The sequence below is a fragment of the Schistocerca piceifrons genome, chromosome 7 (genome assembly GCF_021461385.2).
Source record: "Schistocerca piceifrons isolate TAMUIC-IGC-003096 chromosome 7, iqSchPice1.1, whole genome shotgun sequence".
Classification (NCBI taxonomy): Eukaryota; Metazoa; Arthropoda; class Insecta; order Orthoptera; family Acrididae; genus Schistocerca; species Schistocerca piceifrons.
In genome coordinates, this window is record NC_060144.1 from 106956574 (window position 1) to 107028662 (window position 72089).

The 72089-nt window shown below is 44.5% G+C and overlaps 1 non-coding gene across 1 annotated transcript; it reads right to left on the reverse strand.

The window, feature by feature from the left end:
* Positions 1-30656: 30656 nt before the first annotated feature.
* On the reverse strand, positions 30657-30731 carry Trnas-uga. Its single transcript has one exon. It is a non-coding gene; the product is annotated as a tRNA-Ser (tRNA).
* Positions 30732-72089: the final 41358 nt, after the last annotated feature.

Consider the following 72089-nt stretch of genomic DNA (forward strand, 5'->3'; position numbering starts at 1 on the left):
GAGACGACGCTTCATCCAGTCCCAAACATGCTCAATGGGGGACAGATCCGGAGATCTTGCTGGCCAGGGTAGTTGACTTACACCTTCTAGAGCACGTTGGATGGCACGGGATACATGCGGACGTGCATTGTCCTGTTGGAACAGCAAGTTCCCTTGCCGGTCTAGGAATGGTAGAACGATGGGTTCGATGACGGTTTGGATGTACCGTGCACTATTCAGTGTCCCCTCGACGATCACCAGTGGTGTACGGCCAGTGTAGGAGATCGCTCCCCACACCATGATGCCAGGTGTTGGCCCTGTGTGCCTCGGTCGTATGCAGTCCTGATTGTGGCGCTCACCTGCACGGCGCCAAACACGCATACGACCATCATTGGCACCAAGGCAGAAGCGACTCTCATCGCTGAAGACGACACGTCTCCATTCGTCCCTCCATTCACGCCTGTCGCGACACCACTGGAGGCGGGCTGCACGATGTTGGGGCGTGAGCGGAAGACGGCCTAACGGTGTGCGGGACCGTAGCCCAGCTTCATGGAGACGGTTGCGAATGGTCCTCGCCGATACCCCAGGAGCAACAGTGTCCCTAATTTGCTGGGAAGTGGCGGTGCGGTCCCCTACGGCACTGCGTAGGATCCTACGGTCTTGGCGTGCATCCGTGCGTCGCTACGGTCCGGTCCCAGGTCGACGGGCACGTGCACCTTCCGCCGACCACTGGCGACAACATCGATGTACTGTGGAGACCTCACGCCCCACGTGTTGAGCAATTCGGCGGTACGTCCACCCGGCCTCCCGCATGCCCACTATACGCCCTCGCTCAAAGTCCGTCAGCTGCACATACGGTTCACGTCCACGCTGTCGCGGCATGCTACCAGTGTTAAAGACTGCGATGGAGCTCCGTATGCCACGGCAAACTGGCTGACACTGACGGCGGCGGTGCACAAATGCTGCGCAGCTAGCGCCATTCGACGGCCAACACCGCGGTTCCTGGTGTGTCCGCTGTGCCGTGCGTGTGATCATTGCTTGTACAGCCCTCTCGTAGTGTCCGGAGCAAGTATGGTGGGTCTGACACACCGGTGTCAATGTGTTCTTTTTTCCATTTCCAGGAGTGTAGTTTCATTCACCTTGTCTGATACCTGAACTTGCATGTGACACGAATACCCTTCGTAACATAATCTTGTATGCCTGCCTCTACAAATGAGACAATTTGCTTTTGCACTCTTGTTGGCCAAGCAGACAGCTTTTCCCTCAGTAACTTACTAGGTTGCGTGGAGGCTAGTCTATGGCAAATATAGCTCGAACATTTCTTAGCCTCGCAGTGAAAGAGTGTGTGTTTTATGTCCTTAAAGGTTCGTAATTTCGACATTTTATCCATTTAGGTCATGTACTTCATCAAGTCATTTTCTGATGAGTATTTCCCATTCCTGAATTGTGATTGTAGATGACCCACTAAATACTCATACATGAAAACCATGCTTTCTTGACTAGAGTCAAACCTATTTACGGCCATAAAATCTTTTATAAGAATACTATTAGTACTACTACAACTCAAAATAATAATAATAATAATAATAATAATAATAATAATAATAATAATAATAATAATAATAATATTTATTATGCAGGAGCAGAATATCTGGGGAACAGAGTGAATTTTTGGAAAGATCATACTTCGCCTAAATCAGTTTTTTCATTGCCGAAGCATCTTTGTGGATATGTATATTAACGTGATGTAAGATGGTTATTCAGTTTTGGAATTGATGCCTCTTGTCCTGGATATATGATCCCTCTAGTCAAGATATGTTGCAAAGAATTACTCAGACTTATTGCTTTTTCTTTACCAAAAACACTGTGGTCATGACGTGTCCGGCAGATGCAATCGATATTGCCGCTTCTGGCCCAGCGCCACCGAATCCGACTGCTTTGTTTCTGGTGTACAGCGGAGTACATATCTGTGCCTCTTCGAAAATGACGAACTGCTTCATAAATTAGTTAGAGTGTTTTTAAAATAGAGCATACAACCATTATTGAGAAATTCATGTTCTCAGTTGGTTTCGATCAGCTTCTTATATGCGTTTTGGCACTAAATTGTGGATACAAAACATTTATGTATTAAGCATAGCAGTAAAGTTTAACATAATGATTCTTTTATCATGGATGTGCCGGCAGCTATTGTATACGTCGTTAATGAACAACCATCCAACACTATATTGTATACCCTCTAAAGGCTTTCATCTGCATTTTTTATCTTGGAACTCCTTTGAGGGGACTACTTGCTAAAAACGTACGGCCGAATTTGACATCAAGAGCTAATTTCATGACTGTTTCAACTGTGTTCATCTAGTTCACCAAATGTGACTGAATTTTTGGCCAACAGTTTTATGTTTGCATAAAATTTCATTTCATAGATTTGTGTCGATATGATTATTTTAGAAAGCTTCTAGATAACATTTTGGCCATATTAAATCGCCTTTTCGCCAGTCCAACAATCGTCACACGCATGATATGTTTAATCTTCTAGTCCGTGGATTGGCTGTCTCTCCCAAGAGTTGTCGGGCGCCTTTGCTTTGGCAATTCGTTATAAATTTGCAACTCCTTTTTTCTGAATCTGTAGACGTTGTCAAAACAAAGAAATACTATTGATTACCTGTTTCACGAGTCGTCTAGTATCAATGAGAAACCCTAAATTCTTTCTCGTTACAAGAAAATGTTGTATGCACTCATTCGTTGGATGTGGATCAAATCAGAGATGGAGTCTAGTGGCATCACAGATGTGTTTCATCATGTTCAGATCAGCAGGATTTTGTTTACCAAGACACGAACGTGAGGCCACTATCATGCTCCTGAAATCACTGCAGCTAGATTCTGACCTTGTGATACGGACAGTGTTACGTCAGTGCCATTCGTTACGTTATAAATTTTTTAATTTTTAATTTTATCAGGCGAATTTTTCTTTTGTTAGAGCATGATTTTTTCTCTCGGGGCTATTGTCTTTTCTTATCACTTTTACTAACGTGCATAAGTAAATATGAAACGGGTTCTTGAAGGGCCGCTGTTATTCATGTACCAACTTTAGATTTTGAACGTGATGACTAAAATATAGTTGCCGTTAACTGAATTGAATGTAATATTGTTAATTTCTATTAATTGATTGCAAAGCAAGGCTCGAGAGACTTTCGATTGTTGCCGTGAAGCGGCCAAATAAAACTTACAGAACTCATGGAATTTGTATAACTTAAAAAATGGACTTTAACGTAAATTAATCATCTGTTGCAATTTAAAAAGGTTCTTACAACGAAATCTCTCGCATTTGCAGTTACTGTTAACACTGAAAAATAAATTAATACTTCGGCGCGTAATGGCCGACCAGAGGCTACATTTGAAGATGAGCTTCCCGCAGCACAAATTACTGAAAAAATGCTTATTAAGAATAATTAGCCACTGCGACCATTTGAGGTGACAACTATTACAAGGAAATTAATTTTTTGATATCAATAATAAGTTTATTTTAGAATAATACAGAGTAACTTACATAAAATATGTGTAGCCGCTCAATGGCTGCCTTCCATATCGCGAAACAAAACAGTGTGTGTACCATAAAGTACGTCCTTCCTCCTCGGCCGTATAATCACGTCTCTTTTAATCATTTTTTATTTTTACAGACATTAAATAAAGATGCTCCTCTTAAATTATCGCTGCGTATCCGTTGTTTGAAGAACATTAACTGTATCTTTTATACTAATTATATTCATAAAATACAGCCGGCTGGAGTGGCCGTGCGGTTCTAGGCGCTACAGTCTGGAGCCGAGCGACCGCTCCGGTCGCAGGTTCGAATCCTGCCTCGGGCATGGATGTGTGTGATGTCCTTAGGTTAGTTTGGTTTAATTAGTTCTAAGTTCTAGGCGACTGATGACCTCAGAAGTTAAGTCGCATAGTGCTCAGAGCCATTTTTATTCATAAAATACGTTAACTACGGTTTACAACCGATAAAAATGTCAATATTTATGTGACGTACCGTCACAACAGTTATCCTGGTGGAAGACACCCGTTTGGGAAGACATCAAACATTAAGGGGTGCAGGAGGTCATCAATAATGTACACGTAGTCCACGGCTGTCACTGATGTTTCAGTTACTACTACATGTCCATGGGAGTCCAGAGGAATACTCCTCATAGCATAATACTACCCTCACAAGTCTTGAGGCGGTGGCACGGTTTACATTTCGGGCAGCCGACTGCCGGGGTGCCATATTCGAAAACGACCATCTACCTGGTGTAACAAGCAATGTGATTCATTCGACTAGGCGATTCGTGTAAAGTAATCTACTTTCCAGTCTCAATGGTCTGGTGCTCACTGCATACCTCACGGACGATGCCATTGAGCCAATATGGGGCACGTACAGTTCGTCTCCTGCAGTCCGATTATTCAACAATTTACGCTGAAGATTGTGCTCTTACATACTTGTTCTTCCACAAGCATTTCACTCTGTCGTCAGGATTGCCACAGATGGCCATCCATGCTGCTTGACAAAGGGGGTTGCTGTCCGACCGCGACACCGAGCGAGGTGGCGCAGTGGTTAGCACACTGGACTCGCATTCGGGAGGACGACGGTTCAATCCCGTCTCCGGCCATCCTGATTTAGGTTTTCCGTGATTTCCCTAAATCGCTCCTGCCTGTGGTGCAGCGTCAAGGATAGCCGCAGCCACGGTCTCCGAGCTGTTAGTCCATGCTGTACGAACAGTTCGTGCAGATGGTTGTTGTCTTGCAAACGTCCCCATCTTTTGACTCAGGGTTCGAGACGTGGCTGCACGATCCGTTACAGCCATGTGGATAAGATGCCTGTCATCTCGACTGCTAGTGATACGAGGCCATTGGGATCCAGCACGGCGTTCCGTATTACCCTCCTGAACCCCCCGATTCCATATTCTGCTAACAGTCATTGGATCTCGACCAACGCGAGCAGCAATGTAGCGATACGATAAACCGCAATCGCGATGGGCTACAATCCGACCTTTATCAAAGTCGGAAACGTGAAGGCACGCATTTCTCCTCTTTACACGAGGCATCATAACAACATTTCACCAGGCAACGCCGGTCAACTGCTATTTGTGTATGAGAAATCGGTTGAAAACTTTCCTCATGTCAGCACGTTGTAGCTGTCGCCACCGGCGCCAATCTGTGTGAATACTCTGAAAAGCTAATCATCTGCATATCACAGCATCTTCTTCCTGTCGGTTAAATTTCGCGTCTGTAGCACGTCATCTTCGTGGTGTAGCAATTTTAATGGACAGTAGTGTATTAACAGAGAACTATCTAACTTAAGCTTCAATGTGCTGTGGTACAAGCTCTCCTGCGTAGTCCACTTTAGCCTCACTGCTGTTGAAGCTATAAACAACATTTTGTTCACTATGTGCTGCCTGTCTGTGTGTTGGAGGCTGTGACTGCGGCTCCGTCTCAGTGACACACTGGACCTCATATGGCGTACAGACTCGAACTAACTGAATTAACTGGCGTGAACTGACTGGCCCTTCGGTCAGTGGCGGCTATCTTAATACTGGCGGCCGAGAAGACGTTGGTTGCTCGTTTCCAGCAAGTCTGTCGTTGGCCCCGATCGACATTCTTGTGACCTCTATGGCGCATGATGTGCTGGTGCCAGCTTACTCCAGCAGTATTTGGTTGTTTGACTTCGGATAGCAGTAACCGTTCACCACAGCTCAATCACTGCCGGCTTCGGCTGGTAAAGCACCAGTAGTGAGTCACTTATTTAGATTTTTACATTTGTTTTCGTAGTTTATTCTCTGGCCACTACTAGAGGATGGACAGAGTGTGTGCATGCTTTGTGCAGGAGCAGGAGTAGCTGACTGCTGCATTTCACAAACTGCTGAAGACGCTTATGGACACTGTCAGTCACCTTCAGGCTGCTGAGTCGCGGTGTGCCATCGGTAGAGAAAATGGTGTGTCGCAAGGGCACTTCAGATGTCAGTTTTTTGTAGACGAGGTCTGCTGCTGGAGGAAGACATGTTACTGGGAGCACCACTGTCAGGCACGTTATAGAGTTCCTTATAGAAATGACGTCCAGAGTTCCAGTGTGCACTGGGTGTTTGTGCTGGGCAGCCTCATCCCAGATGTGGAGAAGGACCTGCCTACGGATATCGAGGGCATTGTTGGTAATGAAGGCACCAATGGCGACTGTCTTTTGAGTTCTGAGGGACTATCCATTCCTACGGGCGGCCGGCGGGACTGTGACGACTGTTGGCCTTTCTTGTGGGGTGCAATCAGAGCTCACAATTTGCAGCATTCTACCCAGCGTCGGCGGGGATCCTTTGGTTTGGAGCAGAGTGCAGGGTCTCAACCAGATTGTGACGGTCATGACTGCAGATTTCTGGACCTGCGTTATAGGGTGCAGAGTTGTAGTATTCCCCTTCAGGGGCAAAGGATGTTGCACACAAAGAAAGTGGGAACTCGGGTAGAGTGCACGTGGTTTTTTTAAAGGCTAGGTAGTAGTTTGAGGTCCTCTCATCAACGCTCGCCAGTCAACGAGCAAATAGCGAAATCATATCGCGTTCAAAGTAGAGAAACTTCGACTGTAAACATTTTAACAATTAACTGTAGAAGTATTCGTAACAGAGTTCCCGAATTTACTGAACTCTAGGAAATTTTTCAAGCTGAAGTTGTACTGGAGGCTAAGAGGTGCCATAAACTCGAAGTACTGAGATATTTATCAATACGTGGAACGTACATCGGAAAGACATATTAGAAGCCATTGGAGGGGGAGTGTTAGTAGCAGATGGCGAAAATATGATCACTATTGAGAACGAATTTGAGAGTGAGAGCGAAGTTATCTGGACACGAATAACGTGTCTAGGTGAAATCAAATTAATTGTTGGATGTTCTACTGGTCACTCTGTTCTCCTGTGACAGTTTTATTCAGGGATAATCAAGGGTCAGCATTGCAGAAATTCCCAGATCAAGCAATATTCTTTGGAGGCGAGTTTAACCGAGTATAGACTGGAACGACTATGGATTCACCGCAGGTGGTACAGTCTTGTGAATTACTTCTGGAACTACTTTGAACAGCTAGACAACCCACGCGCAATAAAAATATTTTATACCTTGTAGCCGCAAAAAGATCTGATATTATCGACATTGTCAGTATAGAAAGCGGGGTTAGTGATCATGATGTCATCACAGCAACGATGGTTACTAAAGTTAATAAAGCCGTCAAGAAGGCCAGGAGAGTGTTTATGCTAAAAAAGGAGTTTTAGCATCCCGCTTAGACAGCGAATGGACATCATTTAGCTCCAGTATGACGAACGTAGAGGGATTATGGGAAAAGCTTAAACAGACTTTAAATGACTCTCTGGAGACGTGTGTCCCAACTAATTGGAATCAAATGCGGAAAATGCTGAGGAAACAAGAACTGTCGCACTCTCGGTTCAAAAAAAAGAGCGCGTGCGTGCAAGAAGCACACTACAACTTCGACCATCAACCCTTAGTGAAAGATCTTGTCGGGAACCCGAGAAAATTCTGGTCATAAGTAAAATCACTAATCGGATCTGAAGATTCTACCTAGTCACACGTCGGCCAGTCTGAGGTGATAAAGCCTTAAGTTTTAAATTTCACCTATATTTCATATTAAGAAATCATTCACGCAAGAGGATCGTACAAACATACCGTCGTTTGACTATCGTAGACATTCCCACATGGAGGACATAGAAATTGGCCTCCATGGCGTAGAGAAGCAACTGGGTGGATTGAAAACAAATAAGTCACCAGAAACAGATGGGATACCAATTCGATTTTGCAGAAACTACTCTGCGGCATTGGCCCCTTGCTTAGCCTGCATTTATCGCGCCAGCGCCCAGCGAAAAGTCCCAAGCGATTGGTAAAAAGCGTAGGTGACCCGTATAACTACACAGCAATATCCTTAACATCGGTATGCTGCAGAATTCTTGAACACATTCTGAGTTCGAATGACAGAAGAGTTACTGTCCACAAACCAGCATGGATTTAGAAAGCATCGAACTTGCGAAACTTAACTTGCACGTTTCTCACAAGATACTTACCCTGTAAACCATGAATGGAGAGCGACAGGCAGATTCCATATTCCTATACTCATATTCAGAAAAAAAAGAACTCGTTGAACGACTGGAGATACGACGTTCATATTCAAAGGAGATATACAATACTATGTTCTGCACAAATGATTACCATTTGGACCATGTCGGACCGGGGATTCATGGTCAGTACCGATATCGCGGCGCAAGACCACCTAGTGGTAAAATGTCGTGTGGCTCTCGTTGTCGCTATAAACCAAAGGTAGTGGATCAATGTGACTTGAGCAAACGTGCAGGATGCCTCGCAGACGTATGCGCGAACCGCACCGTCAAATCAGTGAGTTTGGAAGAGGGCGTATTGTTGGCATGAGAGAATATCGTGCATCCATCCCGGAAACTGCTGCTCGTGTGGGAAGAAGTGTTTCGGCAGTGCAGTGGGTGTATGCAGAATGATTTACGAACGGCCGTAGAAGATCGAGAAGATCGACATCTAATGCGAATGTTATTGCAGGATAGATCTGCGTTCTCTTCGGCTCTGATACAGTGGTGGAACAGTGTAACACATCGAACACTATTAGCGGTATCAGTTCGTGCACGTAGTTCAGTTCTCTGTTTACCTTTGACGTATGCGCAGAAACATGCTAGATGGCAATGGTGTATGGAAAGACAACACTGGTGATAGGAATGGCATTAGACAACGCTTTCAGACGAATCCAGGATACGTTTGTTTGAAAATGATGGCCGTATTTTGGTTCGCGGCAGACAGGGGAAGCTGCATCACAGTGACTGCACTCGCGCAAGACATGTAGCGTCAACTCAAGGCCTTATCGTATGGGGTGCTGTTGGGTACAGCAATAAATCACAGTTGGTGCGTGTCCAGGGCACTGTGACCAGTGTGACCTAAGTGAATGACATCCTTCAACCCGTAGCCTTACCCATTCTGCACAACACCCCAGAAGCCAGTTTTCAGCAAGACAATGCACGTCCACACGTTTCTGCACGAACGCGTGCCTTTTTGGTGTCGCAGGACGTCAGCCTTTCGCCCTGGCCCTCCAGATCACCAGACTTGTAGCCAATCTAAAATGAGTCGGATGTGGTGAAACTATGGGTGCACCGCTGTGAGCCAATCTCAACCACCACCACTGATGAACTCTGGAACCAGGTGACTACGGCATGGATACCACAGGACGCCACTCGCACCTTATACGCGTCGGTGCCGTCACGCATGGGGCAAGTTATCAGGGTCCGTGGAGGACCTTCTAAGTAACAGGACACATGCTGAACTGAGGTGACTGAAGTACTCATCAGTTCTGCAGATCACACTAATGTACATGTAAGGTGAATACGAAGGGTCCTGTCTCTGGCCGTCCAAGTGTAAAGACATTGCTTTCCCCGAAAGTCGATACTATTTTTTTTCATTTGTGCATTACCTTGTAATTGTACGTATGTATCATTTGTTTCAACTATTCTTTATTTGTTAATACGTCACATTGTTTCTTCATTCATTTTGCTACTGTTATATATTTTATTTTGTACGAATATGAATGTTCTGGTTTTATATGCTTTGTAAATCATTGGTTAGGCTAGGAGAAGTACTGTGTCAGAGAGAGAGCGAACGACTATCGATAGAGGGCGTGCGAGTTGTACGTGGCTGGTTCGCGGGTGGAAAAACGTGACGAAGTTCGGCGTGAAAGACGGTGATACGCTGAGGAACTACTAATTACAGTGCATCCGCTGTGTTAATAGGAGATCGTGCATTATTAAGTGAACAGTAAAACCTGAAAAGTATATCGAGTGTTTGCAGTGACGATTTTACAAACTGTGTGAACTTGTGACAATTAGCCATGAATCAGACACCATTTTCGTGTGGAGTCACTAACTGTTAGAATTGCGTGAAAGTGGAACAAACCAAAATGTTAAGTAAAAGAACAGTGCTGTGATTTGATCAAGAAATATTTATTATTTCGTCCAATCTGTCTTAAAGACGACGACGTAAATTGAACTGATGTCTAACGGACTGTTATAGTGATGTGACTGTTTTCCTGTGGCAACACGGTGAAAGAACTGTGAGAAGTATTGGCATTAACCGGATATATATCGTAAATACTAAAGACATTGCATAATTCCGACTTACCTGCACCGCGTGATTAATAAACTTTTAATAATAAAACGTCGCGCGCGTAACGACAACGCACACACTGGAACTATTATTATCGCGCCAGTGCTGCCAGCTGATTCGACTACAACGGAGACGTGGACCACCGCCGTAACTGGAATATTAATGAAACAGGAGGATCCATCATTATCTTAACGCCACGAACCAGGATTCACTTCATACATCGTCCACGCGTACCACCGCTGACTCATCGCACTGCCTGCAGCAACAGTTAAGACATTAAAAGAAAATTATTACTTTCTCTCTCATTTCAAATTTAAAGACAATTGCAGTTACATTAACTATTTTAAAAATGCTGTCACAAATCTCAATTTTGTTTAGTCCCAATAAATATTCTTTCCATTATTTCGTCTTGTTGACAGTGTTGAAAACCCCCCCCAAATTAAAGTTCAATTAATAATTTTATTTAAAAATTCTTCTCAGACATTTTGCTGCTCTTTATAATTTTATTTTCATGTTTGTAACTTATTTTGGAGGGAGTACATATTTTATTTTTTGGGCAGTAAAATTAGCTACTATAAAATTACGTATATTACCAGCTGATGCTGTCCGTCATTAGTGTTTGAAAACTGCACCTATTTTCTCATTGGCTGTCAGCTTCAAAACAAAATTACGTATTTTGTGGGCATCTAGCAGACGCGCGATGTCTATGTAGGCCCCTGCAATAATTTGTTTTTACTTTTTCAGGTTTACTGGAATTATATTGACTTTAATTGTTCATTTGGCCTCCGTTAAAGTGATTTATCGCATCTATATAATAACTGTAATAAATTACCTAATTTCTTTTTTCGTTCGTGACTAACAGGGATAATCAGATTCCTTGTATAATTTATTTGTTTTTACTTTTGCAGGTTTACTGGAATTATATTGACTTTAATCGTTCATTTGGCCCCTTGGCCTCCGTTAAAGTGATTTATCGCATCTATATAATAATTGTAATAAATTACCTAATTTATTTATTTTATTCGTTCATGACTAACATGGGTAATCAGATTCCTTGTATAGGTCATGTTCTATTATTCAAAAGGATTTTTTTTATATAGGGAGAAGCAGTTTCTTTACACAAGGTGCTTTGTTTCTTCTGAACGTGAGTGTAGATTTGCGGAAAGGGTTTGACACGGGACTCCACTGAAGACTGTTGACGACGGTCCGAGCATACGAGTTAGGTTCTCAGATGTGTGAGTGTCTCGAATGACGCAGTACATACTCATCTGTGGAGCAGGGGGGGAGGGGGAGGTGTTCATAAGAAGAAAGCTTGATAGCACCGCTTTTATTCTTTATGCATATAAATGATCTGGCGGACGGGGATAGCAGTAATTTACGACTGTTTGCTGATGACACTGTGGTGTACGGCAAGGTATCGACGTTGAGTGACTCCAGGAATATGTAAGATGATTTAGAAAAAACTCCTAGTTGGTGTGATGAATGGTAGCTTGCTCTAAATGTAGCAAAATGTAAATTACTGCGGATGAGTAGGAAAGACAGTCCACTGAAAGTCGAACACAACATTAGTATGGAGCATCGTGACACAGACACTGATTTAATATCTAGAAACCATATGAAACAAGCACGTCAGGTTGCTAGTAGGGAAGCCGAATGCTCCACTTCGTTTTATTGGGATAATTTTGGGAAAATGTGATTTGTTTGTGCAGGAGACGACGTGTAGAACACTAGTGCGACCTCCTCCTGAGTCAGGTTCGATCAACAGGCGAGTATTACACATACCTTTAGGAACTCCAACTGGGATTCGTGGAGGAAAGTTAGCGATCTTTTCGAGGAACGGCACAGAGAAAATTTAGAGAACCAGCATTTGAAACCGACTGCAGAACGATTTACTCCCACCAACGTACATTTCGCGTAAGGACCACGAAGATAAAATTCGAGAGATTAGGGCTTGCACAGGAGGCTTTTAGAAGATTGTTTTTCCCTCGCTCTATTTTTGCGAGTGCAACAAGAGAGGAAATGACTAGTAGTGGTACGAGATACCCTCCTCCACGCACTTTACGGTGGTTTACGGATTATGTATGTAGATGTAATTGTAGATTATATTTTTGTTTTTGTTTCTCATCCTTGGATCACTTGTGGTAGTGTACTGGAGACGTCAGGCTATATGTGGTGTCACCGCCAGACACCACACTTGCTAGGTGGTAGCTTTAAATCGGCCGCGATCCATTTAGTACATGTCGGACCCGCGTGTCGCCACTGTGTGATCGCAGACCGAGCGCCACCACAAGGCAGGTCTCGAGATACGGGATAGCACTCGCCCCAGTTGTACGACGACTTTGCTAGCGACTACACTGACGAAGCCTTTCTCTCATTTGCCGAGAGACAGTTAGAATAGCCTTCAGCTAAGTCAATGGCTACGACCTAGCAAGGCGCCATTAACCATTTTAAGATAGAGTCTCACTTGTATCATCAAGGAATGCTGTATTCACATGAAGGATTAAAAGTTAAGTATTAAAGCAGATACGTACTTTTCTTGCTACCATTTATTACGTATCCTGTTTCAGACCTCTATCTAGCCTAAGTGAGATTACGCGTGCCTTTCGGCTACTTCCGTGTGGCGTAGCTGTCTTGTTACGCCACAACAGTTGACGACGAGACAACGAAAAGGGTCTTGTTCTTTCTAATTGCTTACATTTACTTGTGTCATGGCTTCGCCAGATGTACTGTCCGAATTTTATCGCTTGCAGAATCAGCAGACGCAGGCGTTATTGGATGCCCTTGGACAGCTCGTCCAGGGTCAGCGTGCACTGCACACTGATGCGGCAGCCGCCGCTTCACCGCTACCGCAGCCACAACATGCAGTTGCACCGCCGTTTCGCAAGTCTGACCCAACCCAAGAGACATGAACTGAGTGGTCACGACAATTTGGATTTCATCTCGCCGCCTACAGAATTCAAGGCAATGAGCGGCACCCTCACTTATTATCCTGTGTCGGTGTGTCCACCTACCGTGTGATAGTGAAATTGTTTCCCCAACGCGACGTGGCAACTCTGTCCTACGATGAAATTTTGTCGGCATTGGACGCCTATTTCAAAGAAACAGTCAATGTCGTTGCAAAAAGGTATACTTTCTTTCGTACAAAACGTAGGGCCGGTCAAACTAATAGGGAGTGGGTTGCAACTTTGCAAGGCCTTACAAGGGATTGTGCTTTTGAGTGCGAATGTGGACTCCCTTATTCAGATACAATGGTACGTGATGCAATTGCACAGAACGTTTCTGATGTTCGTATACGGGAGCAAATTTTGAAACTAGTTAATCCCTCCCTTCAGCAAGTGATAGACATATTGGATAGACAAGACACACTTGACTTTGCTCAGGAATCATTTGCAACTTCGCCAGCCGTGTGTAACATTAACCGGCCGCCGGGCCGCGCAGGGCACGTCCACGCAGCTGCCGCCACGCTCTAAACCAGGTGTGCCGCGCCAGCATACAAATGCAGTGAAATCATGCCCGCGGTGTGCTACTAGACATTCGCGTGACAACTGCCCGTCACGCCAAGCTATTTGTTTTCACTGTAATAAGAAAGGACATGTTCAAAGTGTTTGCCAGAAAAAGCTCAGATCAGACACTCTTAATCATTCCAGGCCCTTTGCTTCACGCCGGAATCGAACCAAGGACACTCAGGCTCGTGGACCTTTACCCAGGGACATTCATGTAGTTAATTCCCCTTCGTCCAGTGCCACTGTCTCTATCAGTGACTGTGTTCGTCCCACAAACAGTGTGCGTCGACGTCGCCGGAAATCACGTCAAGTAGCAAGTGATGCTGTACCTGTATCAGTTCAAATTGCGCGAGACAGTCGCTCTTGTCGTCAGCAGGACAATAAACTTTTTATAGATTTGGACTTTGATGGCAAGGTCATACCATTCCAGCTCGATACCGGAGCTGCAGTTTCATTGCTCAATCATGACACGTACAAACAACTGGGCAAACCTCCGTTGCGTGACGCAACTCTTAAGCTCACTACATATTCCGGACAGCAGATCCCTGTGTTAGGACAGTGCACTCTTTTTGCAACATACAAGGGACAAACAAAACTTGTGTCATTTTACGTTCTTCGTTCTTCTACTGCAGTGAACTTGTTTGGTTTAGATTTATTTCAATTGTTTAACATGTCTATAGTAAATCAGGTCCTATCAGTGAATCAGACTGTGCCTTCAGACAGTGTTTCTCGTCTGTGTGAAGAATTTGCAGACATTTTTGTACCGGGCCTTGGTTGCGCTAAGAATTATGACGCACATTTGGAACTGAAAGTAAACGCGCAACCGAAATTTTTCAGAGCGCGCAATGTTCCCCGCGCATTGCGTGATGAGGTCGCGAGAACTTTACATAATTTGGGATCACAAGGTGTGAGTGAAAGTGCGCAATGCCTCTTCCATTTCAGCTCCGCTTCATCGCTTACGCCATACAGGTGTTCCGTTCGTCCGGACAACGGAATGCGAACGCGCCTTTCGCCAGTTGAAATCGGCGTTGCTTTCAAATACTTGCCTTACGCCATTCGATCCCCAGAAGCCCCTTTTGTTGATGGTAGATGCATCGGATTTGATTTCGGGATCGGTGCTGTGCTTGCGCACAAAGATGGGTCGCATGATCGCTCTATTGCCTTTGCGTCCAAATTGCTCTCATCTGCGCAAAGAAATTATTCACAGATAGAGAAAGAAGCTTTGGCTCTCGTGTTTGGTGTTACTAAGTTCCATGATTTCTTGTATGGTCGTCACTTTACCATCATCACAGACCACAAACCTTTGACATCGCTTTTTCATCCGAACAAGCCTGTACCTCCGCGTACAGCGCAGAAATTCATTCGCTGGTCTATTTTCCTCTCGCAGTACCGCTACGATATCTTGTATCGGTCCACTGCTAAGCACGGACACGCCGATGCGTTGTCCCGTTTGCCTGTTGCTGAGGATAGAGCATTCGATTCTTCCGAACTTGCTTGCATGTTCATTGATTCGGAAACCGATGAAGTGGTCGAATCGTTTCCGATTGATTTTCGTCGTGTAGCTACAGCCACAGCTGCTGACCCTGTCCTTGCTACCGTTTTGCGTTTCGTTGCTACGCAATGGCTTTTGTCAAAGTCTCGGATCGAGGATCCGTTGGTTCGCCGATTTTTTGCTCACAAGGAGAGACTTTTTGTTCGACGTGGTGTTTTGTTGTTGCGTTCTGATAATGATCAGTCCAGAGTCGTGGTCCCACGTTCGTTACAGTCCTCTGTTTTACGGCTTCTTCACCAAGGACATTGGGGTATAGTGCGAACGAAACAACTTGCTCGTCAGCACTGTACTTGGTTCGGAATCGATGCTGCGATTACGAATATGTGTTCTTCTTGCATGGCGTGTGCCGAACAACAATCCGCACCGCTGCGGAAAGTCTCTGCATGGCCAAAAGCCACTTCCCCTTGGCAACGCTTGCACATCGATTTTGCTGGTCCATTCTGGAATGCTCGATGGTTGGTTCTGGTAGATGCCTTCAGTAATTTTTCTTTTGTTGTCCGGATGTCTTCTACGACGTCCTCTGCCACCATCCAAGCGTTGTCTGCTATCTTTTGCATTGAAGGTGTTCCGCAGACTATTTTTTCCGACAATGGCCCACAATTCATGTCCGCAGAATTTCAGTCATTCTGCCAGGCCAATGGTATTCAACATCTGACATCCGCGCCGTTTCCGCCTCAGTCAAACGGTGCCGCTGAACGATTGGTCCGGACTTTCAAGTCACAGATGTTGAAGCTGAAAGAGTCGCATTCTCGGGAGGACGCGTTGTTGCTCTTTTTGTCATCGTATCGCTCTCAGCCCCGAGATGGTCGCTCGCCGGCTGAGTTGCTCCACGGTCGTCCTCATCGAACCTTGATGTCTTTGCTGCACCCGCCGCATCAGGTTCCTGTGCAGCGGCAGACTTCTGCTTTTGCTCCAGGCGACGTTGTATTCTATCGCAACTATCGCGGTTCACGGCGTTGGCTCGCAGGGCGCATTCTTCGCTGCCTCGGCCGCGCGATGTATTTGGTTTTGGGGGCCTCTGGTGAGGTGCGTCGGCATCTCAATCAGCTGCGCCTCTGTCGTCGCACGGGTCCTGCCGCTCCCCGTCTGCTTTCAGCGACGGTGCCGTCCGGTCAGCGCCCTGGGGACCCATCTACTGGCTCGCTTCATCCCCAGGTGTTACCGACGATGCCTTCCATTTTGCCCCATGGCGACGCGCCGCCGCAGCCGCCGCCGCCGCCGCCGCCTGTTCTCCCTCCGGCGCCGCCCGCATTCGACGTTTCGCTGCAGCCGCCAAGCGCCTCCCTGGGTCACGCGCCGCCGATCGCTTCCCGTGACCAGCTGTCCTCCGCCATGGAACTCTTGCCCGCTCCGGACCACATGACGTCATCGCGCGTCGGGTACCCCGACGCAATGGAGGTCGACCCTTCGGCCCCTTCTGTCTCTTTACGGGCGCATACACCGCATGTTGACGTGCACCCTGGACTAGGTTTTCAGGCGTTTCCTAGCTCCCCTCGGACCGAATGGCCGGGTGCGGGTGGCACAGCCTCGCCTGTTGTTAGGTTCCCCACCTCATCGCATACGTCAACATGGGGTACTCCCCACGGCGGGCGGAAGCCTTATAACACGACAGTTCGCCGATTTGCGGGGCAGGAATGTGGTGTCACCACCAGACACCACACTTGCTAGGTGGTAGCTTTAAATCGGCCGCGGTCCATTTAGTACATGTCGGACCCGCGTGTCGCCACTGTGTGATCGCAGACCGAGCGCCACCACAAGGCAGGTCTCGAGATACGGGATAGCACTCGCCCCAGTTGTACGACGACTTTGCTAGCGACTACACTGACGAAGCCTTTCTCTCATTTGCCGAGAGACAGTTAGAAGAGCCTTCAGCTAAGTCAATGGCTACGACCTAGCAAGGCGCCATTAACCATTTTAAGATGGAGTCTCACTTGTATCATCAAGGAATGCTGTATTCACACGAAGGATTAAAAGTTAAGTATTAAAGCAGATACGTACTTTTCTTGCTACCATTTATTACGTATCCTGTTTCAGACCTCTATCTAGCCTAAGTGAGATTACGCGTGCCTTTCGGCTACTTCCGTGTGGCGTAGCTGTCTTGTTACGCCACAACACTATACATAGGTGTGTTACAATGTATTTATCATTTACATAAAAGCATAGATATATACAGTTTTTTTAGGCATCTGTGAAAGAGATTAGGAGTTTACGCCGTACACATAAAATTACAAGTATCAGACCGAGTTAAAGAGAATACATTACCTTTCTGTCGTGATGAACAGTGGCCATAAGGTTTTGATTCATCTGTCTATTAACACTGAAAGTGCTAGACTTACGTCAGCCAGCAACCGAGTAAGACAACACTCTCAGCGAGTCCGGCAGAGGCACGGCAAGTGTGTAGTGGACTCCAGGGCTCTGGCAGCGCGCCAGTCCTGGACGGCGGTGGCAGGACAACAGGACCAGAGGCCGCAGCCCGGCGCGCTTTTATGAAATTCCAGCCTACACCAGGAGGGCCGCGGCAGCGCGCCAACAGACCGCGGGAACTGCCGACTGCCCGCCGCGGCGGCTAATGGCGTGGAAACGCAACTTGGGCGCGCCGGACGCCTTATTCAATCGCGGACGCGGCGGTTACCCCTGGTAGCAGGGGAGGCCCCACTCTCGCAAAGAGGTCCCACCGAAACACGCTCTGCTGCGAGGAATGCAGCTAGCTGCGGATGTAGGCCTGAAGGCATTCTATACATAATTTTTAACATTTTTATGCAGCGACAGCAACTGATATTGTTTATATACAGTGCGAAACTGTATCGAATGTATAAGAATATACAGCCCACAGTTTCAGGTTAATTTTATCGTTTACCTAGGTTTCAACGTTAGTAATACGAGAACGTTATTACTAATGTTGAAACCTAGGTAAACGATAAAGTTAACCTGCAACTGTAGGCTGTATATTCTTATACATTCGATACAGTTTCGCACTGTCTTTTAGCGAACAAAATGGGAGCTTTTTGAGCATCGGACCAGATTTGTGACTAGCTTCATGACTTCCTACTGGGAGTAGTCAGCACTTTGCTGTACTAGGGGCGAAATCGACAGATGTGAAGTTAAATTGGTGATGCTACAAGGGAGCGTTATAAGATCGTTACTGTGTTAATGCCTACTACAGTGGTACAAGTTTATATGCCAACTAGCTCTGCAGATGACGAAGAAATTGAAGAAATGTATGATGAGATAAAAGAAATTATTCAGGTAGTGAAGGGAGACGAAAATTTAATAGTCATGGGTGACTGGAAATCGACAGGAGGAAAAGGGAGAGAAGGAAACATAGTAGGTGAATATGGATTGGGACTAAGAAATGAAAGAGGAAGCCGTCTGGTAGAATTTTGCACAGAGCATAACATAATCATAGCTAACACTTGGTTCAAGAATCATAAAAGAAGGTTGTATACATGGAAGAATCCTGGAGATACTAAAAGGTATCAGACAGCTTATATAATGGTAAGACAGAGATTCAGGAACCAGGTCTTAAATTGTAGGACATTTCAAGGGGCAGATGTGGACTCGGACCACAATCTATTGGCTATGAACTGTAGATTAAAACTGATTAAATTGCAAAGAGGTGGGCATTTAAGGAGATGGGACCTGGATAAACTGACTAAACCAGAGGTTGTACAGAGTTTCAGGGACAGCATAAGGGAACAATTGACAGGAATGGGTTCAAATGGCTCTGAGCACTATGGGACTTAAATTCTGAGGTCATCAGTCCCCTAGAACGTAAAGACAGGAATGGGGGAAAGAAATACGGTAGAAGACAAATGGGTAACTCCGATGGATTAAGTAGTGAAGGCAGCAGAGGATCAAGTAGGTAAAAGACGAGGGCTAGTAGAAATCCTTGGGTAACAGGAGAAATATTGAATTTAATTGATGAAAGGAGAAAATATAAAAATTCAGTAAATGAAGCAGGCAAAAAGGAATACAAACGTCTCAAAAATGAGATCGACAGGAAGTGCAAAATCGCTAAGCAGGCATGGCTAGAGGACAAATGTAAGGATGTAGAGGCTTATCTCACTAGGGGTAAGATACAGCCTACAAGAAAATTAAAGAGACCTTTGGAGGAAAGAGAGCCACTTGTATGAATATCAAGAGCTCAGATGGAAACCCAGTTCTAAGCAAAGAGGGGAAAGCAGAAAGGTGGAAGGAGTATGTAGAGGGTCTATACAAGGGCGATGAACTTGAGGACAGTATTATGGAAATGGAAGAGGATGCAGATGAAGATGAAATGGGAGATACGATACTGCGTGAAGAGTTTGACAGAATACTGAAAGACCTGAGTCGAAACAAGGCCCCGGGAGTAGACAACATTCCATTAGAAGTACTGACGGCCTTGGGAGAGCCAGTCCTGAAAAACTCTACCATCTGGTGAGCAAGATGAACGAGACAGGCGAAATACCCTCAGACTTCAAGAACAATATAATCCCAAAGAAAGCAGGTGTTGACAAACGTGAAAATAAAACTATCAGTTTAATAAGTCACAGCTGCAAAATATTAACACGAATTCCTTACAGACTATTGGAAAAACTGGTAGAAGCCGACCTCGGGGAAGATCAGTTTGGATTCCGTAGAAATACTGGAACACGTGAGGCAATACTGACCTTACGACTTATCTTAGAAGAAAGATTAAGGAAAGGCAAACCTACGTTTCTAGCATTTGTAGACTTAGAGAAAGCTTTTGACAACGTTGACTGGAATACTCTCTTTCAAATTCTAAAGGTGGCAGGGGTAAAATGCAGGGAGCGAAAGGCTATTTACAATTTGTACAGAAACCAGATGGCAGTTATAAGAGTCGAGGGACATGAAAGGGAAGCAGTGGTTGGGAAGGGAGTGAGACAGGGTTGTAGCCTCTCTCCGATGTTATTCAATCTGTATATTGAGCAGGCAGTAAAGGAAACAAAAGAAAAATTTGGCGTAGGTATTAAAATCCAGGGAGAAGAAATAAAAATTTTAAGGTTCGCCGATGACATTGTAATTCTGTCAGAGACAGCAAAGGACTTGGAAGAGCAGTTGAACGGAATGGACAGTGTCTTGAAAGGAGGATATAAGATGAACATCAACAGAAGTAAAACGAGGATAATGGAATGTAGTCGAATTAAGTCGGGTGATGCTGAGGGAATTAGATTAGGAAATGAGACACTTAAAGTAGTGAAGGAGTTTTGCTATTTGAGGAGCAACATAACTGATAATGGTCGAAGTAGAGAGGATATAAAATGTAGACTGGCAATGGCAAGGAAAGCGTTTCTGAAGAAGAGAAATTTGTTAACATCGAGTATAGATTTAAGTGTCAGAAAGTCGTATCTGAAAGTATTTGTATGAAGTGTAGCCATGTATGGAAATGAATCATGGACAGTAAATAGTTTGGACAAGAAGAGAATAGAAGCTTTCGAAATGTGGTGCTACAGAAGAATGCTGAAGATTAAATGGGTAGATCACGTAACTAATGAGGAGGTATTGTATTGGATTGGGGAGAAGAGAAGTTTGTAGCCCAACTTGACTAGAAGAAGGGATCGGTTGGTAGGACATGTCCTGAGGCATCAAGGGATCACAAATTTAGCATTGGAGGGCAGCGTGGAGGGTAAAAATAGTAGAGGTAGACCAAGAGATGAATACACTAAGCAGATACAGAAGGATGTAGGTTGCAGTAGGTACTGAGAGATGAAGGAGCTTGCACAGGATAGATTAGCATGGAGAGCTGCATCAAACCAGTCTCAGGACTGAAGACCACAAGAACAACAACTGTGTTAATGTGTTTAACAAAAGTGTCACTTATTCCTAGAAGAGGTAGTATTGCTCAAAACTAGAAGAAAAGTGTGCATTTTTAACTTCTCGTGGCGTAATTAATAGTCCATTAAATTTCGGGCATGTAGCCGCGCAAATAAAATTACCTCCACTGATATTTCGATCGTGTATCGTCCGGCCATCCTCAGAGTGAGTCGCAAGACTGACGAAACATGTTTTTATTTTTTTTTTCTTTATTGTTATTTTGGAACCTGTATTACAGGCAGGCCTGCAGCAGCATACTACGCCGCTCTTTGGCCGCAGAGAAACACAAATATACAAATGAAGACATATAGAGAAAAAAACATGGTGGACATATAAACGGAGACAAACACTTTTTAAAATACAACGCGCCGTTCACGGGCGTAGAGTCCAAGATAAAATTGTTCAGACACGAGGATACAGACAGAGTCGAAAATTGTAACACGTGAACGTAGGTGCACAAAACGAATAGCACAGAAGCACTTAAGCACAAAACGACGGCACACACAGAACACGAGGCGTTGATCTCCGGCGCGCGAATGTTCACTAACCGTGTACGAGTCCGGGGACCTGCCAAGAGAGGAGGAGGGGGGTGGGAGAGGGAGAGGGGAGAGCAGATGCCACGGGCAGGGGAGATATGGGGAAGGGAGGAAGGTGGAGGGGAAGCCTGGGGGAAGAGGGAAGGAGGGAGGGGATTGTGGAAAAGGAAAGAGAAGGGAGGGAGGGTGCCTAAAGGAAAGGACACAGGAAGTGGGGGGGGATCAAAGTTGATAGGAGGGGTAGATGGAGGGGGGAGGACATCATCAGGGAGGGGGAGCTGGCGGAAGCCACCTCGGGAGAGGGTGAGGAGGGTGGAGAGATGGAGACCTGGTGGGACGTGGGAATACAGGCGCGGCAGCGGGTGGGGGTGGGAGAGGATGGGTGAGACAAGCAGATGAGGAGGATCGAGTTTGCAGGAGGTGTACAGGATCCGTATCCTTTCAAGGAAAAGGAGGAGGTGGGGGAAGGGGATGAGATCATACAGGATCCGCGTGGGGGAGGGGTGACGGATCCGATAGGCGAGGCAGAGAGCATGGCGTTCAAGGATTTGGAGGGATTTATAAAAGGAAGGGGGGGCGCAGATCCAGGCCGGATGGGCGTAACAAAGGATAGGGTGGATGAGGGATTTATAGGTGTGGAGGATGGTGGAGGGGTCCAGACCCCACGTACACCCGGAAAGGAGCTTGAGGAGACGGAGTCGGGAGCGTGGCTTGGCTTGGATTGTCCGGAGATGGGGAGTCCAGGAGATGCGACGTCCGAGGGTGACGCCAAAGTACTTAAGGGTGAGAGTGAGGGCGATAGGACGGCCATAGATGGTGAGATAGAAATCAAGGAGGTGGAAGGAAGGGGTGGTTTTGCCTACAATGATCGCCTGGGTGTTGGAGGGATTGACGTTGAGCAACCACTGGTTGCACCAAGCGGTGAACCGGTCAAGATGGGATTGGAGAAGGTGTTGGGAGCGCTGCAGGGTGGAGGCAAGGGCAAGGAAGGCGGTGTCATCGGCAAACTGGAGGAGGTGGACGGGGGGTGACGGTGGCGGCATGTCCGCCGTATACAAAAGGAACAGAAGGGGAGAGAGGACGGAGCCTTGAGGCACACCAGTGGAGGGGAAAAAGGTGTAGGAGTTGGTGTTATGGATGTGTTGTAGGAAGGACGGTGAGAGAGAAAGGAGCCGATCAGATGGACGTTAATGGGAAGGGCGAAGGTTTGGAGCTTGAAGAGGAGACCGGAATGCCATACGCGGTCATAAGCTCGTTCGAGGTCCAGGGATAGGAAGATTGTGGAGCGACGGGAATTAAGCTGGTCGGAAGGAAGATGAGGTGAAGGAGAAGATCGTCGGAAGAGAAGGATGGCCGAAAGCCACACTGGGTAACGGGAAGGAGGCGGTGCTGGCGGAGATGCTTGTGGAGGTGGAGGGTGAGTATAGATTCCAGGACCTTGCTGAAGACCAAGGTAAGGCTGATGGGACGGTTTGCCAGGTTTAGGGAACATCAGGATATGGGAGGTTTTCCACAGGTCGGGGTAGTAACCGGTGGACAGGACTACATTGCAGAGCCTGGCCAGGACAGAGAGGAAAGAGACAAGAGCTTCACAAAGGTGACGGTAGTTGACACGATTGTGACCAGGAGCAGTGTTGCGTTTTGTGCGGAGTGTAGCAATAAGATCCTGTGTAGTGATAGGGGCATTGAGTTCCGTGTGTGCAGTGTTGACCAAGTACTGGAAACCAGGAGCGAGGGGAGGGACAGAGGTGTCAGTTCGATCGCGGACATCCAGGAAGAGGGAGTAATTGAACTGGGGATCATCGGGGATGGAAAAGACATCAGAGAGGTAAGAGGCAAAGTGATTGGCCTTACTAAGGGAGTCAGGGAAGGTGATCATCATGGAGAAGAGGATAGTAGGGGGAGGGTTTAGTTCTGGTAAGGTGATGGAAGGCTGACCAGAACTTGGACGAGTTGATAGGTAGGGTAGCATTTAAATGGGTGCATGTCTGTCGCCAGTCCTGGCATTTCTTAGCCGAGAGCAAATTATGAATGTGTCGCTGGAGTTGCCGGTGGTGTCCTAGTGTGTCCGGGTCATGCATGCGGAGCGGTGGAAGGCACGGTAGAGACGGCGGGATTCACGGAGGAGGAGGACGGCCTGTGGGGGTAAGGCAGAACGGTGGGGGTGGACGGCGACAGTAGGGACGTGGGCCTCCATGGCCTCAGACAAGGTCTGCTGGAGAAAGGAGGCGGCATGGGTTACATGGTCAGGGTGGTGGTAGGTGAAGGGGTGGCGATCGACCTGGGTGGAAAGGGTATCCCAGTAGACATTCCAGTTGGCACGGGAATAGTCATGGAGGTACTTAGGGGGAGGGTCATTACGAGGGTCAGGGCGGGGGCGACGACCGTCTGAAACGGTAAGGAGGACAGGGAGATGGTCGCTACCAAGAGGCTCCAGGACATCCACCGTTATGCGGCCAATGAGGTTGGGGGAGGAAAGGATAACATTGGGAGTGGAGTTGGATTCAGGACGGGTGTGCTGGGGGATGAGGATGAGGTCGCCTTGAAGGGAGGAGAGGAACCGATGCCACCGCCGTAACTGGGCGGCAGAACGACTATGGATGTTGAGGTCGGCGCCGATCACGTAGGAGAAGGTACGGTCAATGTGGGAGAGGAAGTCGAAGGAAATAGGGGCGTTAGGGCGGACAGAGATGGTGGCGCAGGTAACGGTAAGGCCGGGGAAGAAGAGACTAAGGATCAGGTGTTCAGTGGGGTCAGGAAGGAGAGGTTGGAGCCGAACGGGGATCTGGCGGTGGTGACCAATGGCAACTCCGCCACGCGCAATCGGGAGGGGATTATCGGAGCGGTGGAGGAGGTAGGGCGAAGTGTGGACGGTGTGGTGTGGTTGGAGGAAGGTTTCATTGAGGAGGAAGGCATCCACGTGGTGGGTGGCAAGGGTATGCAGGAAGAGGTTCTTGTTGGCGGGAAGGGAGCGGATGTTGTTGAAAAGGGTACGGTGCTATCGCGACATGACAGGGATTTAAACGAGGGTGTCAAGACGGGAGAAGGTGAAAGGTGAAACGGGCCTGGTTGTTGGGGTAGGTGGCGTACATTTTGAGTTGGAAGACAGAACGGGCGGTGAGGGAGATCTGTTGGAGGGTGTGCAGGCGCTGAAAAGGATGAACATTCTGAAGGACGAAGGTGAGGAATCTGATGATGTCCTCAGCGGTAGGGGGTGGGTGAAGGGAATTGCTGGGAGGGGTGGGGGCGTCCAGAGGGCGGATAGGAACGGTGAGATGGCTCTGAGCACTATGGGACTCAACTGCTGAGGTCATTAGTCCCCTAGAACTTAGAACTAGTTAAACCTAACTAACCTAAGGACATCACAAACATCCATGCCCGAGGCAGGATTCGAACCTGCGACTGTAGCGGTCTTGTGGTTCCAGACTGCAGCGCCTTTAACTGCATGGCCACTTCGGCCGGCACAGGAACGGTGAGTTCAGGAGTTGTAGGAGGGGGTCGGGCCTTACATTTCTGGGAGTAGGTAGGATGAGGGAGGTTACAGGTATTACAGGAAGGGGGGACTGGAGATTGGGGCACTGCCATAAAAAGTGGGCTTGCCTACAGTGCGGGCAGGTGGGGGCCTCGTGGCACTCAGATGTCGGGTGTGCATAATACTGCAAGCACCGCTGGCAGTGGAGGGATTGAGGAGGGGAACGGGAGGGGTCAACTTTATAACATTGGTTAAAAAGGAGGGCACCCTCCTTCAGGATACGGTCTATGGAGGGGGCGTGCTCGGAAAAGACCCGCATAAGGCGGGTGGGGCTGGCAGCATTGTGTATGCGAAGAACCGTACGCACCTCCAGATGGGGATGTGCCTGAAGCTCCGCCAACACTTCCTCCTCCGTGATCGTCGGACTAAGCCGAGTGATCACGGCGGTGAGGGTCGGCGGGCGACGCAGGGGTTGGGGTTGGCGGGAGAGAGGCGGGGAAGGAGCAGGGGTGAGGGAGTCATTAGGGCCAAAGCGGGTGACAGGGATGCGGGAAAGGAGGTCTGTGTGGAGGGTAGTGCTGGGGGAGGAGATGAGCACTGAATCACGGCGAGGAGTGAGGAGGGAGACGGGGGCACCAGGAAAATTCTGGCGAAGGAAGAGGATGAGGTTCTGGGCTTCAAGAAGGGAGAGATCAGGACGGGAGAGGAGGTAGCGGTAGGAGGAGGGGGTAGAGGAGGAGGAGGAAAGAGCAGAGACAGGCGGTGAGACATCCATGGCATCATGGGTGGGGGAAGGGGGACGAGGTGGAGCGTTTTTGGGAAGAGAGGAGGCAGGGGTGCCATTGGGGCGCTTGACGGCGACGGAGGAGGTGTGGGGGATGGGAGCGACTGGAAGGTGGCGGGAAGTGGCAGGTCCCGGTGCCGGAGGCGGCGCTGGAGATGGTAAGGGCGATGGCGAAGGCGACGGTGAAGACGATGACGTAGACGATGAAGGCGAAGGGGAGAGTGGACCGTGGGCCATAGCCCTCCGGGCGACCACCCTAGCGGGGGCCGCAGAAACGGAAGGAGCAAAGGGAGGGAGTGGAGGGAAGGGATCAGAGGAGTTACGGGAGGGAGGAACCGGGGATGGGGTGACAAATAGTGAGGAAGATGGGAGAGTGAGGAGTGGGGGGATGGACTGAGGGGGGAGTGAGGCGGCACACCACGTGATAGTGGTGGCGGCGGCGGAGGGGGATGTGTATATGATGGCAGTGGTGGTGGCAGTAGTGGCGGTGGTGCGGATCGACATTATGAGAAGGGGAAAAGCACAGGACAGGACAAAGAAGGCGACGAAAAACACAGAGTAGAAGGGACGGAGAAACTATGTAGGAGACTGGGGCCGAAGCCCCACTCTGCTGCTGCTGGCGGGGGAGGCGACCTGGCTGGCTGGCAGGTGGGGACGCTAGTGCTGCTGCTTCTGCTGGACGCTGGACGCTGGACGCTGGCTGGGACCGCAGCTGGACGCTGGCTGCTGGCTGCTGGCTGCTGGGAGGAACCGCTGCTGGCTGCTGGCTGGGACCGCTGCTGGACGCTAGCTGCTACCGCAGCTGGCCGCCGGACGCTGGCTGCAGGCAGGAACCGCTGCTGGCTGCTAGGACGCTGGCTGCAGGCTGCTGGCAGAAACCGCTGCTGGCTGCTGGCAGGAACCGCTGCTGGCTGCTGGCAGGAACCGCTGCTGGCTGCTGGCAGGAACCGCTGCTGGCTGCTGGCGAGGACCGATGCTGGCTGGACTGCTGCACGTAGACGGGCTGGCTGGCACCTTCGATTGGTACCGTAATAGCACAATCGAAGGGCGGTATTCAAACGAATTACCGCCGGAGATGGACGACAACATGCCAAGCCCGGCCTTATATGCTTCACCGCGGCGGTACTGCGCATGCGGGTCACAGATACTGGTCGGCGGCAAAGAAATACGTTTACACATGCGCCGTCTGTGGCCTACAGACATTCGATTCGCTTATCGATGTATGTTCGGCGGCGGTGACACCATGACAACTTCTCTGCAGTTTAATTACCCCAAGAGCCGGATTCCATGCTTTGTCCAAATTAAAACCATTATCTCTATTTATTAAATTATTAGTTGATTTAATCTCTATAGCTTCCTTGAGGATAGATTCCCAAAAGGAAGAGGTGCATGTTAAAATGTTCACATCACTGTAACTTATGGAATGCCCTGTATCAATACAATTTTCGGCCACAGCTGACTTGTCTGGCTGTAATACGTGTGTGTATCTTCGATGCTCCACACATCATCCACGAACGGTGCGTGTTGTTTGACCTATATGCAACTTATAACAATTTCGGCAAGGAATCTGATACACACCCGCTTTACGAAGCTGTAAATCGTCCCTTCACAGAGCCGAGTAAAGTTGCAATCTTTCTGGAGGGCCGGAAGATCACCTTAGTGTTTCTCAAGAATACGACCTATCTTCCAAGAAAGAGTACCAACATGGGGCAAAAACACACTAGATCTGAAGGAATTACTATCTTCTTCCCCATCACATACGTGCATTCTAGGTGCTGCATTGAATGCTCTACGAACTTGTAGCGGAGAAAATCCATTCGATTTAAAATTGCTCTTGAGGTATGTGAGCTCTTCTCGCAAATTATCTTTATCGAATATACATTGTGCCCTATGCACTAAGGTCTTAAGGACGCCTATGGTCTGTGAAGGGTGATGACAGCTACTGGCATGAAGATATAGATTTGTGTGTGTTGGTTTTCGATATGCGTCATGTCCTAATGTGCCATCAACTATACAGCGAACGACAACATCCAAAAAGGGGAGGCAGCCGTGTTTTTCCATTTCCATAGTAAATTTGATGCTTGCATGGATGGAATTCTAATGCTCAATAAATCGATGTAATTCATCCATCCCATGCAGCCATACCACAAATGTGTCTTCCACGTACCTCCAGAAGACCGTTAGTTCAAAACTTGCTGAGTCCAGTGCCTTGCCCTCGAAGTCTTCCATGAATAAATTAGCTACCAGAGGGGAGAGGGGGCTTCCCATAGCAACACCATCAATCTGCTTATAAAATTCACCATTAAACTGAAAATAAGATGGTAAAAGCACATGCTCAAATAAGGCCGTAACGTTCTTATCAAAATGTTGGCCGATAAGAGACAGAGAGTCCTTTAAAGGTACCTTGGTGTATAATGATACCACGTAAAAACTAACAAGAACATCCGTACTATTTAGCCTGACATTGCTAAGTCTCTGAATAAAATCCATAGAATTACGAATGTGGTGACTACATTTTCCTACCAATGGTTTTAATAAGGAAGCTAAATATTTGGCAGAAAAATACGTTGGTGAACCAATACTGTTCGTTATAGGTCTCACAGGCAAGTCCTCTAGATGCTCATCCTAACCCATCTTGTGAACTTTAGGAAGACCATAAAATCTCGATGGTGCTGCACCTCATACTTTTAAACTACTTATGACTTCCGACGGTAGTGATGAATCGTTCAGCAAGGCAGCAGTCCTTATTGTCACCGTGTTAGTAGGATCTTTGTTAATCTTCCGGTATGCACCAGAACAAAGTATACCACATATCTTTTCCTTGTAGACTTCCTGGGGCAAAAGGACAGTAGCATTACCTTTATCAGCACGCAGGACGACTGTGTCAGTATCCTCACACAGCTTTATTGGAAACATTGTTTCTTTGTGGACGATGCTTCGTAATTGATCGACAGATTTTTCGTCTGATTTCTTCAGCAGAATGCTCTGATAGTGGTCGGACAGCTTCTTCATCTGCACTGATGAAAGATGATATCGGCAAAGTATTTGCAGTAGGGGTAAAATTTAGCCCTTTACTTAAGACAGACAACGTAGCTTCGTCCAGATCCTTACCTGTCAAATTTATGACAGGACGTCGAATAATAGAGTATACCTGAGGAGGCTTGTCCAATGGGCCATACTCGGTAATCTGTCTTTTTGTGGCCATTTCGCGAGCCTAGTCAGACTTACCCCATGTCGTGCCATCAGTCCAGTCCCATGAGTCAGGAGATATAACAGCTGCTACCTTCAAATGCAGTTGCTACAAGTGTTCAGAAACAATGTCCAACTTCCGACAAATAAAACGAATTCTTTCTCTGACTATAGCAGAACCAGCCCTATGTAAAATTTTATTTACTCCAGCGTTCTTAACAAAAGTGAACCAAACTTGCAAATTTTGCGTCAACTTCGTGGTCCCGGAACTTCAGTAAGAAACTCAAGGAGCTCAATAATCTTGCTCTCTGGTGTCGTAATTTGTCCAAACTATGGGTCCCTGAAACCATCTCCTCCCCTAAGAGTGATCTGCAACCATACATTTCCAAATAACGAGCTTGCAACAGAATTTCTGTTAAAACCTGGTATTAAGATCAAAGTAATGGCGAAAACTACGATCTCATCAAAATTTGACAACACGTGTAATATATATATATTACGCATGTTGTCAAATTATATATATATATATATATATATATATATATATATATATATATATATATATAATATGATTTTTTAATCTGCAAAGAGATGTCGGAAAATTTGTCCGCTGGATGTGGCAGGTTTGGTGTTTCAAACAGCACTGCGTTTGCACTGAGAATCAAGTCCCCAAAAATGATGTGAAAATGTCATTTGAATAAAAAAGACTGATTATTTCCTTTTCGCAGTTGCCTCAGTTTCTAAGTTCACAGTATTCTTAGCTCACAGTTACTGACCTACTAGTTTGAATTATTATTCGTTAGAATCACCGTTGCATCAGCAAAAACGTTGGCTTCGCGTTTCAGTAACTGCAGTGCTTCTTGCAATACCTCATGCCGACAACGTCACTGCAGTGGTGTTTCAGTACTGGAACTTAAGTATTTTCTAAGTAAATAACTCAGGAACTCAATTTGAATGATTAAGTATGTACGAGGTTATACCCACGCGAATAGCATGGCGCGTTAGTACGCCGCTTGTGGGATTCCGGGAGGCGCGATAGCCCGGATCGAATTATCCCGTCGCATTAATCACGAGGGCCAGTGTACCGGTCAGGAGGGTCCTACATCCAGCTAGGTGAGTACCAGTTGGTACCCACGTCCTAGCAATAGGAGCGGACAAATGGGAAACACAGATTCTGTCGCGGGGAGGAAAGGGGTGGTAACAGGAAGGGCGTCAGGCTTCCATCTGTCACAACATTGTCAAATACAGATAACATGACGACCCCATGCAGATACGGGATAAGGCCAGGAGAAAGGAGAATAATAAAAACATATTTCTTGGGTCACAGTAGATATCGGGATACGCTATAGGGGTGACGGGTCATATACAATAGGTAAAAGACCCAAGAGGGAATAATAAGAGTGGACGACCAAGAACGAAGTGCCCGTATTAAAAATGGTGTAAGACAGGGATATAATCTTTCACCCCTACTGTTAAATCTGTACATCGAAGAAGCAATGATGGAAATAAAAGAAAGGTTCAGGACTGGAAACGAAATTCAAGGTGAAAGGACATCAATGGTATGGGAAGAGAATGAAATTTTCATTCTGCAGCGGAGTGTGCGCTGATATGAAACTTCCTGGCAGATTAAAACTGTGTGCCGGACCGAGAATCGAACTCGGGACCTTTGCCTTTCACGGGCAAGTGCTCTACCAACTGAGCTACCCAAGCACGACTCACGCCCCGTACTAGCAGCTTTACTTCTACCAGCATCTCGTCTCCTACCTTCCAAACTTTACGTAAGCTCTCCTGCGTACCTTGCAGAACTAGCACTCCTGAAAGCAAGGATATTGTGGAGACATGGCTTAGCCACAGCCTGGGGGGAAATTTCCAGAATGAGATTTTCACTCTGCAGCGGAGTGTGCGCTGATATGAAACTTCCTGGCAAATTAAAACTATGTGCCGGCCCGAGACTCTAACTCGGGACCTTTGCCTTTCGCGGGCAAGTGCTCTACCAGCTGAGCTACCCAAGCATGACTCACGCCCCGTCCTCACAGCTTTACTTCTACCAGTATCTCGTCTCCTATCTTCCAAACCCTCGCAGGAGAGCTTCTGTAAAGTTTGCAAGGTAGGAGACGAGATACTGGTAGAAGTAAAGCTGTGAGGACGGGGCGTGAGTCGTGCTTGGGTAGCTCAGTTGGTAGAGCACTTGCCCGCGAAAAGCGAAGGTCCCGAGTTCAAGTCTCGGTCCGGCACACAGTTTTAATCTGCCAGGAAGTTTCATCATTGGTATTATTTGCTGATGACATTGCCATCCTGAGTGAAAGTGAAGAGGGATTACATGATGTGATGAATAGAATGAACCGTCTAATGAGTGCAGAATGTTGATTGAGAGTAAATCGAAGAAAGACAAAAATAATGAGAAGTAGCAGAAATAAGAACAGTGAGAAACATCAGGATTGAAGGTCACGAACTAGATGAAGTTAAGGAATTCCACTACCCAGGCAGCAAAATAACAAGTGACAGATTAAGCAGGGAGGATATCAAGAAAAGGCTAGCACTGCGAGAAAGGTCATTCCTGGCCAACAGAAGTATACTAGTATGAAACATAGGCCTTAATTTGAGGAAGAAATGTTTGAGATCGTACGTTTGGAGTGCAGCATTGCGTGATGGTGAAACATCAAGTGTGTGAAAATCGGAACAGAAGAGAATAGAAGCATTTGAGATGTGGTGCTACAGACAAATATTCAATATTAGGTGGAGTGATAAGGTAAGAAATGAGGTTCTGTGCAGAATCGGAGAGGCAAGAATATGTGGAAAACAGTGACAGTGGAAGCGACAGGATGATAGGATTTCTGTTAAGACATCAGACAAAGAAAAAGCAGTCCAAGCTGAAAATTTTTACCTTGAATTCATTAGATGACTCGTTTCGGGCCGAGACCCATTTACAGATCATCATAAAGAAGTCGAAATTGACGTTTCCGAAGTTGTCAAAAATGTGCAATGAACCCTTACACTTATCTGCATCCACTGTAAAAGTTCTTTGCACATTTTTGACAACTTCGGTAATCCCATTTTCGACTTTGTTATGATGATCTGTAAATGGGTCTCGGCCGGAAACTAGTCGTATAATGAGTTTGAAGTAAAATTTTTCAACTGCAACTGTTTTATAGTTCTACTGATTAACATAAGTTGCTGACCGAAGCTACTACATCATGCTAGAAGTTCGTAAACATCAGGGAAAGACAGACGTAGCCACCAGTCTGTTGTTCAGAAATGTTCAAATGTGTGTGAAATCTTATGGGACTTAACTGCTAAGGTCATCAGTCCCTAAGCTGACACACTACTTAACCTAAATTATCCTAAGGACAAATACACACACCCATGCCTGAGGGAGGACTCGAACCTCCCCTGGGATCAGCCGCACAGTCCATGACTGCAGCGCCTTAGACCGCTCCGCTAACCAGTCTATTGCCAATGGAGTCCCCGTAGAGAGAGATTTAGGATGATCATAATTAAATTTCTGTTTGCTATGATGAGTAAAAGCTTTCTTAAGTTGTGGGTAAACTTACGTCTGGTCTCGCGGTTAAGGCGCTCAGTACGGAACCGCGCGACTGCTACGGTCGCAGGTTCGAATCCTGCCTCGGGCATGGATGTGTGTGATGTCCTTAGGTTAGTTAGGTTTAAGTATTTCTAAGTTCTAGGGGACTGATGACCACAGAAGTTAAGTCCCATAGTGCTCAGAGCGATTTGAACCATTTTTTGAAACTTACGTCTGTGCTGTATCGGTCGGGCGGTCAAATCGATTAGTTTATATCATCGTCCAAGAGTGTCCCACTAGGAGCGGTGTGGCAATGCTGCCTCTACCGCCGTACAGAGTAGACTTGACATCACTGGACTACTTCCGAGAATAAAGACAAAGTAAAAGGGGCACCATAACAGATCGTTTGAGTGGGTGGAAGGGGCACCTATGCGCTGGATCACGGACGTCCACAATGATGCCATCTAGGAAGCCTTTGTGCAGCGATACGTAGATCCGAAAGGAAAGTACATTTAACATTTGTAAGGGTTTGTAAGTTAAAAAGCTGTTATTGAAGCTTTTCGGACAAACGCTATATGCCAGTCTCAGATAATCTAAAATCAGTGTAATTTACACTCGAAAGAGATCATTTAGAAACACTCGTTCAACCACTTCGCAAATACTTCAGTCTGCGACCATTTATAAATTGTATTCACATGAAGATATTAAATATTCCGTGGAGACTTGCAAGATTCACCACTGGTTTGTTTAATCTCGGCGGGAGTCACAGTAACTAATTGCTGTGGGAGGTGCTACAGGAAAGGTGTTCTGCATTTTGCGGAACCTTACAAAAATTCAAGAGCTCATGTACTACAACAAGTCAAGATACAAATTACTTTCTACAACATACATTTCGTGATATTATCCCGATTCTAAAGATAGATAAATTTGGGTCATGCAGAATGATACCAACAATAATTATTGCTTTACCATCTGCAAACGGATCAGAAAGGTAGGAAAATAATGCTGCTACATTATGTACAACCTGTGTGTCAGAAACGTCGCCCACCTTAAGTCAGCCACCGTTGAGAACGACATTACGCATTAGAGCCATAACACATCAGCTGAACAAATATTTTGGCCTTTTGGTGGCTAATAATCGGCAATAGACAGTAAATAATTTTTCTGAGAGTGGAATGGGAATATCTTTACGGTAATTTGCTTGAGAAACATTTTTGTATGGGCTGCCATAGTGGAGTGCAAGGTACCCAGCACTGCAGGGAGAGTTTGCTGAACGATTTATGAGGGTGATGGTGGGCAGACACCATCAACTGTGGTAGGGAGGAGATTCAGGACGGTCGTGGAACATCTAGAGTTCATTTTCATGTTAGGTTACGTATAGTGAAGGTACTTAGATACCGTAGTATTCGTTACAGGTTTCATGAAATTAACGTGGCGGGTAGCACGTCAAGAAATGGCAACGAGAGTGTACAGAACTTTTAAATTTTTATTACAGAGTCGGAAGTGTCACCTGACGAAACGTTGCCAGTTACAAGATAGCCAATGGCTCAAGAGTGTGGTGAAGGACAGAGGTATAGAGCACCCTGACAACAGTGCTCAGTATGCCCTCTGCACAGAACAGGTCATACACCCACTGACCTACTCGCACAGAACTATCAGACTTAAGGCATGTGTCCACTAGCAAGTATCTTCCACAAGAAGCTTCTGAAAGTGTCTGCTAACGAGTTTACATTAAAATAGAAACTTGCGGATGTTTACTTCTCCGTGTCACTTGGACAAGTTAATTTTGGGAACTTTTTGCAGGCACTTGTTTCTACTAGAGTAGCATCAAGGGAGGGTCTATACAAGGGCGATGTACTTGACCTCAATATTATAGAAATGGATGAGGATGTAGATGAAGATGAAATGTGAGATACGATACTGCGTGAAGAGTTTGACAGAGCACTGAAAGACTTGAGTCGACACAAGGCCCCGGGAGTAGACAACACTCAATTACAACTACTGACAGCCTTGGGAGAGCCAGTCCTGACAAAACTCTACCGTCTGGTGAACAAGATGTATGAGACAGGCGAAATACCCTCAGACTTCAAGAAGAATATAATAATTCCGATCCCAAAGAAAGCAGGTGTTGACAAACGTGAAAATAAAACTATCAGTTTAATAAGTCACAGCTGCAAAATATTAACACGAATTCTTTACAGACGAATGGAAAAACTGGTAGAAGCCGACATCGGGGAAGATCAGTTTGGATTCCGTAGAAATATTGGAACACTTGAGGCAATATTGACCTTACGACTTATCTTAGAAGTAAAATTAAGGAAAGGCAAACCTACGTTTCTAGCATTTCTAAACTTAGAGAAAGCTTTTGACAACATTGACTGGAATACTCTCTTTCAAATTCTAAAGGTGGCAGGGGTAAAATTCAGTGAGCGAAAGGCTATTTACAATTTGTACAGAAACCAGATGGCAGTTATAAGAGTCGAGGGACATGAAAGGGAAGCGGTGGTTGGGAAGAGAGTGAGACAGGGTTGTAGCCTCTCCCCGATGTTATTCAATCTGTATATTGAGCAAGCAGTAAAGGAAACAAAACAAAAATTCGGTGTAAGTATTAAAATCCATGGAGAAGAAATAAAAACTTCGAGGTTCGCCGATGACATTGTAATTATGTCAGAGACAGCAAAGGACTTAGAAGAGCAGTTGAACGGAATAGACAGTGTCTTGAAAGGAGGATATAAGATGAACGTCAACAAAAGCAAAACGAGGATAATGGAATGTAGTCGAATTAAGTCGGGTGATGCTGAGGGAATTAGATTAGGAAATGAGACACTTAAAGTAGTAAAGGAGTTTTGCTATTTGAGGAGCAAAATAACTGATGATGGTCGAAGTAGAAAGGACAAAAAATGTAGACTGTCAATGGCAAGGAAAGCGTTTCTGCAGAAGAGAAATTTGTTACCATCGATTATAGATTTAAGTGTCAGGAAGTCGATTCTGAAAGTATTTGTATGGAGTGTAGCCGTGTATGGAAGTGAAACGTGGACGATAAATAGTTTGGACAAGAAGAGAATAGAAGCTTTCGAAATGTGCTACAGAAGAATGCTGAAGATTAGATAGGTAGATCACATAACTAATGAGGAGGTGTTGAATAGAATTGGGGAGAAGAGGAGTTTGTGGCACAACTTGACTAGATGAAGGGATTGATTGGTAGGACATGTTCTGAGGCATCAAGGGATCAGAAATTTAGCATTGGAGGGCAGCGTGGAGGGTAAAAATCGTAGAGGAAGACCAAGAGATGAATACACTAAGCAGATTCAGAGGGATATAGGTTGCAGTAAGTACTGGGAGATGAAGAAGCTTGCACAGGATAGAGTAGCATGGAGAGCTGCATCAAACTAGTCTCAGGACTGAAGACCACAACAACAACAACAGCATCAAGGAATAGATAAGTGGAAGTTTACGGTGTCAAACTTAAATAGCAGAGCAGAATCCACCGTTGTTGGATTTTTATTACTAAAGAAAGCTTATGACAAAAATGGAGAAGAATGGGTCAGTTTGGGTGAAGACATGGGTATTATCATGTGTCTCCTTTGGCGTGTAGAAACGCAACAAAAATGTTACGGAATCGACATACTCTCAGTTCCTTGTGTACAAATCCCCTGTACATTTTCCACTATTACGTTTATTCACTTTGTTAATTCCTTGTTCATATTGCGTCAATAAATTGGGATTTTTTTTTGGTCTTTTCTGCATTTGTGATCTCAAAATCTACCATAGTATATCCTATCCTAAATTCGCGTGTTTCATATCACATGAAACAACTCAACTTTGTGAATTAACGGTTGCGTTCTTTAACTGACCCACAAGTATTCCTCACTTTTTGACACTGACATTATCGTACGAGCATTGTACACACAAAACTTATGAAGATTTGAGGAAATGGCAAATTTGGTAAGAAAGTGTAGTAAGAGTCAAGCAACTATCTCCACTGATTTACGCATGCTACTTCAGGAAGTTGACGTAAGGGCTTTCACGTCAAAGAATTTGTAGTAGTAGCTTCCAAAAGTGCCTTATCGAAGTTTTTCTTGCTAGTAAACGCATCCCCTTTGGGTTCTTGTATCCATTCGCCAGTTTGTATTGTATGTTAACCGAGGACCTAGAAACGCCGGAGACGCTCCGTCCCCGCCGACGACTACCGCAGTCCACTTCATCCCTCTGCCGCCCCACGCCGAACCCAGGGTTATTGTGCGGTTCGGCCCCTTGTGGACCCTCCCCCTCCCCCCAGGGAAAGTCTCACACCAGACGAGTGTAACCCCAATGTTTGTGTGGTAGAGTAATGGTGGTGTAGGCGTACGTGGAGAACTGGTTTGCGCAGCAATCGCCGACATAGTGTAGCTGAGGCGGAATAAGGGGAACCAGCCCGCATTCGCTGAGGCAGATGGAAAACCGCCTAAAAACCATCCACAAATTGGCCAGCTCACCGGACCTCGACACAAGTCCGCCGGGCGGATTCGTGCCGGGGACCAGGCTCTCCTTCCCGCTCCGGAAAGCCATACGTTAGACCGCTCGGCTAACCGGGCGGGCCAATCACCAGTTTACTCGCCAAAAGTTGCAGCCACGCGCGCTCGAACAGTATACGTAATTTGTCCGCATCTTGCTGAGTAATACGGCGCCAGTTACTTCATGAATAAGACGTAGACAAGTAAAGATTGTCAGACTCGCGTGACCGGGAAGAGAAGAATGTTTGTGCGTAATCTTCATGTAAAAAATGGTAGCCAGCAAAAGGCGAGGGAGGGGGGTGTTTTGACGGGGTGTTCTAATTGACCCATTCATCTAGTGCTGTACAGTCAGCATCCGTTGTGGTCAGTTGGCTGCGACTGCTGGGGAATGAAAGGCGCACATATGCAAACTGTTGCTGGATATATCATGACGTATGAACTTGGACGCAGTCAGTTATAGTGGATTAATGTTACACACGAGATCTCTGCTTACCCTTGCAAGGGGTTTTAAAGTTGGTCAGCGATCTAGACTAGTTTTGTGAACAGTCTTGCCAGAGCTGTGCTCGATTAAACATCGTGCACTAACGCTCTCCGGAAGCAAGTGCCTTACTTCCGCGTGCAGTATCTCGGGAAGTAAATCTTGGCTTACGGAGCACACAGTTAAGCAACTGAACAGTAGTGGGCTACAGCAGTGACTGCAAGTAATGTTTGGGAGGCTATAAGGCGAAGGAGGCGGCGGTCCACTAAGCCGGCCAGCCTCGGCAGACGACACGATGATATCAACAGTAGCCGATACGGCAGTAAAAGCTATTGAGCACTGTGAACAACTTAACAGACCAACTAGACTGCAGGAATTCAGATTTGAGCGGTGACAGAAAACGTGCAGCCTGTCTGCAGGGAAAATGTTGAGCTGATAAACGAATGACATTAATTGTCAATGTAGTAGATCAGGAAATGCAAGACGTGACACATGAGAATCAGTCAGACGTACCTATAGCCAGTGGTTTGGAGCAGAGAACGATTATGCAGAATGCTACTCTGAGTAAAGTAGACAAAACCCAGCTTTACAGGATAACAGAACCAAGTCCTTACGTTATGTTTATTAAAGGGGGAACCGCCAACGTAGGAAAGTTCCATCCTATAGCCATTGGCAATTTGTTTCACAATCATATGCCGGGAGACAGAGAGCATATTTGGAATTTTACAGCAACAGTAAGATACAGGTTAATGGTGGAAGTGGGAACGACCAATGCGGCAAACAGGATAGTGAAGTCGCAGACATTAGTTGATAGTCAGCTAGAACCGTATATATCAAATAGGGAGTGATACGAGGAGTGGGAGTAGATCTTGACATGGACGAATTAATCCAAGAAATAAAATCGTTAGTGGCAGTGCTGGAGGTTAGGAGAATGAATGAAATGATCTTGCAAAATAATAATAAAACAGTACTCAAACGAGCTTACGTTTTGGGCACTTACAAAGATAACGCCGTATAGAACCCAGATGTGATATGTGCGGTACTGATCAAAGAACGTCAGCCTGTGAATCTGGTACTCTCACTTGCACCAGCTGTAAAAAGTGCATCATACAGCAGACGAAGCATGTCGTAGGTACGTCGGAAGGAGACAAGCTCATGAACTTGCTGCACACAGAAACATTTCAATTCAAGAAGGGCTGGACATTTTAAAAACATTTCTTACTCTGAAAACGTTACACGTCGGCAGAACTGCTCACTTACATTGAAGAACAGATTGTATGTGGTCCAGAATGTAACCCTAAAAGAATCTCCGCCCTTGCTACAGAAAAAGAAATCCACTGCCATCACACGCAACGCTGTGGAGCTACCCAAGTGAGGAGGGGTCGTGAGCCGTGCTTGGGTAGCTCAGTTGGTAGAGCACTTGCCCACGAAAGGCAAAGGTCCCGAGTTCGAGTCTCGGTCCGGCACACAGTTTTAATCTGCCAGGAAGTTTCATTGTGCAAAACTAATTACATGAAACTGTGTGCCATTAGCGAAACATGGATGGCTCCAGATGAGGACTTGCCTTTCCAGGGTATGGAGTTTTACGAGCGGATAGAACGGTTAGGATGGCACCGCATTCTAGATGGGAGATTTCAACGCACACCATGCGACGTGACGCTGTAGACGGGCTGACAGAGAGGGGAATGTGACTCTGGAAATAATCGATGAATTCAGTAATGCTGAATGACGGCTCGGCGACTAGCGTCAGTATACCTAGTCGAGGAAAGTCAGCAGTTGACCTATCGCATCAGGCGAACTGGGTTCTGTCATGACGTGCAATCACCTACTGCTGCTAATAAACTTCCACGGTCAGCAATGGTTTACTGAAATTCGTTATATATTTATATGTGGGATACACTCAATGCTGATTGGGAAGCGTACAAGAAATATTGGGAATACAACATGGTACATACGAAACTGTAGCAGACTACATAACTTTTACAGACGACATAACCAGTGCGGCTAGGAAGTCCACACTGCAGAAACGAACACGTTTTGTGATGCGGAATGTCAGGTCTCAAAGGAAAAACGAACAGAGGCATTAAGGCGATCCAGGGAACGCACAACATGAGAATATTATCTTATCCTTAAATATGCGGTAGCGGAAGCCAAACGTATTTCGAAACAAAAGCGAAGAAGAAGTATGGAAAACTTCGCCTTTCGCTTAACAAACACCATTCACAGAAATTTGGCAGGAAATTAAGCAATTCGCAAACAGAGGTAGGACCGAGCAACGAGATATTCCTCCATTGGAGGAAATGTTACAGGCAATACCAGAGAAATTGGCTCACCCTACGGTGGATTACTCACCTCTACAAAGCTGTGAGGATTCAACGCACAGACTTTTTCAGCCACAAAGCCCAACAGAGATAGACAAAGCACTACAACTTGCGAAAAGTACAGCACCGGGCCCTGACAATATTAGCTACGAAATGCTTGGACACCTACCACGAGTGGGAAAATAAAGCCTAATTAATATCTGAATAGAATATGGTATCAATGTGTTATGATTGGTTGGTTGGTTGGTTTTGGGGAAGGAGACCAGACAGCGTGGTCATCGGTCTCATCGGATTAGGGAAGGAAGTCGGCCGTGCCCTTTCAGAGGAACCATCCCGGCATTTGCCTGGAGTGATTTAGGGAAATCACGGAAAACCTAAATCAGGATGGCCGGACGCGGGATTGAACCGTCGTCCTCCCGAATGCGAGTCCAGTGTCTAACCACTGCGCCACCTCGCTCGGTCAATGTGTTATGAAACTAGCAAGAATAGTACCAATGAAGAAGCAAGACAAGGACAGAAATAATACTGAATCATACAGACCAATAAAGTTGTTAATGGGCACACACAAAACACTAGAAAGGATGACTAAATATAAATTGGAGTGGTGGGTGGAAAAGACAGACGTTATGTCGCAGTATCAAGTCGGGTTTAAAAGCAGAATGGGCACAAATGGATTTCTAAGGCTTTTAACAACCACCAATCACAGTTCTCTACGTTAAAACAATTACTTATTGGCGATTTTCACAAATTTAACGGATGCCTACGACAATGTATCAATAACGATATTAACACATAAGCTCATTAACTATGGTGTGCCCAAAAGAATTACTCAAAATCTATAACAGGTTTTATCGCAACGACAAATCGTCATTCGAAATAGCACACAAACAATCGGAGCACGGATGCCGAGTTCTGGTTTACGGAAGGGTCTATTTTGTCCTTTGTTCCCAATGCCTTTCAACAAGTACAGCAGGAACGTACATGATCTAGTCGGGGACAACACTAAGATCTTACAATCTGCTGATGATCTCTGCATTTGTGTAACCGAAGAGACATTAAATCAGTGCATTGAGACATTAGGTTAACTGGTGGCGAACTTTCAATCTTGGCTGCTGAATACCTCACCTAGTACGACATCCGCCTGTGTATTAGCTAAATACACATACATAAAAAAGAGCCTTGTATATTAAACATGTCCAGTCAATAAAAATGTCAGATTGTTAGTCTTAGAAACAGATCACAAATTCAGTATTTTAAACATAGCTGCGCAACAGCAACGGTTCCACGTAATAAGATTAAAAACAGCCGACCAGTTGCAAAGGACATGGAGTGCACATGTCAGAAGGGTAACACAAAAATGCGGAACAGCAATAAAAATTCTTCAAGCAGTTACGGGTATTTCCTGGTGAAAGAGGGGGTGGGGACGGGGGTTGGGTGGGGGGTAAGACCCCAATGTGACTCTAAGCATCTACAGGGCAGTTATTGTCTCTACCTGGACTATGCATGCATCTCCTACGGATCTGCAAGCAGGTCTACCCTATTTAAACTGGACAAACTGCAGTATAAAGCACTCCGCATCTGTGTCGCCAACAAATACACTGTTACGGGAGATACAAGGTGTGGCTAGAAAAAAACCGGACTAGTACTGGTGAAACAATAAAACGAATGCAATAAGGCTGAAAGTCGCGTGGCCTGTCACGTGACTCTCGCTCCGCCTACTGCTCGAGTTTCATCTGCCTCCTGCACTCAGTCTGCCCGTGGCGTCTGTTTTAAGTAGTTGACGTTTTGTCTGTGCGTCGGAAAATGTTGAGTGTACAGAAAGAACAGCGTGTTAACATCAAATTTTGTTTCAAACTAGGAAAAACTGCAAGTGAAACGTTTGTAATGTTGCAACAAGTGTACGGCGATGATTGTTTATCGCGAACACAAGTGTTTGAGTGGTTTAAACGATTTAAAGATGGCCGCGAAGACACCAGTGGTGACACTCGCACTGGCAGACCATTGTCAGCAAAAACTGATGCAAACATTGAAAAAATCGGTAAACTTGTTCGACAAGATCGCCGTTTAACAATCAGAGCAGTGTCTGAGTTAACAGGAGTTGACAAGGAAAGTGTTAGGCAGATTCTTCATGAAAGTTTCAACATGAACAAAGTGTGTTCAAAAATGGTTCCAAAGTGTCTCACAATTGAACAGAAGGAACGCCGAAGAATGATTTGTTCTGAAATCCTGGAAAACATTGAAAGTGATCCCACCTTCTTACAAAATGTTATTACTTGCGATGAATCGTGGTTTTTTACTTACGATCTCGAAACTAAACGCCAATCGATGCATTGGAAAACTCCTGGTTCTCCACGACAAAAAAAAAGCACGAATGTCAAAATCGAAATTCAAGGCAATGATGATTTTTTTTTGACATCAAAGGGATTGTGCACATTGATTGGGTACCTGAGGGACAAACAGTGAATCAGCATTATTACATTAGCGTCCTGGCTACCCTACGTGAGCGAGTACGGAGAAAACGGAACGATTTGTGGAGAAAAAAGTCATGGATCCTTCACCAAGACAATGCCCCAGCTCACAGTGCGTTGTCAGTGAAGACGTTTTTGGCAAAACACAACATTCCCATCTTAGATCATCCACCCTACTCACCTGATTTGGCCCCCTGTGACTTTTTTCTTTTCCCTAAAGTCAAGTCAGCTTTGAAAGGAACTAGATTTGAGACTGTTGAAGCAGTAAAAGAAAAAGCGACGGAAGTAATGTATGGACTTACCGAAAATGATCTGCAGCATTGCTATGAACAGTGGAAAATTCGTATGGAGCGGTGTAGAGACCGAGGAGGAGAGTACATTGAAGGAGATAACATGAAATTGTAAATAATTGTAAATAAATGTTTTTTCCAGCATCAGTCCGGTTTTTTTCTAGCCGCACCTCGTATTAGAAGCACCACTACACCTACGACGGCATTATCTCGCATCTACGTTCGTGCTAAAACATAGACATTTTACGAGATCGATAGTTATGCAGAATATCCGGACAATGGCTGTCGACTACTTTACTAAACTATACTGGATCAACAAACAAGGGCCGACATATGAGCTATATTAATGTGTAATAGAAGATTTCCAGCGAAAGTTATGCGAGCAACAGCTCTACCATGCTACGACTACTGTTATCATATACAAACATCAAAAAAAGTTTCGCATCACCCAGGTTCCAAGAACTCCTGAAGATAGTCATTGACTGTGGATATTGTTTCACTGACACAGTCTCTTTAACTGTTCACAGACGCCACTGAACCCGTCCAAAGATGTAAACAACCATGCATGATCAGCGCCTATTAGACGGAGGGGGTCCGACAGCCGATCAGTTCCAGTCATTCCACCAAGAAGGAGGTACACAGTTCGTGTTCAACAATACCGCGGTTAGATCTCCTCCGCATTGTTATTGTGCCAGGAAGCGCTCTCAACAAGGGAAGTGTCCAGGCGTCTCGGAGTGAACCAAAGCGATGTTTTTCGGACATGGAGGAGATACACAGAGACAGGAACTGTCGATGACATGCCTCGCTCAGGCCGCCCAAGAGCTACTACTGCAGTGGATCACCGCTACCTACGAATTATGGTTCGGAGGAATCTTGAAAGCAACGCCACCATGTTGAATAATGCTTTTCGTGCAGCCACAGGACGTCGTTTTACGACTCAAACTGTGCGCAATAGGCTGCATGATACGTAGCTTCACTCCTGACGTCCATGGCTAGGTTCATCTTTGCAACCACGACACCATGCAGCGCGCTACAGATGGGCCCAACAACATGGGGAATGGACCGCTCAGGATTGGTATCACGTACTCTTTACCCATGAGTGTCGCAAATACCTTCAACCAGACAATCGTCGGAGACGTGTTTGGAGCCAACGCGGTCAGGCTCAACGCCTTAGACACACCGTCCAGCAAGTGCAGCAAGGTGGAGAGGTTCCCTGCTGGTTTGGGGCGGCATTATGTGGGGCCGATGTACGCCGCTGGTTGCCATGGAAGGCGCTGTAACAGCTGTAAGATACGCGAATGACATCCTCCAACCAATAATGGAACCTTATCGGCAGCCTGTTGGCGAGGCATTCGTCGTCATGGTCAAAAATTCGCACCCCCATCGTGCCCATCTTGTTAATGACTTCGTTCAGGATAACGACATCGTCGACTAGAGAGGCAGTATGTTATCCAGACATGAACACTATCAAACATGCCTGGTATAGATTGAGAAGGACTGTTTATGGGCGACATGACGCACCAACCACTCTGAGGGATCTACACGGAATCGCCTTTGAGGAGTGGGTCAATGTGGACCAATAGTGCCTTGATGAACTTGTAGATAGTATGCCATGAAGAATACAGGCTTGCATCAATGCAAGGGGACGCGCTTCTGGGTATTAGAGTAACCAGTGGGTACAGCAATCTAGACCAGCACCTCTGAAGGTCTCGCTGTACGGTGGTACCACATGCAATGTGTGGTTTTCAAGAGCAAAAAATAAGGCGGAAATGATGTTTATGTTGATCTCTATTCCAATGTTCTGTACAGGTTCCGGAGCTCTCGGAACCGTGGTCATGCAAAACTTTTTTTGGTGTGTGTCTTCACTCACATCAATCTGAAAGTTACCTATAATAACCCTCCAGAAGACGTTATGGCGATTTTAGAACACATAAAGGATGCCAAGATACTATATACAGGCGGTGCACCGGATGTGCGTTCATAGACCACATACCACAAGCTTGTGGATGTTACAAGGCACCCGAACAAATGTCTGGTATGACGACAGAGCTAGTAGCCACCTTAGAAGCACTTAATTACGCAGGAAACCGACTCCCAAGCAGCAATTATGATCTTGCAAAGTCAATTTACACAGCGACACAGCAACCCAGTCGTTTATGAAATCACGTAGCAAGTCAGTAGACTGCAATAACATCAGTCTGGGTCAAAGGCCACAGTTGTAACCGCAGCAACGAATATGCCAACCAATTGGCTAAAAAAAGCGCAGCTTCAGGAACGCCATGCCATCCAATGGTAACGCTCACAAACGTCATACAACAAGTTAAAAGGACGGTGCGACGAGGTAGGGTGGGGAATGGAGCAGACGTACCAACGACAAAGGGAAAAAGATTTTCATCGCCTGGGACTGATTGACGGCTATTTTTGTATTTGTGGAGAAGAAGAAGGCGTGAAACATATAATATTAGGATGTGCCGAAAAGACAGACATGATAGATGGGACAGTGAATAAACTGAGTGCTGTGAGGTACAAAGGCTCCCACTGCGTTACCACTCTTCTGGCAACAACAGACATAAGGGTGTATAAACTCATGTACACAGCCCTCAAGGAATAAGGAATGAGCATATAATCGGTCACGTCAAAATCTACATCCTGCTAGTACGGCAGCGAGGAGACCGCAACACAAGACCATAGTGGGCGGGAGCAAACACTCCGAAGGAGCGGGGCAGAAACCAAGAATCGCATTGCCGGTAGGACGGACCCCAATTACTCAGTACATCGGAAGACAAATCGGACACACAATGTGAAGTGTATTTGTACACAATTATTTAGAGAAAATAATATACCTTTCGTTGTAACTTCAAATTAAATTTTTCACATAGATAAACCTTGTGTACATGTACTAATTTTATAAAGTATGTAATTCTTTTGCTGTAACTGCATTAAAATTTGTACATACGTAATAAACCGACAGTTGTCACTGGCGTGTTTAAACTATGGTTTCTTGCATACTCACGAAATCAAAAACCAAAATAAATACAAAGCAGACAGTTTTGTGAACATGAATAACATTGATGGAATTAAGACTTCATTGTGGAATACGTGCGGTGTAGTGGTCGACGCTGACTTCTGACATTACTTCTCTAAAGCTGTGGCCCGCTGGCTATGACAGCATTTTCCTCGTCAAGGTGGGGTAAACAACCAGCATTGTAGAATGTTCTATTCATCAATAAGAGGAAGGATCCGTTGTTCTCAAATGGTTCAAATGGCTCTGAGCACTATGGGACTTAACATCTGACGTCATCAGTCTCCTAGAACTTAGAACTACTTAAACCTAACTAACCTAAGGACATCATACACATCCACGCCCGAGGCAGGATTCGAACCTGAGACCGTAGCAGTCGCGCGGTTCCGGACTGAAGCGCCTAGAACCGCTCGGCCACCACGGCCGGCGATCCATTGTTCTGAGATGACGAACAGCAGAGACTAGTTGAAGATTATTGACATGAATTGTATTGTTATAGGCATCTTAATAGGTAAGTTTATGAAACAAACAAGTAGAATTACTTGCAACAAGTAACAATTTTAGTTCTTGATCCCGTGTTCTCTGGCGACCATGATTTATTTTAGATTATGGTCCTACTGTCTTATGTGCTTTCTTAGGCCGAAAGTTTGTATGACATCCATTGCTTAACAGACGAAACCGACCGGTATATGCAGAGGATGCCACGCCATCACATATATCACCACGCGTGAATCACTAGTTGCTACTCATCAAAGATAGTGGAGAGGTAGAATTTAATATGAATGTTTTATATTTGTTGGATTTTAAACTAAGCAAATTGTGAAAAACGGAGTATTTTAGAACAGTGTGTTATTCAATTTAATTCATTTTGCTCACATACGTTGACACTGGATACAATAACCAAACAGAAGCAACTAACCGAATCAGTCTGCAGCTTTAGAGCGCATTGTCTACAGTGTAGAGATTTTTAAAACTATATTCTCCTCCTTTTTCCAATGTGGAAGCAATTCGTCTGCCCCAGTCACCGCGTTAGCTGTTTCAACGTTTTCTTCGTCTTCCGATGTCTCTCTTATTATTCTGTCTTCATCATAAAACATATTTTGGTATTCTTTCCTCTTACGCTCTGTTCGGGTGGCGGAGCCACCTTCCTTTATTTTAGTTGCTCCTTTATTCTGTTTTAAAAATATTGAATTCTCGCCGTTCGTCGTCCCTTTTAAGCGTATCCAGTCTAGTGCAGCCATTCATGGATCTTAGGACTCTTATTTCTGATTCCTGTACCTTACTAAGGTGTGTAGTGTTGGTTACCTATATTTCTGAAATGTAGAGCAAAGCTGACACAGTGATCACTTCCTGAAACTTCTTTCGCGTTTCCTTTCTGTTTCCTAGATAATGTTCTTTCGATTGTTATGCACTTAGCGTGGTACTTCTTCAGTTTGTGATCAGTGTCGTCACTTATGCCACAGCCAAGATGTTGGAAGTGAGACATTTGTTCAGTACGTCTGTTATGTAGGGTAAGTTTTCGCCGGTCTGGGTATTTGCATCTAGGGGCCATTGTCTTGATCTTTTGAGATTTTCTTCTTACACCCTCAGCGGATCTGTTGAAGATAATTCATAGATCTCAGAATGTAATCTTCAGTTTGTTGAATAATGATTTGGTCGACAGCAAATAACATTCGGCTATCTTAATTCCTGAGCTTTTTCGGAATTTTCGTTCTCCAATTATATCATCTCTGTAGATACTAAAAGCAGTAGGGGATTAGCTACAATCCTGCCGAGCTCCTAGTTCGATACGGATTATCTTTTCTGTTTTCAATGTTATTTGTGTACTACACTATAAAATTTTCGTAACACTCACAAGATGGAAAGGCCATCTTATTTTTTATCAAAATGTCCACTAACAGGGATCTTTTGACTTCCAAATACCTTTTCGTTAAGGAGCCAACAACAACGCTCCACCAACTATTTCTTAAGGAATGTAACTATGATGTATAAAACAGCTTGAAGCGTATCATTACTTTACAAATGAGTTAATGTCTTAAATCTTTGACGTTAAGCATGGAAAGCTTGTTGAGGACGTAGTAGTTTTTCGAACATCTTAGTGTTTATGAAGTCACATCTCCACAACGACGTGGTGCACAGTGATATAATTTTACGAGCACATTCAGCAGAATATTGTGCATACTGTCTGCAAAATCTGTTGAAAATAAACGTTGTATGAAAGAAGTAAGAAATTAAAAAGTCATGCACGTTGCTGAAGTTTTACTGCATGTCCGTCGAAAGTGCGGAACCGATAAACATTTTCCTTTATTTTATGGGGGTGTCAGCGAGAAAAAGTTTCGAAAAGTTTGAAATTATGGTGAAAAGTTTATTGGAACTCACTAAGTAGTCTATTTATCAAATACTGGATCAAGAGTTCGGCCTCATCGCCTTAGATGGGCCAATCGGGCCGACCCACTGCCGTGTCGTTCTCTGCCAGTGGCGTCACTGGTAAATACCGTGTTGGTAATTTGCGCGTCGTGAGTTACGCTGTCGCAACACATTACACAGTTTCTAATTTTAACGCTAGATGTGTTCTGTTACGCCTTTAAGCGCAATTAAATCTCTTATATCTCTAATGACAACACATTAAATTTTTAAATTCGGTAAATAATTGTATGAAATACTGAGAAACAAATTTTAATTGCCCTTGCTAGCAGTCAGATAGGCTGACAGCAGTTTTTGTTTGTTAAAACGAATAATCGAAACGTGAAATACCGTAGCATTTAGGGCAGACACCACTGTGCATTGCATACTGGTGTTTACTTCGTACCAATACTTCACTTTCAGTATTCTATTCCTCACGTATACATTATCAGCGGAAATGACAACCTATCTGACATAGGACGTGCCCTAATTTGTCTTGTCGTATTCTCATGGTCCACGCACGAAATACGAGATGGAGGTAGCAGAGTAGTGGAACTGCCCAATTCGAATAATGGTTTTCTAATATGAAAGAACTTCCAAGAGGATCAACATCTGATTTCTTCCTACAATTACTATTTAAGATGTGCGAATATCGCAGACTTCCGCGTATAGTTGTAATTCGTTCAAAGATTCGCATAGCTCTACCCAGTCATTTATTTACAACACTGTTGTCTATATAAAATTATGTTACCGTATGCTGTTTCTCCTTTTTAAACGAAGCATGCTAAGGAAAGGAATGTGAAACGCGCTGCCCTTTTTCGAATTTGTTTCAGTATCTGAACAGAATCTGTCCCCGCAAGCTCTGCTGCCCGCATACGTACGCTAATGAAGAGCTTAATTAGAGACAACCCCTAGTTGCGTCTAGCACCCTCTTTCGCCCCCATGACGGGGTAGCCACAGTGGAAGCGTTGGTGGCCACGCTGGTCCATTGTCACTCAGCAGCGTCCACCAGGTCTGGTCAGTCAAGACGAGCACACCCCTCTCAGCAACGTTCGTGATTTGCTTAGTGATAGCGACGTGTAGGGATACGGGGATTGTAGCACTACACTTAACTCGGCGCCATACTCATTGAGCCACAGGATTGTTGGAGTTCTCCCTATGTACCTGTTAAAACCAACATCCTGTATGGTGTACTTTGCCTAGTCCAATATTTCCCCGCTACTTATCTTTTCACTGTCAATGAAGTTTAGGGTTTAACCCCCGTCGAAGAGGAACTTGTTGGAAGTTGAGTAAAAGCTCGACTGAAGGAAGATGAGGAAGGAGGACACTAAGACATTGACACTATACCTGCATTTGCCTTGTTCTAGGCTGTTTCGCGCTTGCAGAGGGTCGTTGTTTACTGTGCTTCACGATACTTGGACTGAGCAGCCCCCAGTCAACGTGTGGTGATACATAGAACACTGACGAAAAGTTCCCCGTTCCGCACATTATCAGTGCGCTGCGTGTTCCACGCACATGTTGACTGACCATACAACCCACCTCTCCGGTCAAATTGCAAAACTCACCTGTCATTAGAGCAGCCGCTTTCTCCCGACGTACTCTGCGTCTTTGCTTCGAAGAACTGATGGAAATGATGGGGTTCCACGTATTTACTATCCAACTGGTATTCATTTTCATCAATTTAAGGAAACTGAAGAAAATGTAAGCCGGAACCGCCGGACTCTTTCTTCCTGTGTGGATCCAATATCTTAACCACTGTGCCGCCTTAGTGTATCATATATCTGAAAGTTAACTATTGCAGGGTGCTTGGAAATACGCCTGTTTAGAAACAGAAATTGAGCGTGAATAAACTGTACTGTAATTACTAGATACTGTAAAAGAGACACGTTTTAGTGTAAATATCATATTAGCTCTAATTCTTAATGGAATACAGATGTTGACATGGTATTACTGTTGTTTCTTTACACTTGCGAAATAGAGGTTGATGTGTATTGTGCAGCACGATGGGTATTTACGGCAGTGTAACAATAGAAAGGTGTTAAATTACAGAGTGTAGAACGTGTAATACTTAAATATTACAGATAAAATACACACGGTATTAATGTACGCACCTTATGGGAATGGAGTATAATGAAAGAATAGACCTTGTGAAATGAATAAACAGAGCAAGAGACAGAAAACTACACTCCTGGAAATGGAAAAAAGAACACATTGACACCGGTGTGTCAGACCAACCATACTTGCTCCGGACACTGCGAGAGGGCTGTACAAGCAATGATCACACGCACGGCACAGCGGACACACCAGGAACCGCGGTGTTGGCCGTCGAATGGCGCTAGCTGCGCAGCATTTGTGCACCGCCGCCGTCAGTGTCAGCCAGTTTGCCGTGGCATACGGAGCTCCATCGCAGTCTTTAACACTGGTAGCATGCCGCGACAGCGTGGACGTGAACCGTATGTGCAGTTGACGGATTTTGAGCGAGGGCGTATAGTGGGCATGCGGGAGGCCGGGTGGACGTACCGCCGAATTGCTCAACACGTGGGGCGTGAGGTCTCCACAGTACATCGATGTTATCGCCAGTGGTCGGCGGAAGGTGCACGTGCCCGTCGACCTGGGACCGGAACGCAGCGACGCACGGATGCACGCCAAGACCGTAGGATCCTACGCAGTGCCGTAGGGGACCGCACCACCACTTCCCAGCAAATTAGGGACACTGTTGCTCCTGGGGTATCGGCGAGGACCACTCGCAACCGTCTCCATGAAGCTGGGCTACGGTCGCGCACACCGTTAGGCCGTCTTCCGCTCACGCCCCAACATCGTGCAGCCCGCCTCCAGTGGTGTCGCGACAGGCGTGAATGGAGGGACGGATGGAGACGTGTCGTCTTCAGCGATGAGAGTCGCTTCTGCCTTGGTGCCAATGATGGTCGTATGCGTGTTTGGCGCCGTGCAGGTGAGCGCCACAATCAGGACTGCATACGACCGAGGCACACAGGGCCAACACCTGGCATCACGGTGTGGGGTGCGATCTCCTACACTGGCCGTACACCACTGGTGATCGTCGAGGGGACACTGAATAGTGCACGGTACATCCAAACCGTCATCGAACCCATCGTTCTACCATTCCTAGACCGGCAAGGGAACTTGCTGTTCCAACAGGACAATGCAGTCCGCACGTATCCCGTGCCACCCAACGTGCTCTAGAAGGTGTAAGTCAACTACCCTGGCCAGCAAGATCTCCGGATCTGTCCCCCATTGAGCATGTTTGGGACTGGATGAAGCGTCGTTTCACGCGGTCTGCACGTCCAGCACGAACGCTGGTCCAACTGAGGCGCCAGGTGGAAATGGCATGGCAAGCCGTTCCACAGGACTACATCCAGCATCTCTACGATCGTCTCCATGGGAGAATAGCAGCCTGCATTGCTGCGAAAGGTAGATATACACTGTACTAGTGCCGACATTGTGCATGCTCTGTTGCCTGTGTCTATGTGCCTGTGGTTCTGTCAGTGTGATCATGTGATGTATCTGACCCCAGGAATGTGTCAATAAAGTTTCCCCTTCCTGGGACAATGAATTCACGGTGTTCTTATTTCAATTTCCAGGAGTGTAGTTACCAAAAATATATGAATTCTAAAACAAAGGTAAAAACAAACCGGACAAGTGCAAGTAGAACTCATTCTCAGTGCGTTCTGTGCAAACTTAAGGATGTACATGAAGGGGCAAAGAAACTGGTTCAGGCATGCTTATTCAAATACATAGATGTATAAAAACAGGCAGAATACAACAAGATTTTACAATTTGGTGGCCTAATAAGGCTAATCAATGAAGACCAAAACCGGTCTAATGTGGGTAATACACTACTGACCACTAAAATCGCTACACCACGAAGCTGACGTGCTACAGACGCGAAATTTAACCGACAGGAAGAAGATGCTGTGATACGCAAATAATTAGCTTTTCAGAGCATTCACACAAGGTTGGCGCCGGTGGCGACACCTACAACGTGCTGACATGAGGAAAGTTTCCAACCGATTTCTCATACACAAACAGCAGTTGACCGGCGTTGCCTGGTGAAACGTTGTTGTGATGCCTCCTGTAAGGAGGAGAAATGCGTACCATCACGTTTCCGACTTTGATAAAGGTCGGATTGTAGCCTATGGCGATTGCGGTTTATCGTATCGCGACATAGCTCAGGAATCTTATCCGCATGGCTGTAACGGATCGTGCAGCCACGTCTCGGTCCCTGAGTCAACAGATGGGGACGTTTGCAAGACAACAACCATCTGCACGAAAAGTGCGACGACGTTTGCAGCAGCATGGACTATCAGCTCGGAGACCATGGCTGCGGTTAACCTAGGCGCTGCATCACAGACAGGAGCGCCTGCGATGGTGTACTCTACGACGAACCTGTGTGCACGAATGGCAAAACGTAATTTTTTCGGATGAATCCAGGTTCTGTTTGCAGCATCATGATGGTCGCATCCGTGTTTGGCGACATCGAGGTGTATTCGTCATCGGCATACTGGCACGTCACCCGGCGCGATGGTATGGGGTGCCATTGGTTACACGTCTCGGTCACCTCTTGTCCGCATTGACGGCACTTTGAACAGTGGACGTTACATTTCAGATGTGTGACGACCCGTGTCTCTACCCTTCATTCGATCCCTGCGAAACCCTTCATTTCAGCAGAATAATGCACGTCCGCATGTTGCAGATCCTGTTAGGGCCTTTCTGGATACAGAAAATGTTCGACTGCTGCCCTGGCCAGCACATTCTCCAGATCTCTGACCAATTGATAACGTCTGGTCAATGGTGGCCGAGCAACTGGCTCGTCACAATACGCCAGTCTTGATGAACTGTGGTAACGTGTTGAAGCTGCATAGGCAGCTGTACCTGTACACGCCATCCAGGATCTGTTTGACTCAATGCCCAGGTGTGTCAAGGGCGTTATCACGGCCAGAGGTGGTTGTTGTGTGTATTGATTTTTCAGGATCTATGCACCCTAATTGCGTGAAAATGTAATCACATGTCGGGTCTAGTATAATATATTTGTCCCATGAATAAGCGTTTATCATCTGCATTTCTTCTTGGTGCAGCAATTTTAATGTCCAGTAGTGTAGTATCGCCAACAGCCTCGCCGCAGATTTGAACAGCGGCGCCCCGAAATTCAGTTCTGCTGCGCTGGGCTAGCAACGTCGGCCGGGCGCTGATGGCGAGTGGGGTGCACTCAGCCCTTGCGAGGCCAACTGAGGAGACACTTGACTGAGAAGTAGCAGCTCCTGTTACGAAAACTGGCAACGACCGGGAGAGCGGTGTGCTGGACCACGTGCCCCGCCATATCCGCGTCCAGGGACGCCTATGAGTTGAGGATGACACGGTCCCTGCCATTAGGCCTTTAAGGCCTGTTAGGACGGGGTTGATTTACTTAAGATCACTCGAACTGTACTATAAATATAGTACTGAAACATTAAAGTCTTTCTTTAAAATTAGTCCTAATTTCTTACGTGAGACGCAGGTAGATGAAGAAGATTCGACTACCATTGTTCCATTATTAAATCAAAATGTGTATAAAATCGCTTTTCAGTGCCGAAGTTTGAGAGTTACGCTAAAGATGTAAGACAGATTTAGTTGTCACATTCCGCTGTCTTTACGAGTATGTTATTCAGAACATGGACTTCAATCACCGAGCGAGGTGGCGAAGTAGTTACCACAGTGGACTCGCATTCGGGAGAACGACGGTTCAAATTCCCGTCCGGCCATCCAGATTTAACTTCTCCGTGTTTTCCCTAAATCACTCCGGAAAAAACTCTCTCCGAAGTGCCGTATGATTGTTCGCCTGCCTGGGTTACTTCCCTTCAAGTGGACTCTTCCAACATTGCACGTTTATCTCAGCCAGCGTCAGCAGTATCGTTGATGTGTCTCGTTACGTCTTGACGTGAACGTTTAAGTTTAGTTCCTTTGTTCGTTTGTTTCGTTTCTGTCACGTTAAAATGCTAACCATCGAAGACCTTGTGGTTTTAGTCGAACAAGTGTTTAAAGCTGGCGGTAAAATAGTCAGTTTCAGTTTGTCAAACATTTAATTCAGTTTTCCCGGAGACAACACTCCCACATCGCGGTACTGTGCGAGATTTGATTAACAAATTTCGAAGTACGGGTTCAGTGACAGATGCACCGAGAAGTGGTCGTCCTAGCGTTTTGTCTGAGGATAAACTGCTCGATATTTCGGATAAAATGTTCATGAGTCCGAACAAGTTAGTAAGAATACTCGCCCAGGAAATCGATGTTAGTCTCGGAAAGGTTCACAGAGCTTTAAGGAAAAATTTAGAACTTTCCCCATACAAAGTGACAGTCGTGCAAGAACTGAAAAATACTGATCGTGGCAAGAGACTTATAAAATAAATAAAATAAATAAATAAAATATATATTGTTATTTAGATATTGATTATTCTATCTGTATGATGGTGATTGTGATTGCAATTGCAATTAATATTTTGCTTATCTGGAACGTGGACGTTTAATTATTCGTTATCAGACGCTTGACAATGGCTTTTTCGTAAAGGCAATGTTACTCGTAGTTGACCGTGAAATAAAACTGAATAATCGGACTTCGTAATTAAATCGTTTCCAAAGACTGCTGCGGTAGGTGCGGACTCATAATCTAAATCTCAATATTACAATAATTTGCCAGCCATGCCAATACGTCGTACAGAGGTGATTGTCTACTAAACATAAAAAAGTTACACAGTTAGTTAAATCAGATATATTCAATGAATAAGCCTACAGTTCATAATCCTACTTACTTTTATAAATATAAATTCTTTACAGAATCGAGTGCCTAGTGTGGTTGCAACTCGCAGTATTCTTCTATAACATGAAATATGGCGGTGTGCCAGACAATAAAATAAAATACGTGCTTCTCGCACCACTTCAACCAGAGCTCTCCTTTTTTAATCAAACATAAGAGTAACGTAATTGTGCTTTTGTTTTATCAGCGACACAGCGCTGCAGTTGTGTGCCATAGGCTTTATTTATTTGTCACTGATTATTTATTTAATTAATATTTCGCGTTTCCGAGGAAACTCACGCTCAGCATGCAAATGTGCCTTTATATTGCCCCCTGAATTGCGAGGCGAAGGGACACACCTGCAGGTGAGCAATTCACCTAAAGGCACAAGAAAATCTAAGTTATCTACAACTATTTACATGACTTACATTACACATTATACACATTATATACAAAATTTGAATGACGCGGGTGCGCCGTAAAAGTTCTGATGTTGGCAGATAGAGTGCGCGCATGCGCAGAAGCGTCTGTGTAACTGCGGCACTGCCGTTATATCGTACAGTTAGATCACGCGGCACAGTATTGCAGTTCATATTGTTCGTGTGCGCGCGTTTTTCAGTCGTTGCACAAAGAAAATATTCAACCAAGATTACATATGAAGACTACATTCTATGACAGGTAACTTAGTTTTAAATTTACAATATTTGTTATAACACAATACAACTTAGATTGTTGAATGTTCTTAGTTACATAGTATTGTTTTGAAATACTTCAAAGAAAAATGTCCGTATTTTTCAGGTGCGTTGACCTATACACATCGTGTCGTTATTACAGTTCATATTCATCCGCTGCACAGTAATTTTTTACAGGTTAGTATTGTCGTGGTAAAGTTTTTTGATCACAGAAACATCGTTGTATAACAACGTGATTAATACATAAGCGTGTCCATTTCCCATTTCCATTATAGTCGTAGTGATGCAGTTCGTTGTGACTAAAAGCATTGCTTATTACAGATCAGACGTGACCCGTCGAGTAATTGGTTCACGTGCAGTTCGTTTTTTACATTCCGTGGAAGCTTGGTTGCAGAACCTCGGACGGCACATAGCTGGCGTCGATCCTTGGACAGTCCAGGTAAGAGTGTCCGTCACATTTCGAGAACATTTCATTCCCTGAAGTTCCAACCAAAATTCTTCCACCCGTCGTGTTGTTTTCTGGACAGGCACTTTGTGTCCATTTAATCCAGTTAACATCTTGAAGTTGGGTACTGTAATAATGTCACTAGACGATGCACGAATTATGCACTTCACATTTTCAGTTTTTTTTTGCTGAATATAGCTCACCTAAATGTTCGTAGTTATTAATCAAGGAAATCGTTCATCGCGTTTACATAGATACGCTGCATAATGAATGGCATTAACAGTTTCTTTCACATAGGTTTCCGCGTAGTTGCAGAGTTAGTAATGTTCGTTAATGTCCGTGAACAGTGGTTCACTATGCAATGTCTTTTTGGCACTCGTTTTGTTCAAATTTTTACATAGTAACAGTTACACTATACATCAGTTAAAAAAATAAGTAATTATACATACACACGTCACATATTTTCTTAGCATAAACATAATATAATTGCACATAAACATGTTTACATCATCATTACATCGCTATAGGTTATTACATTGTGTCACATTTGATTACATGAATTGCAGATATTTACATCCTCTTTAGCGGTTTTGCTGGGATATTATCGATGTTTTTTGTGATGTCATCTGAAATTAAGATAGGTTAGACACAACATTCATTACATCAGTAGGCAAGACCAGGCGTTTTCACTACTCAATAAATATTCAAAATAGTAAGAGAGAGAAAATGTTCGATTCCTCGCGTTTTGTGCGTGTGTGTAGAGTGTCTGTGTGGCCTTGACTACTGATAGATGCTTTTCGTGTTGAGAGATGTGCGTCTAATCTATTTCTCAAAGTAAAAGATCGCTTCACAGATGACGTCTGTCAGTTCGTCAGGTGTCACACCAAGTCAGTGGTACCTTCAGTAACAAATGTTCCGTGAAAAATTAATATGTCATCCACTGCTACGTAATCATAAATTTTACTTTAATATTCCGTCTTTCAGGTGGAGACGCGCGCTGAAAGAAGAGTTTTTCTGTCTTCAACTGCGTCACTGGAACCGCTGAAATGAAAATTTCTATACTACTTATTATCTGTGTTGTAACAACAGAGTTTTTCGAGTTGCTTAGCAATATTTTGATGGGTATGACTTTGACATTATTCAGCATGAAATGCTCTAAGATCTCGGTGTGCGTATAGCCCAATAATTTTGTTAGTTCTAGGATGTTGTAACAGATACGCACCAGGATGCGGTATGTTAACAATTATATAAGGTCCTTCATATAGCAGACGCCACTTAGCGTTGCGTCGTTTGAGTGCTACAGATTTATGATGAGTACGAAGTAGTACAAGCATTCCTACCTCGAATTTTTGTTTTCTTTTTATTATGTTTCTGTGATGTTTGTTTCGTATTTGTGCGTGATGTGTCAATGTAGTCAATACTTCTTTTATTTTCTGTTCAGGTGTGATTTCCTTGTCTGACAACTTAGGTAATGGTTCTATCCACTGATCGTTCTGTTTGCAATTGAACATGATCTCGTTAGGTGTGTAATTCGTATCGTAAATATTTAAGTTATTGTGTACGTCTTCGAAAAGACTTAGGTAGGACACCCAATTAGTATGTTTTGATGAAATATAGGTCCTCATGAAACGGTTTAATTCTCGGAAAAGTCTCTCAGTCGCGTTACATTGTGGACTAAACCTCGAAATAAATATACTTTTAATGTTATTGTCCTTCAAGAAATTTCTCCATTTGTACCCAGAGTAGTATGCTGCATTATCTGATAGAATTGCTTTAGTTTTTCCCACGTGCGTCAGGTAATCACTTGAGAATCTTCGTATTATAGCATTTGCAGTGGCGGATGTTAAAGCATAAAGTTTTACATGTTTAGAAAATATATCGTAAAAAGCTAAGATATATTTGACGCCTCCAGAGCTTGCTGGATGCGGTCCACTGATGTCAGTACACAGAATTTCCAGGGGTTTACTGGGTAAAATAGAATGTAAATCTGTTTTTGTGGATAAATTCTGAGGTTTTGATTTTTGACATATGACACATGTTTTCAGTTCCCTGTAAATTTTTCTTCTCATATTGCTAAAATAACAATATGTACTGAGCTTTGCCAAACACTTTTTCGTCCCATAATGACCCCAAACTAAGTGTGTGTGCCAAATTAGATTACGTTCAGACTCTTTGGGAATGCATACACACCAGTTAGTAGCATTTGGATGTCGGCGGTAAAATAACACATCATTGTGTAACTTGTAATACTTAGTCAAAGGATGATTGTGTTTTTCTACCAGTAATGTTATTATCTTATACCAGTGAGGATCAGATTTTTGTAATTCAGCCATGTTTCTGCACATATCAATATAATATTGGTGATACTGCTTGTCTTGCATTAAGAGAATCCTGTAGTCATTTATATTTTCTAAGTCACTGTTGGTATCATTCATACCTTGTGGAAGTCTAGACAAAGTGTCTGCAATGGTGTTGTCCTTACCTCTTATGTACTTAATTTCAAAAGAGTAGTTCTGAAGTGTAACTGCCCATCGTGATAGTCTAGGATGTACAAGTTTACAAGTTAACAAAAATGTCAGGGCCTGGTGATCGGTGTAAATTACTGTATGTTTTCCAAATAAATAATAATTGAATTTCTTGAATGCCCATACTATGGAAAGTGTTTCTAACTCAGTAGTGGAGTATGTACGCTCACATTCAGTTAGAGTACGACTTGCAAACCCAATAATTCTTATCTGTTCCTCCTCTTTATTCCTTATAACTTGAAATAAGCAACAGCCCAAGCCAGTACGTGAAGCGTCACAAGTCATACAAAAATCTAAATTGAAATCTGGATGGCTCAATATGTTAGCACCCACTAAAGCATGTTTAATTGTATTAAAGTCATTCTGGCACTGTTCCGACCAGATCCAAACTTGATTCTTTCTGAGTAGATTTAGCAGATGTTTACTGTTCAAAAGTGGTTGTGGCAAAAAACGTCTGAAAAATGAACATAGCCCAAGGAATGATTTTAACTGCTTTTTAGTTCGAGGGCTAGGAAAGTTTCTGATAGCATCTAATTTACTGGGATCCGGACGTATGCCCTGTGGATTAATGATATGTCCTAAATACTTTATCTCACTGCAACCAAACTTTGATTTTCTTAGGTTGGCTGTGACTCCAGCTTGTGCAAATTTTTCTAAAATTCTTTGAAGTGTGTCAGCGTGTTCATTCCAAGATTGTGTAGCTATCAGTATATCATCTACATAGTGTGTGACTGTCTCAACTAAATCGTCGCCAAGCACGGTATCCAGGGCTGTAATGAATACCCCAGAGCTGACATTCAGTCCGAAGGGTAGAACACAAAACTGATAGGTTCGCCCCCCGAACATAAATGCAGTATATTTCCGAGAATCAGGAGTGATACCCACCTGCCAAAACGAATTAGCGAGATCTATTGTGGAAAAATATTTTGCATCTAGAAATTTCTGTAATTGCTCTTCTAAATTTTCAGGTTTTGTGTGAACCGGTAAAATTATTTCATTAATAGCTCGTGCGTCTAACACTAACCTAATGCTTCCATTTGATTTTTTGACAACAAGTAGAGGACTACAATAAGGTGAGGTGGATGGTTCAATGACCTTCCAGTCTAACATTTGTTTTAATTCTTGCCACACAGCAGGTCGTTGAGATAACGGTACGTTATATGTCTTATGGTAGAAGATCTTGTGAGGCTTAACTTCAATCTTGTATACATACGTGTTGATAACACCTAATCGTTTGGTAAAAACTTGTAAATATTTGGATAACACTACTTGTAGTTTTATACGTTCATGTACACTGAGAGCTGTAGCTTCACTTATCTTATGATCAAGCAATGTTTTCAAGTCCATTATCTCTGTGTCAGATGAGTGTGTTTGCATGTCTTGAATGTCATTGTCAAGTACTAACTGAACCTTGTACCCTGTACAGTGTTTGTCATGCTTTAGAGTTCTCCTGTCCAAATCAATAATAATTACCCTGCTTTTATCATTTAAAATACATTTACCTTTGGAGAAGTCTATAATGCAGTCCTTCTCGCTCATAATATCTATTCCTAATATGCAATTTGTCACAAGGTTTTGTACAACCAGGAATGGCCATTGTACGGTTCCATTACCTATTTTAACGTTTACAAAAACTTGCTTCGTAACCCTACATGACTTATTACCTAGTGCAGTAGTTATTTTACAGTTTTGGGCAGGAAACTCAGGCACAGGTTCCAATTCACACATCTTTTTATAGAAATTAAAAGACAAAACGCTCACAGCTGCACCTGTATCTAGGATAATAGTAGTTGGAATCCCACCTACTACACCAGTAGTAGATGCTAAAACAATTTCATTTGTGTTTAAACGACATTGTGTACTGTCTTGTAAAAGTTCATCTGATATATTGTTATTGTGGTTGTATCTTATAAATAAAACAGGTAGTTTTTGTTTAGAATTACTCGGCATATCATTATTCTGTTGTTCAAGTGTGGTGTCAAATAACTGATTAACATTGAAGTCGCCCCCCAAGAATTCTTCAGCCACGACCTGGGGCAAAGTAGTGACTGTTTCTAGTTTGTTGGATTAGCATTTGTACTAGGTACTGACACAGATTGAGGTTGTGCATCAGGTGTCATTTCTATTATATTCACATTCGGATATTGCCTATTATGATCTCCAAACTTTTGCGGTTGTTGTTGCTGTTGCGCATTATAACTTACCTGTCGGTCGTAAGGTATGCTCCAATTTTGTCCTGGTGGCTGCTGTGGTATAGCAGAGTTTGAATGAAAGTACTGATCGTTACGAGTCCAACCTTGATGCTGTCTTGGCTCGTAGTTATTATTATTTCTATTTCTGTTTGTGTTTTTGTTATTACCTTTGTATCCGTTGTTACCGTTGTAGTTATTACCGCGGTGCCTTTTGTATGGATTGCCGCATGAAATGTTATTACTGTTGTAACTATTGTTTTATTGGAATACGCGTGTTGATTTTGATTTCCGTACTGAGACGGCATGTGAGTTTGCTGTTTTTGTTGTACCGCGTATCCAACTGTGGGCGCGCCAGAATTGTGTTGGCAAGCCTGCATGTTTTGCATACCACTAGTGTAAACATTGTGGCTGCTGTTTTGCCGCGCGAAGCGCTGATCTTCAAGTAACATGTCAACCGAATCTAAGGCTGTTAAAAAATAATCTGAATCGTCATCCGGGATATGTAGGAGTTTTTCTTTAATGTTGAAAGGCAATTTGGCCTTCAACGCACGGAGTATATCACGCGTTGCGACTGGTTCGTCTAAAAAGTGTCCCATGTTCAAGTATTTTTCAAAATATCTGCGTAAGTTACCATTTTTACTGTTAAAAGTTTCAGGTTCTAAAATTTGTCTTCTGAGTCGCTCCTGGACGGATTGCGACCAGAATTTGTTCAGAAAAGCACGCTCAAACTCACTGTACGTGGTACATACGTCAGCTTGACTGTATGCCCAGACAGCTGCATCGCCTTGGATGTAACCGACAATATATGAAATCTTTTTCCGGTCACTCCAAGTGCGTGGAAATGCGTTACTAAAAGATTTAAGAAAAATCACCGGATGAATGGTTCGTTTTTCTGGGATAAAAATCTGAAATTGCCTGTGTTTCATTAAGCTTTCATCTTCCCTTGCATTATGATATGGATTTGTCCCACTGTAATTACTGCTATGTCCAGCTGGCGAGTAATTACGATAATGTTGCTGTGGTTTGCCATGATAATAGCTTGTGTTTGTGTTTGCACATCGTGATATGTGTTGTAGTCGTGGTGTGTTTTGTTCTTGTGTATTTGTCGTGTGCGGAATGTGTGTATCATACTCGAATGTATATTGGTTTCTGAACTGTACATTTTGACTGATATTTTCGTTACATTCAGACTGTAGTTGATCGGTGAATTGTCTCATGGGTGCAGTGACGGATTGTACTGCGTCACTGATCAGCTGTTTGTTATTAGTAATGTATTGCGCTACGGAGTCGTGCACAATTGTTGGTAAATTTTCACGTAAGCATCTATCAAAATGTTTGTCTTTGTTCTCAACCCAATCATGAAATTCTTTATTAATATTTTGAAAATGAGCTGTGGCATCTGATTGTAAGATGTCAGTCAGGTGTTGTTCAACATTGTCAAATTTATTCTGTACGTCAGTAATTCGTTTTTCAAGGTTGTCATGTACTGAAGGATATGTTTGAATTTGTTCAGTAAGAACTTCACACGTGACATTAAGGTTTTTTACTTGTGTCTGTAAAAGTGCTACGTCAGTTGTAGTCTTTTCTTGTCTCGTATTGAGCTGGGAAAATTTAGTACTGAGTTCGGTCATCTGTTTGGTCAGTGTGGCGTCTATAAGTTCCACACGTTTACACAAAGTGTCATTACCTATCTTGATTGCTATGAGATAAGATTTGATTTCGTCATTTTGTGTTTTTAACTGTTCATTTTGTGTCTCTAATTGTGCCTTTAAGGTTGCCATGTTTTCGGCGTTCTGTTTCCTTATGGTTGCCATATTTTCTGCGTTTTGTTTCATTAGCATTTGTAACATGTCGGCAATGTTTACCGTTTGCAAGGTCTCTGCCCCCGCCGCGTCATTAGACGTGACGTCATGCATTAACATGGGCTCTGATTGAGATTTTGAAATTTTTGTAGTGGACGGCCTATTGTCAAAATTTTCGTCAACACTTGCGTCAATGTTTGATGAATCGTCACTACCGGTTGCTGTCGTAAAGTCATTTTCTAACACTTGTCTCACGTCCGAGTCGGATTGCGTCTGAATAGTACGTCCTTGCTGTTCCATTTTTGCGTATTGTTTTCTAGTTATTACCATGCCACACGTAATATATGTTTCAAGAAAATTTTTGACACTGATTTTAAAATAAAATGTAGTTGAGCATGAATCGCTCGTAGCAACAATGGCTGTCTGTTAATTTAAAAATATAAACTGAATTTGAGATTATTGGTAATGGCTGCTGGCCATGTTACATGATATCGTACAGAAGTCGGCCATATTGTACACTCGTGTATTGGTATTGTTGCATACGTTATTGTTTAGGGAAAAGTACTGAGAATGAAATTTATCACTGAAACTGTTATGCGGAAAAGAAACACTACAGAATTTACTGAAAAGCTAATACACTGAATTATACGTCTGGTCAAGCCTGCTAATGCAAAGATGCTGCGTCTTACCTTATTTTGCTGGAAGCTTCTTTGCGTCTTCCGGCAAAATTTCAGAATTGGAAAATATCTTCAGATTTTGTTATCTCTCATACATTGACGTCCAGGTCCAGAAAGTTGATTTTTTACATGAAACAAAGAGAACAATGTAACAAATGACAAAATAACAAGTCCGACACGCAGTCGCCAATATAAAATAAATAAAATAAATAAAAAATGTTATTTTAAATATGTTAATTATTCTATCTGTATGATGGTGATTGTGATTGCAATTGCAATTAATATTTTGCTTATCTGGAACGTGGACGTTTAATTATTCGTTATCAGACGCTTGACAATGGCTTTTTCGTAAAGGCAATGTTACTCGTAGTTGACCGTGAAATAAAACTGAATAATCGGACTTCGTAATTAAATCGTTTCCAAAGACTGCTGCGGTAGGTGCGGACTCATAATCTAAATCTCAATATTACAATAATTTGCCAGCCATGCCAATACGTCGTACAGAGGTGATTGTCTACTAAACATAAAAAAGTTACACAGTTAGTTAAATCAGATATATTCAATGAATAAGCCTACAGTTCATAATCCTACTTACTTTTATAAATATAAATTCTTTACAGAATCGAGTGCCTAGTGTGGTTGCAACTCGCAGTATTCTTCTATAACATGAAATATGGCGGTGTGCCAGACAATAAAATAAAATACGTGCTTCTCGCACCACTTCAACCAGAGCTCTCCTTTTTTAATCAAACATAAGAGTAACGTAATTGTGCTTTTGTTTTATCAGCGACACAGCGCTGCAGTTGTGTGCCATAGGCTTTATTTATTTGTCACTGATTATTTATTTAATTAATATTTCGCGTTTCCGAGGAAACTCACGCTCGGCATGCAAATGTGCCTTTATAGACTGCATTATTGTCAATGGTTCAAAAATTTCGTTCAACAAAATGGAAGGAATATTCTTAATGAAACATTTTTGACTGATGAGGCATGTTTCATTTATCAGGGTACATGAACTCGGAAAATTATCGTATGCGGAGTACTGCAAATCCATTGTGTATTCACGAGGAACCACTTCATTCTGTGAAAATAGGAGTTAGGATTGCAATTTCTACTCGTCAGATTGTGGGTCCCATAGTTTGCAACGAAACAATAAATGCACAACGATACTGCAGTTGATATTCTGTACCCATTTGTAGGAGAACTTGTGTTAAGTGAAATACTGAACGGTTATTTTCGACAAGATAGTGCAACCGCGCATATAGCTCACGTTTCAATGTCTCTGTTCGCTGATGTTTTTGGTGGACGCATAATTTCACAGGGACTTTGGCCTCCACAATCGCCTGACCTAGCACCACCTGACTGTTTCTTCTGGGGTGCAGCGAAAACAACTGTCTATAAAAACCGTCCAGAATCGATCGATGAATTGAAAACTGCAATATCCACTGTCACTGCTTCTCTTACACAAGGGATGTTACAGATTTTGTTTTGAAACATGAGTAGACGAATTGAATTGTGTTTTCAACAACAGGGGGGACACTTTCAACATTTAATGTGAAAATATTTAAGTAAAAATGAATAATCAATAAATTAATTACTTGTATTTCACCAAGCGAGGTGGCGCAGTGGTTAGACACTGGACTCGCATTCGGGAGGACGACGGTTCAATCCCGCGTCCGGCCATCCTGATTTAGGTTTTCCGTGATTTCCCTAAATCACTCCAGGCAAATGCCGGGATGGTTCCTTTGAAAGGGCACGGCCGACTTCCTTCCCCATCCTTCCCTAATCCGACGAGACCGATGACCACGCTGTCTGGTCTCCTTCCCCAAAACAACCAACCAACCAACTTGAATTTCACTGAGTTTGATTTCGGTATATTCACTGCGGCATATGGCAAGTGCGGCTAACAATCATACGGCATTGCGGAGAGACTTTTTGAACAACCCGTACAAGCTCATGTTCGTACATTAGCAGAATAAAGACTGAGATTCTCAAGTAAACATCATAAACGTTACAGCCACCCACCAGGTTTCACTGTGGTAGTTATAAACAAAAATACGTAGTGTCATGTAAAGTATAAAGGCAAACCAACGATCCGGGAACGTTACTCTACAGGGATGCAATAAGTAATCTAAATCAGAGTACGTTACACTTATTTTGTTATAATAATGTCAAATGAATTTATGCGGAATTAAAACCACTTTGAGAAACATAACAGGAAAAACAAACTGCATGCAGGAGTGGATGTAGTCCCAAGGACAGCTACACACTTGTGTTGATCCATTCCAGCATGACGAGATCACCCGGGGAATGCCTTCCGGCCGGGATCCTTTCGACGATTGTTACAGAGTGTTTGCTTTCAGACGTTCCACGCCGCACACGCCAACGGCCATCTGTCTGACGGAGCGTAAGACATGTTTCTTCTGAAAAAGCCGACTGTTACGACTCAGTGGTTATTCTTCCAATCAATATGTGGCATACAGCAAACCAGTGCTTAACAGTACTGGTTAAAAACAGTCTTGGTTGCAATTTTATTTTTTAATTTTTCATCTAAGTGTTTCGCCTTATTTGGGCATCTTCAGGTGAACGGGAACGCGTTATGGAGGTCTTGGAGTCACTCGCGTCCATCTAGAAAAGTTTTTGCTGAGTTTAACGAAGGCGATGTTAGCCTGATGTATTCGACGATGCCCATTGGCTACGCTGCCTAAAGGTTCGCTTAAGAAATACCAAATTAAGATCAACCTGAAGATGCCCAAATAAGGCGAAACGCGTAGTTGAAAACTAAAAACTAAAATTGCAACCAAGACTTTTTTTAACCAAGACTCAGTGGTTCTCCAGCCGCGGTATTAGTGTGCAAATAGCAGCCTTTGTCGTCGATGAACATCAGTCAGCGTGGTGTGTGAACCAGGCGCCTACTGGTGAGGCCCGTTTGCAGCATCGTTCACTGAACGGTCGTTGAGGAAACACCGTTTGTATCCCCCTGGTCCATCTGGATGGCCTGTTGCTCAGCAGCTGCACGTCTATTCGCCTGCACACATCTCCGCAGCCGTTGTTCGCCCCTGTCGCCTATCGCCTGTGGTGCTCCATAGCTGCCTCAGCGTATATTTTGGAGAGCGCTTGTTTGCCAACGGTATGATGTAACAATAGTGGCACAAACGCAACGGTCGGCTACCGCGGCAGAGTTGAACGGCGCCTGCAACTTAGTCCCGGCGCGTTCCGCCAGCTGGCGCTAGAGGCGTTCCCGCCAAACATTCAATCAGCCGCGAACTGCGCACGCGCACGAACCTTTCACCGGCGCGGATGGTCACACTAGGATATCACCATCCGCTAATCAGGGATCGCCAACGGCCGTCAATCATTACTCCGGAATAAGCGGAGGAAGACTGGAGCCGCCGTGTTAAACAGCCGGAAGAAAGGGAAGCAGGCGTCTTTCGACCCGCCGCGGACTGCCGCCCGGAAGATACTTGGACGCAGCAGGAACGTCCAGGTGCCACATCTTCGCTACGCCGGCCAACGACCCCGGACTCTGCGCCCGTCTACTTACTCGGCATCCACCGGAAAGCGTCGAGAGAAAACCCGACAAAGGAACGTAAATTCAGTTCAGTTGCTAATATTTCAATTCAATAAGGTGGCATATTTTTTGGATTTTTATACAATTTTGGTAGGAGAAGCCTTTTGTTTTCGAAGAAAGTTTATCTTTTTGTAAAATGAAGCGGTAGCCTTGCACCACCTAATAAAATTTTTTGTTCGCACATGGGTGTTAATTGTGGGTATAACACTTCCAACTTTGACCCGGAAGCCATTGATGACGCCCTTTTGCTCGCCTGATAACTCCTCTTCCGCATTGTGGCAGGCAACGGCATTACCGCAGTGGATACACCGGTTCCCGTGAGATCACCGACGTTAAGCGCTGTCGGGTGTGGCCGGCACCTGGATGGGTGACCAACCAGGCCGCCACGTTGCCGTCCCGATTGGCCACTTGTGGGGAGTGAGAGGGCATTACGGCAACTACTGCACTCGTTTCCGCGTCCCCCGACACGCTTTATGTGCATTGCACAGTCAATGCTGCCGTCTGAGAGTGGTTATTGCACTTTCACGTCGAACACGTGCGGTGGGCACATTTATGAGACTGGAAAGAAGTAGAGCACATAATACAATGAGAAGATTTAAACATTTGTCTGAACAAAAAGTAGAAAACATGAATGGTCAGAAGAAAACTCTGTGATGGGAGGATGCTAGTTGTTTCATTTACTTATAAGCCATTGTAATTTGTGTCAACAATTTGTATATGTGTCCGAAAGAAACGATAGAAGCAGCGAATACACTGCTGGCCATTATAATTGGAATGTGTTAAAGACGGCATGCAACAAACGTCAAATTGGCAAGAGGTATTCTCCTTACTTGTATACGCAAATCATTAGATTTTGAGTTTAAACGCACAGACAATGTACGTAGGGTAACGCTGCCTACATTTCGATACGTGCTGGAAGATGTTTCTTCTTCTCACACTAGCCATATCACCACAAAGCAAAATTCAACCGTGATACCTGGTAATACGCATACTTATCAATACATATAGTTCTGAAAGCTTCTTTAAAATTACCCATGAACCTTTCCATGCTCGTAACTCCCTTTCATTGTTCATTTTGCTTGTTTTTTGATTTTGCGGGGTAATTCCACTTTCCCAGAACAGCACGTCGCATCGTCAAAGACTACGCACGTTAGCACAGTAAACACATGGTAAATTTTAAATGGTAAGGTAGACCCTAAGCATTTATTAATATCATCAGGAGATGAATCTGGAACGAGTATGTTATTCCAGGTAATTAAGTTAACGAGTACGCTGACCACACTATCCAGTTACCACGGTTTCCGAGCGGAGTGGCACCACCGGAGCACACGATAAGCCTCTCACCAGACTGTCTTTCGTGGTGGAAGGGTAATGGGGAAAACCAGACCGCAGGACTGATGACGTGGCGGCAGGCGAGCGGCGGCCTACCGGCGCTGCAGGCTCAGAGGTCGACAAACTGAAGGCGGCTTTGCTCATACGATGCCCAGGCAGACTGATGGCCACGTCGCTTCATTTCTGCCCTCATACCTACGCTACATTATTTTTCGTTTATTCACTTACTTTCACTCCTAAAAGCTTCTCCAGCTGTTGCTGTGTAGCCTATTCGCTAGCATTCACAGTCATTGCTGTCTTCCTCTTTCAGTCCGATCTTCCTAATCATTCTCTTTATACCTAACCTCCGCCTTATTCCCGACCGTTCACGCTTTCTCCTTCCAGGTGGCGACCATTTCAGGATTTCCTTTCGCCGTTATCCTTCTTCCAATCGCCATACAAAGCCATATTATTAAAGAGCTCTTTTCTAAATGTTTTGCACGACTGCTTGTTCCATATCCATTACCTTCCTGATTTCCTCATTTCTTCTTCTGTTCTGGATATCACTGCTGCCCTCATTATTTTATGCACCTCTGCTACCTATATATACTCTGCTGTCCCTACAGGGCCCATCTTCCTGCACCATACGTAAGTACACTCTCAACTATTGTTTGCAGAATATTCTTCTTTGTTTCTTTTGATATTGCTCTGCTCCACATAACTCCATTTACCTTCTTAATTGCTCCTCTTGCCTGCTTGAGCCTGCCTTCCACGCCTACATCACAGCTTAGCGAGCCGATGGATAATCGATCATAACTTGCTGCTTTAGTGATTCCTTGCGGCAGTAGCGTATCTATTCCATCTCTTCCCACTGCTAAATGTTCTGTATTGGTGCTATTTATTCTAATCTCACCTCGTCCAGATGCTTCCTTTAACTTCTTTACCATAATCTTCACATCCTCCCTATTTTATGCTAAATAGATTAAATAGTTTCATGCTGGGAATAAATGCACAGACCTCCACACAATTGTCTCCACCATACCACTATATAGGACATATGTATTTCAAACAGGATCAGCGACACACTGCAGCCCTGTTAAGTCCTTTCGATGTTTGGAACGGCACACTCAGTTTTCTTCCCGCTTTCACTACTGCCTACGATTACTGGTATATTGTCTGCATAAGGGATATTTGCTGTGCTTCTATACCTATATACTCCATCGCTTCTCATAGTGTGTTGATGGGTGCATGACTATAAGATTTTTCTAAACCTACAAATACTAGGTGTAGTTCCTGACAGTTAGAATACGCCTTCTCACTATATGTCTAAGGATACAAACATGATACATACAGGTCCGTTGAACCGTAAAACCTACCTGATCCTCTCGCTTCTTATCCTTAGTTTCCTGAATCCAAGTGAATGCTCTGTTTCACCACACACGCTTTCCCATGCCTCTTCCTTGAACTTTATTGTTAATTTTTCACCACTCTTTATATATTCCTTGTATCCATTTCATTCCTCATCACACACAGACCATGTGTGATACACTCGTCGTTTCTTCTTTTCCTGAAGTATGTACAACAGCGCCGTTGTCATCCATTCATTTGGTGCAAGAACTCTTCTTTTCCTTTTCCTTCCTAAGGCCTCCATCCCTGCTTCTTTAATCTATCGTTTAAGAAAACCGTTTAGTTCATTGACACTCCTCCTCCACTGCATACTATCTTAGATTTAATCTTTACTGATACAAACTTCTCACACTTTCTTTTTGTAGTACATGCTCTTTTTCTGTCGCTAATAATGTTGATGGAGTTCGTTCTCGGAACATCAGGAGTACGCACAGAAACGTTTACGAAAACTGCATCCACAGGAAATACATATACAACAGTAATGAACTTTGTACCATATGTTGTGCATGTGAACATATACGGGTTTATGTACAACTACGTCTGGTGTTCAGAAGGCGATTGCACAAAAACTATGAGACATACAGAAAAATGAAATCTGTCGGTGGATAGAGCATTTCTCCAAGTTTCGATTGGTAAAACGCGCCGTAGCGTAGTTGCAGAGTCCGCCACTGGGGAAGGGGGAGGGGAGGTAGCCGGGTCAGAACATGATGAATAGTGGAGCAGCGATCCGTGCGTTTTGTGTTCTTGATGTGCCAATCGTCACGGGTCAGCAACGATTTCGTAGCAAATACCAGGTAAAAGCTCCTACAGAGTAAAACAATGCACCTGTGGTACAACATATTCCTTGAGAGTCGCTGGTTGTTTGTTACAAAGGAAACAGACTGGCTGGGATCTCACCGGTGAATGTTGAGTCTTTGCGGAAATCATTCGTCAGAAACCCGAACAAAACGACAACATATGCGAGCGTTAAATTAGACGTGCTTCACATTTTCCCTTCTTCTCTTCCTCGCAAGTGAGAACGATATCCTCAGTTTGTCAACGCTTTAAAGTAACTGCTGGAGCAGTTTCATTCGAATATAAACATAAAATTCAACTCACTGCTCGAACAGGACATTGTCATACACAGGTTGATTCGACGCTGTCCAGTTTACAGTAGACAGCTCTTCAATGATGTACCAATAAATACTCGCTACAGCCCAAATGACTGCACATACAACGCGTGTCAGGGACGTAATGCCTCACTATTAGATACCCTTTGTCTGTGTGTTTAAAATTACTTTTATGTGTGTATTTCACCTTGCTCACCCAAATAAGTTCTTTCTTACATAACGTAAGCGTGAAAATCACGACACCAAAAAATAGTTAATTTAGAGTAATGAAATTTCGGGAATCAATTTATCTGCGTAACATATTTAAGTGATAAACTCTGCAAGCAGATTAACGTAAGCTCTAGGTAAGGCTTTGCAAATGTGAAATGCTGATATATTAATAACTAGTGTATCAGCCAGAATGTTGAAAGCAAGAATGCAAACATGCGTGCATTGTACTGTACAGGTGCCGAATGTCAATTTTTGGGATGAGTTCTATGCCTGTTATATGTCGTCGGTCAATAAAGGGACGGTTAATGTTATTTGTGGATGACGCAAGAGTTATCGTCCGACGATATCCCATAAGTGCGCGATTAGAGACCGAACTGGTGATAGAGCAGGTCAAGGCAACATCTCAACACTCTGTGGAGCATGTTGAGTTACGACGGAGGTATGTGGGCGAAAGTTAGGTCCAGCGTATCTAGCACGCAGACAGGTTGGCTGCAGGCCCTCACCTAGGCTCTTTCTAACCAACACACGGCCATCACTGGCACCGAGGCAGAAACAACTTTCTCCAGTAACCTCTCACTTGACACCACTGAAGTATCGAGTGGGGTCAATGGAATGCACATTACAGACCGTCTGACTCGGAGCTGTCGGTTATGTAACCGGTGTGTAACAGTCCGTTGTGTCACTGTGATGCCAACTGCAGCTCAGATTGCTGCTGAAGATGCAGTACGATGCGCCAGAACCATATATTGAACATGGTGATCTTCCCTCTTGGTAGTGCCACTTGGCCGCTTGGAGCACTGTCTTCTTGTGACTGTACGTTGCTGCCAGCAATGAAGTGCAGTGGCTACTTCCCTGCAGATCTTTCTACAGTGCCGCAGAAGGATCATTGAGCTTCTCGTAGCCCGATTACAAGACCTCATTCATTCAGGTGTTGATGATAGCATCTAGAAGGCATTCTTCACTAATATCAGCTGACCACGTCCAGTTTCAACGATAACTAACGCTCACGACCATTACAGCGTGTTTTAAAGGCAAATCTGATTTGAATCCTCATAGTGGTGTTACTAGCGTCACTTTTATGCGACTTGCGTGAAATCTGAGTAGGACATCTTTCAGACATAGAAACACTCCTACCATCTTTCATTTATAATGCACAACTACTACTTGGTGTTGGGATTTTTTGTCCGTCAGTGTATTTGCTGCGTACACGCGAAGAATGGGGCTAAGGACAGTAGTTCACAGGAGATGCCTAGTCAGGTAAGAGGAAAGACTGCTTTTCTTCTTCACTATTAGTTCATTACCTCACCCACCAAAGGGAGAGTCAGCTGACACCGTAATATTGTTGCTCTCTT